The sequence below is a fragment of the Argiope bruennichi genome, chromosome 3, assembly GCF_947563725.1.
Source record: "Argiope bruennichi chromosome 3, qqArgBrue1.1, whole genome shotgun sequence".
Taxonomy (NCBI): domain Eukaryota; kingdom Metazoa; phylum Arthropoda; class Arachnida; order Araneae; family Araneidae; genus Argiope; species Argiope bruennichi.
The window spans coordinates 107,595,638-107,667,726 of record NC_079153.1 but is presented as its reverse complement, the minus strand read 5'-3'; the positions used below and the strand labels follow the sequence as shown (position 1 = coordinate 107,667,726).

The 72,089-nt window shown below is 29.8% G+C and overlaps 2 protein-coding genes across 2 annotated transcripts in view; one reads left to right on the top strand and one right to left on the bottom strand.

The window, feature by feature from the left end:
- The window catches only part of LOC129962927 (kelch-like protein 10), a 13,091-nt gene extending 1,545 nt beyond the window's left edge, over positions 1–11,546 (top strand). The window contains exons 2-5 of the mRNA XM_056076929.1: positions 4,061–4,264; positions 7,688–7,998; positions 9,411–9,602; positions 11,419–11,546. Of these exons, the coding sequence (XP_055932904.1) occupies positions 4,061–4,264; positions 7,688–7,998; positions 9,411–9,602; positions 11,419–11,546 (835 nt within the window). The remainder of the gene's footprint in view (positions 1–4,060; positions 4,265–7,687; positions 7,999–9,410; positions 9,603–11,418) is intronic.
- Positions 11,547–21,564: 10,018 nt separating this feature from the next.
- LOC129963386 (choline transporter-like protein 1) lies at positions 21,565–68,399 on the bottom strand. The gene is made up of 19 exons (XM_056077723.1): positions 68,321–68,399; positions 56,455–56,607; positions 55,317–55,433; positions 52,525–52,667; positions 49,672–49,755; positions 48,682–48,766; positions 45,363–45,426; positions 43,380–43,488; positions 43,026–43,143; positions 41,566–41,613; positions 41,404–41,475; positions 38,053–38,178; positions 37,861–37,967; positions 35,767–35,907; positions 33,671–33,783; positions 32,346–32,512; positions 30,890–30,982; positions 26,416–26,508; positions 21,565–25,134 (listed from the first exon to the last, which is right to left on the bottom strand). The coding sequence occupies exons 2-19, from the start codon at positions 56,497–56,499 to the stop codon at positions 25,066–25,068; spliced, it is 1,794 nt and encodes a 597-aa protein (XP_055933698.1). The 5' UTR covers positions 56,500–56,607; positions 68,321–68,399; the 3' UTR covers positions 21,565–25,065.
- Positions 68,400–72,089: the final 3,690 nt, after the last annotated feature.

Sequence of the window (72,089 nt, the reverse complement as noted above, 5' to 3'; positions counted from 1 at the left end):
ACATTTTGTCCGTGTAACAGAAATCATTTTTGTGTTATCTTGTTCATAGACAGACAGATAAAACGGGCAGACAGACAAACTAATGTAATCCCAAAAATGTGTTTTTTGGAATCAAAGAAACCTGAAACTTGGATATTCATAAAAATCTCAGAATTTGGTTTTTTTGCAGATTATAATACTTTTTCTTCCATACTTTCTCTTCGTATATAAAAAAGTAAAAAAATAAAAACTCTTATGAATTTTGCGAAGGTGCATGATTTTGTTTGGAATCACAATTTGCAAATTTTTATTAAAATAAAGGATGGCACGAATAACTTTTTCCATGCTAATTATTCCGCCTTTCAATGTTCCAATGGTGAATGAAATTCAAAACACTCTGAAATTAAACGGTAAAAAAAAACAAAAAAAACATCAAGATTTTTGGGAGAATTGGTAAATACATATCTTATATTTCTGAAACAATTGCAATTTTATTGTATTTTGTATAGTATAATTGTTATGAGTATTCAAATATGCAGTAATGTAATCATAAGTACTTCTAACAATTGCTGTTCTGCCACTGATAAAAAAAAAAAAGAAAATGGCTTTTAAAACTTTTTTTCATAAATATCTGAAGTTATATCAAAATTGCGAACATTTTTTTACTAAGAACTGAACTTTTAGTATCTTATAAAAAGTATTTACATATATATTAAAGAAGATATAACAATAATAATAATAATAATAATAAACACCATAAACCAGTTATACAAGCAAATTTTTATGCAAGTCGTGCTGCCATCTAGCATTTGATTATGTAACAAAATAATTAAATCCTTTCTTAAAATTACATAGACATTTTTTTGTCCCAATTACTTATTTAACAAAACGTATCAAGTCTGTTTCACTCATTGCAGATTCTCGCCTAGTTATTTATGATTTAATTCACTATCGTTCTTTTTTCCCCAGTTAAGGTTTAATGCCCCCCCCCGTTCTTTCTTTCTTTCTTTTTCCAAAAGATCGATTTTGTTTCTTCATAAAATAGAATAAATATACTGCACTCAAAAGCTGTTTGAATTTCGTTACATTACAATAAGCGTATGATTATTTATTTTAATCATATTGATAGATTGAGATGCTTACAAATTAATATTATGAATAACATATATGAATATTTATGAACAAGATTTTTAGGAAAAAAAACAGCAAGATATATTTCTTCAAAAAATTTTATAAATCTTTTCAGAAAATATAATATTACAATAATTTGCTTCAGTGATTTCATAGGAATTATTTGCAAGATAAAAATTTTAAGATACAGTTATTTTTCATAACAGTGCAGGAATCAAATCTAATGTTGAATATTTTCAAAATTTACTATTGAATGATTAATTAGCTGAGAGAATGGTATAATAATACACTTAAATGCACTTTAAAGGATTGATTTCAAAATCTATAGTAATAAACCAAAATCCATAGTTATTTTCCACTAGCGTTATTGTGTTCTATTATGCAAGTTTGAGTAAAGTTAAGTATATAGTTTCAGTATAAATTTTTTTCAGTGATAACTTCTAAGAATTTATTCACTTTTCAGGACTGTTTTCTATCGGAAACCATTAAAGAATTTTTCAGAAAGCATGAAGACATAAGAGTTTATCAGAAGATGATCTTCTCAATAGCCATCCATGGGCTGGTTTGTCAAGTCGAAAATATGGGGATTCAAATGCTTAGCCCAATATTTTCGAAGCTACGGATTGGATACAAAGATTTACTGTAAGAGCTTAAAAATTTGCTAAGTTTGACAGAAACGAAGTTATTTTCAAATATAAAATTTCTCCAAATACAAATTATAAAAGCGATATCGTTTTATAACATTCTTAACTTTTATTTTTCATCAGCGTAAATATTTTGTTTGATAACTACAGGCTGTGAATTAAAGTCCTTCTACTTCTATATTAATTTAAGAACAGCGACATCTATTATTACAAACTAAGAATAATAAATTATTCATGCGCAACGCGGTGAGATTGATTATAATGCTACCTGGCGGTAAATAACGGAGTAAGCTTTCCTGTCTCGAAAATAGAACATTACATGGAAATATAGACAACTACAAAATTCTAGAATGTCGTAATATAGTATGAAAAGGCATTTTGAGTACCAAAATGCAGAACACAAAACGTGTAAAATATGCATTTGTTTTGTAGCGATATTTCAAACCTGCGAAGTAACAACGCACGATAGCAGCAGATCTAAATAATGTTGAGCATTTCAAACACTGAAAATAAAAGTATCTGCTGATGAATAATTGTATTGCTTTATTTTCAACGTTCTTTTTTTTTGGGGGGGGGATAAGAGTGTTAGAAATCGCGACCAAAAAATGTACGTTTTTTTCTTTGCATTATTGTATTCAAGGTGTCTTTTCGCACTAAATCCAGATTATTCTATAATTTTATAATTCATTATTTTCTGTTCTTTGTATCAATTTTTTGAGATAGCAATGCTAATTCCTTTGTTTATCATTAGATGCCGCTGTAATCGATCTCAAAATGAAGCAAATGGTCATTCTATTAACCTAGACACCAAGTTTTTGACAATAAATGTCCCCATTCTCAAGTTAATGTGCTGTTGAAGGATTTTAATGATATTCAGTATAAACAAATTTGATCACATTTATGCTTAATTTAAAAACATTATTGCCTTGAAGAACTGACTGATTTGTTAGATAAATTATTGCATATGCAATCGTGCTCGATTCCTTTTCTTTCTCTGATTAGTGAATTTTTTTTCATTTTACTGTCTTTAAGATTGCTAAAATAGAACTAGCTTATAGATCAAACTTTAACGAAAGCAGTTTAAAAAGTATTCAAACTACAAGTCTGTAGAATAAAAAAATTGCTTATTTTTTATTTTGTTTTCTTTTAAAAAAGGGCTAATAAAAGTAATTAAAGAAGATTTGAATGTTTTTTATTTGAAATGCTCTAGCAGAAAAAACGTTTAGGTTTCGCTCGTCTTTTATTTTCAAACACTGTATCTAATTATAAAAACAATAACATACACGCATAATGTATTGAGGAAAAACGCTAAAATTTTGATTATTTTTCAATAAAAAAAATCGAACAGAGACTTTGAAAGACACCCTTTTTTAGCGAACATCTATTAATTAAAAAGTAGCTATGTACCAAATTTTAATTCTGAACCTAATGGTTTTCGCCGTTGAATATTTTTATCAACTTTTTCATAACACAATTATCCAACCTAAAAAAGTTATAATTCTAAGGGGAAAAAAATGGAAAATTAAAATTAGAAAGTGCTGAAAGTAACCATTGACCAAGGTTATAAAATACCTACATTTATTTAATTTTAAATATAAAAAGTTTCTTTATTCATCTATAAATAATTTGCTTGTAACTAACTATCTGGTACATTTCTTTCGTTTTAAAGTATCTTCGCCTTCGTCAATATCATTGCTTTCAATATCTATTGAAGTCTGTTAATAAGGCCATCAATTCATTTGATAATTCTCAATAGTCATTTTTGATTAATTCCTTCACTTCTTCTTTTTCCAAATCTGAAAATTGTTTTTATCATTTGTGCGAATATTTTTCATTTTAATTCTTGTGAATCGTACGTTGTTATGGTATAACAGCCAATTCTCTTCAGCAATCAAACATAAACCATAACCGGCCACTCCTACCCACCATTAAGATTTATCTGGCTGTGTGGACCGTCGTAACAGCAATACTGGCAGGAGCTAAAGTTGAGTCCTAAGGGCCATCATTGACCAAGGTATAATTCTTCCAATGGGAAGCACGTCCCGTCATCGGTAAGCAGTAGCCGACCCCCACCATTTCTGTACACACTTGGGTGGCAAAAGCCAAACACTATGCCGGAAGATATATCTGAGGTGCTCCTGGTGGGAGTAATCCAGCATGAATGAAATTTATTCGTTTGAAAATTTAAACGTAAACAATTAAAATAACTCTGACGTGTAAAATTTCACGCAACAAATATGTGCTCGACAAGAGTTGTTGTATAATTTATTGTTGGATCAAATATGTCTCAAACTATTTTCATTCAGATCTCCAACTCCCGAGAAACTCACCCCCCACAGAGTAAAACGTACAGTTCCTCCAGAGCAGGACAAGGAATTGATTCAGACTCCCAGCAGTCTGTTGTTTGTGGTTCTAGGATGGAGCGGCAATGCACCTACGGTCACCATTGAAGCCTACCTCCCGCAGGCGAAGAGATGGTTCTACATTCCTCAGAATATCTTTGTCAAAAGGTAAATATTTCGAATCGTTGATTTGTAAGATTTTTCCATAACTTGATTAAAAGCTTTGTTCTGGATTAAATTTCTCCAAAATTCCAAAAGATTAGTGGTTTCGCGCTACTTTTTTGCTGGTTAAAAATATATCTTGGTAAAAAGATCAGCAGTTTTGCATTTAAAATAACTTTTCAATAGTTTTAAAACTTTTTTAAGTTGGTTTATTTGCATTATCATCTTGCTTTGAACCTTCATGGGATATATTGTGGGAAGCATTTCAGAAATTTGATTCGTTATCCATTCAGAAATCGCAAGTAATCATACACTCTTCAAGTTCTCAAGCCCGTTAAAAGAAGTGTGATTCACGGAAGATTTAGAAGATTTGGGTTCACTATATTTGGCTGATTTTTAACGGAATTGGATAGCGAAACCAATACTGGATTTAAACCACTTAACTCCAGTTTCTTTTTCTTGTTATTAATAACACATCCATTTTATGATTAATTTATTTTGAGTAATTATTGTCGAAAAAAAAAAGAAGACAAAATATTTACATCTATTAATTTGACGAAATAAAATTTGTCATTTGACATAAATAGTTAACTTTCAATTTCTTATTTCAAAATTCTGCTAGTCCAGAGAATAGAGAATCAAAGAGATTAAATTTTTTAACAGCAAAAAAAGAAAGAGTAAACGAAATAAAATTAAGTACATTCTTCATAAGGAAATTCATCCAAATCCCACCTTTATCTTATGCATTTTAATTAATATATTAAAAAGTGAATAAAAATATGTAGTGACAGCTCTTCAAAAAATGCAGTCTTAAGTTGTTGGGGGTTTTTTTTAATCAAATGAGCATGTTTAAGCAGTATTTTGAAATGGCTACAGGCTACAACCGCTCAGTCTAGATATTTGCACGCAAGTCTAGCATTTAAATATCGCTTTTTTTTTGAGGCGATAAACTTCTGATGAAGGACAATAATCCTTTCATCCAATGCTGAGATCATGCTGAGAATTGAGAAGAATCCTTTGAAGATAGATACCGAAGGCAGCATGGATGCACATTAAGCTGAAATGGTTGGAAAGTTTTAATGGTTGCAATGTGAATAAAAGAGTATTGAATAGCGTGCAAAAACACTTTTTTTTTTCGTTGGATGTAACCTCATACATTCTTTTAATCTTCTCTGTCTGCAGAATTTCTCGAAAACTGCGTGTATTTATCCTAAAAAAGGCCAACTCATTCAGTTTCAACAATGCATAATTTTTTAAATATTTCAAAAGCTAAGTATTGAAGCTTATGAGTAGATTTGAGAAAATCATTAATATATGTTCTAATATTAATAATATTTCTAATCATAATTATTAATATGATTAAGATTTTCAACATGCTACTATTATTCAGGAATATAAGAGCTTTGCAATTTATTTTCATTGAAAATTTGTTATTGGAATCTCAAAACTAGAAAATACATTTTAAAAAAAAGAAGCAATAATAATAATAACCACATATTCGAATTACCATCCCTCTCCTCCCTTCGTGAGCATAACTACTATCACATCAACTTAGAGGTGAGAACTAAGTCCTAATGGCCATCCCCGGGTACAGTCTAACCTCGCTTCAAAGACGTACGCCCTATAATAGAAATGAAAATACAGCTTTAATGTAATTGGAAGCTAGAACCAATAACCATACCGAAAACTTCTCACTCCCATATCTGAGATGCCTCATCGGTGGAAGTTACGACAATTAAAAGAACATTTGGTTTCAGACGATTATTTGACATATTTTAAGACAATTCTTCAAGTCTTGCTTTCATGAAAATTTTTTCATACGTAAATTGAAGAATTTCAAAAAAAAAAATGACTTGAAAGCTTTGACACGTCTTGTATTACTCCATGCAATCCAATCTAGAATGTATTTCCTATATTAATGAGCCCTTCTTCATGAATCCATTCTTATTGTTGATGTTGTTGTCTTGTCCAGTAGTGCGATAGAATTAGATCTGTCCAAAAGTGTCTAAAACGGCCGGAAGAGGAGAGTTACCTGAGCCTCCGGGGAGGTTGAACGTCTGCCTGTTGGTCCGCGGAAGGTATTTTATTTCCCTTCTACTACCCAAAGGAAAAACCAATGGAGGCATTCTTCTATCCGCCACCCTCCATTCTTATTGAAGGTAGTATTTGTGTATGTGACAACGATGTCCTGACAAATCTATCACATTTAAAATCACTAAATTTAGCATGCGGGTAGTCGTAAGGCTAAGTCCTGATATTTTGGATGACTTTTTGTACTTATTCGCTCTTAGCATGATTTCTAATAATTGTGAGAAAAAATCTTTAGGCCATCAAAAAGAGCAAGGAAAGCCATATCTCTCTGACATAATTTTCTGGCGATTTTTGATGATTAATCCCTAGTATGCTGTTAATAGTCGCCGAAAGTCGAATCTGTGTTTTATGGGCATTTTTCTCAATCGATTGAAACGATACTTTGACTCGGGACATCACATTTACATGTTTATGAAAGTACAGACCGACAGACAATCAACCCCTATTGGATTTGGCACAAAATTTGATAGGTGTCTATATTATAGCTGTTAAATCTGTTAACCGAATCTTATATCTCTTGCTCTTTTCGTTTTGTAATTATTGTGTGATCTTATATTCGATCAGCCGGACAGACGGACTTCCTCTGCCCAGATTTTATTTAAAATTTGAAAGAAATGTGCGAATTTAGTGTAAAGACCGTATACCAAATATGAACTTTCTAGTTCAAAGCGCTTTTGAGTTATCTTTGTTCCAGACAGACAGACATTTTCCAAACATATGTTTTTCAGACTTAGGAAGGTTTAAAACGTGGAGAGTCGATCAAAATCTCGAGTTTGAGTTTTTGAGGATTACTACACTTTCTCTATACGAAAGTAAATATTTCAAATAATTGCTAGCCGAGGGAAGACCTTTGATGATTGCTCGAAAAAGGTTATCAAACTGGAAAGCTATACATTAGTGTTGTCTCAAATGTTGTGTATGAAAGTCATTTTAAATGTTTATTTTTTATTTTAATCGTCTAGAGTTCACCAAGTGTTACTACAACAACCAAAAAGCATAATTATTTTTCATTTCATCTTACTCTTTTGTTTTTTTATCTTGTTAATGCTCTTCATATCGCCGCAAGGCCGTATCTATATTTTCTAGCATTCAAAAAAAAATATTTGAAACAATACTTTGTCTATGATTGACAGGAAGTTTTTGCTTTAATATGCTGCTTTATTAATTAGAATTAAAGGTAAAAAAATTTATGACCAACTACAGATGCATCTAATCTTCACCAAGACTTTAAGCCTAAAATGAAAACTACGGTTATATATTTGATACCCAAAACTGATTTTATCTTTGTACATTTTCAAAAAAATAAAATTTTTCTTCTGATATTTTATTTTTTTACAGGGCTTATCATGGTGTCGTAATACTAGGTATATTAATTTATGTGATCGGAGGTTTCGATGGTCGGTATTGCCACAATACTACCTTTTGTTTCAATATCCACAAGCGTCGTTGGTACCGCAGGGCCTCCATGAAAGTACCTCGCTGCTACGTCACTGCCTTGGGGTTCAAGGGGATGGTGTACGCTCTTGGAGGTTACGATGGAGACGAAAGATTCAGGTCCTGTGAACGGTTTGATCCTCGAACACGAGGCTGGAAGTATTTTTCAAGCATGAATGAAAGGAGGAGCGATGCCTCCGGAACAGTACACAATGGCAAGAAATCTTCTTATTTGAACACTTTTATCTTTAAAGTGGAAATTTTAGAATGTTTGTACTCGTATTGCTTTTCAAATATATTTATGGCAAAGTAAAAGTCTTATTGAAGCTGCTATAAACAATTAAATAAATAATTAAAGAGATGTACAATGAATTTTATTGTTCAGTTAAATTAAGGGGATTCGTTAAAGAGCCTTTAAATCGGTTACTAGCAAATGATTATTATCAATATAATTAGGTTTAGATTCTTTGCTTTCAGAAATAAGCTTACCAATTATGGAAATGAAAAGATCATTTAAATATGCTATTCAGAAATTTTTGATGAAAATTTAATGGTTCCTTAACATTTTCGTTTTAAATATGTAACAATATTCAGAATCTTTGTATACAAATGTGATGCAAAATAAAACATTTGAATTCAAATAAATAGAAATTCTTTCGGTTTGTGATTTAGTACTGCCCATCTTTAATCATTTCACTTAATAAATATACAAAGACATTTCGGAGGGAATATAGGGCAGAGACGTCTTTTTCTAAAATTCCAATTCATATAACACATCTTATGATATAATATATAGTTTTACCTTTTCTAGATACATTTAAATATAGTTCCAAAACAAAATTAATTTAACATCATAGGAATGTTTCTTTCTTTTTGCATTTAAAAAGTCTATCTATTCTCAAAAGTTTATATTTTCTTCCTTTTAAACTTTCTTTTACGGAAAAAAAATTATTTTTTAAAGTCATCAATTTTAACTTGCATTTTAGAGATTAAAAGTTTGCTATAAGTTACCTAAATATATTAAGGAAAATAGCTTAGTGTGTCAGTTATGATATTACTCAACAATCATATATAACTAAATATTTTGCAAAAATGACTAAATATTGTGTCGAAAGTTTTAGTTTCAGGCCCACTTATTTATTCTAATTAAATGAATTTCTATCATATTATTAATAAAATGCATGCATAAACTTAAGTGTAAAGTAAACTTAAGTAACTAACAAGGTATCAGAGCTTTATTCACCATTTTCTCTTAATGCTAGGCAGTTTATAAAAGCATTTTGTACTCATTATAGAGGGAATTCATATTCACTTGAAAGCGTCAAATAAGCTACTTTAATTAATTTTTTGGAATTTATTTTGTACTTTAAAGAAGGAAAAAGTGCAAAGTTTCACATTACAGTATGAGACAACATCCTGCCCAATGCTGAACGATCTTGCACGTATTACATCCATCCATTTGAAAATGATAAGATAGCCATTTGAAAAATGTAATATGGATACATTTTTTATGTTTTTTTTATGACTTGGCATCTGTTAAATCGAATTCATTGCAATGCATAAATAAATAACTGCTACTATATTTAAGATAATAAATAATGGAAACTCTTTATGATTTGCCAATCAGGTAAAGTATATGTTTGTGGTGGATTTGATGGTTATAAAGTACTCAAAAACGTTGAAATGTATGATCCTGATCAAGACCAGTGGACGCTCATTTCTGATATGCTAGGACCAAGAAGTGGTCAGGTTCTCATATCTCACAAAGGAAAACTACTGGTCATTGGAGGATTCAACGGTGAAATGAGACTGCGAACAGGTAAGGAAAAACAAAGACGCAATCGTAAATAACAATATTGGATTAAACATAATATCGACACACTATAAAGTAAGTTTGTGTAACTTTGTAAAGTAGGTTTTGTAAGCGTTGTAAAGTAAGTTTGTGTAAGCGTTGTAAAGTTTGTGCAACTTTTTGTAAATTCAAAGAGGCAGCAAAGATTAAGATTCTTTTATAATAATGGTTGATAGATTACGCACAAAAGGGAATCACGTTACACGGTATATGCATAATCGGACAAAATAATGCAAGTTTTAATATGTTTTTGATCTGTAACATCGTTAGTGAAATGTTTCTTTCTATAAATTATCAGCTTCATTATTCATACATAAATAATATATAAGATCATACATTTGTTTTTCCAAACAAAAAAAAATAATTAAAAACATCGAAAATTTTAAATTTATTATATGTATAATGCAGTGTGATTGATTATTTATATTAAAATTATTCATAACTTTATTGCTTCATATGAATGCACGTTATACAGGAATGTCAATGATGAGAATCTACTGAATTTTTTTTTCTCTCTCATTTCTCTGAATCAATTTCTAATTATTTCTATAAAATATGTTATGATGAAATGGCAGGTTCGGTATATAATAAATTTTCCATTTAACAAAACACAAACAAGGCATTTGAATGTGTGTGTGTTCAATAGATAACATAATACAACGTAAATTGAAAAGGATTAAGATTACAACAATCGAAACTAAAAATCTCGAAAATAATTTCTGGAACAAAAATAATTTTTAGAAGTCTCTTAAAATATATAAATAGAAATCAGATGTTTTTGTAAACCTAGGGCGCAATTATTGTACCAAATACAGAATAAATATATTAATATTTTCCAAAAAATATCCCTTTTAAAGAAAAATTATTTCAATAGAACATTGAAAATATACAATAATTTCAATGGAATATTGAAAACATTCAATCGAATATTAAAAACATGTATATGAAGCATCAACAAAAGTATTCTAATCATCAAAAATATCATTTGGGATTTTTGATTAATCCTCGAATTTCAGATCTAATCGAGATTGCAATAAACCAAGCATTTTTGGAATTATATTTTTTGGATTGTAGACACAATAAATCCAAAAACGCAACGAGAAAAGGCTCGAAGATGAGTATATAGTTCATCAAATTTGCAGATACCTGTCAGAGTTTGGGAGGAATCTTATTTAGGAGGTTGTTCATGCATCCTTTGTTAATAAATCAGCCTTCAATAACTCAGAAACACAAATTAAAGTTATAAATTAGATGACGGTAAAGTTATAAAATTATCATTAGAACACAGACAAATGAAATTTGGTATTTGGTTTCGTCTTTATCGTTGTAAAAATTTTGGAGCTTTATTCACCATACTATGAGATATAGCGAAAAGAGCCGAGTGATTTCTCTAGTGCTCTATTGTGCTAGTTATTTTTATGTCAAGAAAATAACATTTCTCTGTTTCCGATTTTAATAATTATTATAAAAATGATAAACATTTTCTTTTTATTTCTTTGCTACTGCAGCTTTATAAAAAAATATTTTAAAAATAAATTAGATTAGAATTGCAATTTCTAATTTTTCCTGATGATTTCATCTGCCTGAAATGTATATGCCGTTTATAGCTTATAATATTACATAGAAATATTTTCCTCGTCCATAGTTTATAGTGCATCTTCAGTATGAGAACCTAATTGAATGAATCTCACATTAAATATATATATTTTTTAATTTCTTTATAACTTACACCTTTCAATTTCTTTATATATTTTTACAAAAAGTATTTGATTTTGTTTTTAAGTGGAACGCTTTGACGAAGAAAAGAATGTTTGGGTCCAGCACATTCCGTTACTGAATGCAAGAAGCAATTTTGCTGCGGTGGTGTTGGAAGATCAGTTACACGTCATCGGCGGATACAATGGTGAATAGGATTCCTTTTCTAAATAATCTCTGTATAACAAGTTCATTGGATAAATTTCTACATGATGCTCGCTTTTTACTTTCTCATATATTGTAATTACCAAAAAAATTAAACTCTTTAATTTGATGAATATTTCAGACCTCTTCGAGTTCGGAAAACACATTTTTGGCATTATATATATCTGTCTGTCTGTTTGTCTGTGACAAAGGAAACTCAAAAACGTTTTGAGCTAAATGGTTGAAAATTGGTATATGGTCTTTATGCCAAAACTGTAAATTTCTATCGTATTTTGAGTGAAATTCATTCAGAGAAAGTCTGTCTATTTGAGTATTCGGAAATAAGTTGCAAGATTACTACAAAAGGAGGAGAGCAAGATGGATAAAATTTGGCAAACAAATTTAACATTTAAGGAGTAGATATCTGTCAAATTTTGAACCAAATCTTCCAAGGAGCTGAGTTTACTTCGGTTTGTGTTTTCACAAACATGTAAGCGGGATAGCATAAAAACACAGTGACTTAAGTAAATGGAATTTCTTAAATGATTTTTTCACTACAATTATAGTTCTATGTCATTTATTTTTATTTCAATCAGTTGGAAATAAGGCGCTTGTGTCCCAGATTGGATTTTTGGTTTTGTTAAACACCATTGATTAATCGCCAAGAAATCGCCAAAGATCATGCAATAGATTCAGTAAAAAGGCTAAATTCATGCCAAAGATCATGCAATAGATTCAGTAAAAAGGCTAAATTCATGCCAAAGATCATGCAATAGATTCAGTAAAAAGGCTAAATTCATGCCAAAGATCATGCAATAGATTCAGTAAAAAGGCTAAATTCATGCCAAAGATCATGCAATAGATTCAGTAAAAAGGCTAAATTCATGCCAAAGATCATGCAATAGATTCAGTAAAAAGGCTAAATTCATGCCAAAGATCATGCAATAGATTCAGTAAAAAGGCTAAATTCATGCCAAAGATCATGCAATAGATTCAGTAAAAAGGCTAAATTCATGCCAAAGATCATGCAATAGATTCAGTAAAAAGGCTAAATTCATGCCAAAGATCATGCAATAGATTCAGTAAAAAGGCTAAATTCATGCCAAAGATCATGCAATAGATTCAGTAAAAAGGCTAAATTCATGCCAAAGATCATGCAATAGATTCAGTAAAAAGGCTAAATTCATGCCAAAGATCATGCAATAGATTCAGTAAAAAGGCTAAATTCATGCCAAAGATCATGCAATAGATTCAGTAAAAAGGCTAAATTCATGCCAAAGATCATGCAATAGATTCAGTAAAAAGGCTAAATTCATGCCAAAGATCAATATTTCGTAACTATTTTTTGAAAATCTATGCCATATATTCGAAGGCCGTGCCCAAATTTCACAATTTTATGCGAGAAAAGGGCATGGCACTGTATTAAAGAGTATCGAGAAAGTTTTGGAAAGATACTCTCACTGTTTTTCTTAATTGTTTCATTTTTTTTAATTTTTACTATCATTTGGAAATTTGATAAAACCTTATTGATCAAAGAATAAATCCCCTCATACTGTTTCATATAGTTATAGTTTAATATTGCAAAAATCAAAAATCACAAATTACATTTTTTAAAGAGATAGATAAATTTTATTTCCCATATATTAATGTTAGAATTCTCTCGGAATTTTTCTAAAATAGGATTTTCAAAAACGACAATAATTCCAAAGATAAGTAATAACAGATAATCCGGTAACTTCTATTTATAAAAAAAAAAGTGTTTATGTTTTGTATAGTGCAGCAACAGCAGCTAGAGTTACCTCATTTAAAATATACTTTGAAGAATGGAAATGTGCGTCTAAGAGTGATTTTTCTTTAAAGCGGTTTTTTGCTATCTATTCGTGCTTGGGTTTATTCTCTCACCGATAAATAAGTCAGTTTAAACATAAAAATATCAACCTCATTTCTTGGATTCCGAAACGGAAGTTGGAATTTTGCATTTGATAATTACACCGATCGAAAGAGCGAAGATGGTTTAAAACATTCAGGTTTAAAGACAACAGCGGAAGAATATATATACCGATAATCCTGCCCATTGGTAATATCATTGTACCGGCAAAATAGAAAATATTCCAAGTAGTCTCCCCCAAACTTTCTCGAATATTCCTTAATAAAGGTGTTATCCAAGAAAATGCCAGGAATCGGGATACAAAGATAAGAAATATTAGCTTTCGACTTGAATTTTGCATTTTCATTGAATCTGTCATGTCATCCTTGGCGAGTTTTTTGGCGATTGATTTCTGGTATGCAAGTGATAGTATCCGAAAACCAAATTTTCGTTTTAGACGTATTTTATCAAAACGATTGAAACAAAAATTTGACACAAAGCTATACAAAATTTCATACCAAATCTGATATATTTAAGCCATTGTTTTTTTGAGTCACAGCTTTCACGTGCTTCTGAAAGTGCAGATCAACACATGGTCAACCCTCCATTGGAATTTTTCAAAATTTGATAGGTGTTGCCACAATAGATGTTATATACGTGTAACCGAGTTTTATCTATCCTGGCTATGTTCATTTTGCAATTATCATGTTAACTTATATTGAAACAGCGGGACAGACCGACTTCCTCTGATCAAATTTCAGTCAAAATTTGACAGAGGTCTACAAATTTGATGTGAAGACCGTATACAACATTTCATCCGTCTGACTCAAAGCATTTTTTAACTATCTTTGTCACAGACAGACGGATATTTGGTACGACTGGAGTTTAACCCCCTGCTTTGCGAAATTTTTAAAAATCGCCAACTCGCCAACAACGGTCTTGAGTTGTGTTTTGAGAGATGCTCAAAAGTGAGGGAGCAGATGTCCAATCATAGCGCATAATAAAGACGAAAGATAATAATAGATTTATCAGGCTGGAGGTTGTCAGCTTTGGCGCGTTATCTCAACTTGGCGAATAAGGGAATTATACTCCGGTTCACCCGGATACTTTTCAAAAATGTGTTTTTCGAAATAAGGGAAGTCTGAAGTTTGAAGATTTATGATAATCTCGAGTTAAAATTTTTTGACTTTCTTTATACGACGTATATGAAAATAAAAATTACTCCAATTTAACATCGAAAATAGGAAATATGAAAATAATGGAAACATACTTGTCTTCATTTCTAATTGATTAAGAATTAATCTAATTCTTAGAGTATTTTGACAAAAAAAAAAAAAAAAAAATCAGGCACGCATTTTTTTAGTAAAATTTTTTAAACATCGTTTTGAACGGTACGAATTTAATGAAAATAATATAATACAATGAATGCAGTTATATAATAATATATAACTACAATATTGTTCTATATTGTAATTATATTTAGCAATATTTTCCGCCAAATTTTTTTTTAAAAATTTGAAACATAGTTTGTACCAAAACTTTTCGGTCTTACTACAAAAATCAAACATATAAAAAAACTACAATGTATTTTTAAATACATTGAAAATTTAACAAATTGAAAATTAGGGTTTTGAATTGAATTAGTATAACAAAAAAGAAAAAAGTATTATTTATTAAATAAGTATTTTTGATTTTTTTAAGATGATGTAAAAATAATTTTTGTGCGATAATATCTCTTTACAATATTGCCTAAAAATATATTAATTTTCATTAAATATCAATTAATTAAAAATAATTAAAATAAATAAAAAAGATTTAAAATTGAATTTAATTGCAACTATCTGTGTCTCATAATGAGGATTTTAATATTTCGGAAATAAATTTATAAAGATTATTAGTGTGATATTAGCTTTAAGCAATATCTTAAAAATATTATGTTTCTTAGCATTGTTTAAAATGAAATAATGCTCTATAACGAAAACAAATAAGTGTTGATTTCAATAAATGTTGAAACAATACAAAAACAATTATGTATTGATTTCAATAATAACGATAAAATCAGTAAAGGTCAATTGTTACAAAAATAAATAAACAGACGATTTCCTCTTATTTATAATCAAGTGACGACAGAAGCCGAATATTTCCAAAAAAAAAAATGCGTAAACCATTAAAAACGCCGAGAAATTTCGATAGTTTTGTTATTAAAGATCCGCCAGCTTCAGTTATTGCTCGCAGCCACAAATCATCAATGTTGCAAAATCATTTAAAATTTGGTGTAAATGAATTGAAGAAATTACAAAATGGTGAAACACGAATTATGAGCAGTGATTTGAAAAACTATACTGCAAAATATCCCTTTAGAGACAGTTTAAAACTTATGAACTTCAAATTACTTCCCAGTTATTTGAATAACCTTTCTGGTAATCGTCTTTCACTGAATATGAAGCTGAAGAATAAGAATTACAATATTGAAAATCGACAAGCAAATTTTCAGTACAAAGCAAATTTTCCAAATTTTAGAAATATCAATGGAAGATCTTGGTCAATGAATTTTGGAAATAGCCATGCATTATTGTCTGCAAGACATCAAACACCTTTCTTCAGTCAAAAGCATGAATCACTTATAATTCAGCATTCCACTAGAACGCCGAAGATACAAGATTATAAACCAAACACGGTGGAGAATTCTCCGCTTTCAATGAAAAGAATCCGATCTGTTTCATCACAGAATCTTAAAATGAATGGAAAGATCGATAGCAGATATATTTTATTTGCCAGTGTTTGTGTTCCAGTAGTAGTTGCAATTCTATTTTGCCTTTGGAAAATGAAAAAGGTCGAAAATGGATTTAAAGGAGATAAATCTACCTTTAGGTATCATAGATTAAAAAACTGTAAATTCGGAAATAATGCACTAAACAAGGTGGAAAAGTTTGATACTCCTGAATTCTCTTTTAAATCATATTCTTCCAGCAATCCTTCTACTTTTCTGCAAACTGATATGAACTTGAGCTGCAATGACTCTTATTATAATTATGATATATCTGAACAAACATTAGCAGCGAAGAACAACTGCAGATTCAGCTGGAGACCAATAAAAATGCCCCCCATTGACTTATTGACTTATAATGGATATACGAATAAAAATGAAAGAGTTTTGTTCGGCAAAACATACGAGACTGATCTTCCACCGTCAAGCATTTCGAATCTTTGCAAAAGTGGAAATGTTTTAAAGAATCAAAGTTATAAAAATAATGTAGATTCTTCAATACTTGATGCCTCTTCAGCTGTGTCTGATATGTCACATGCTATACCACTGAGTTACAAAGAACTTCAAGATAGATACAAGGGAGTGGTTAACTCAGCAGACTTGGATTCTTCAATTCATTCCTCTAGTAGTAGCTCATTGTTTTCAATCAGTAACAGTGACTACATAAAAAGTAATCAGTTTGAATATAAAAGTGGATTCTATGCTTCGTACCCATTCCTTCTAATAGAAAGTTTTGATCAAAAAGTATCTTTGCCTACAAATTCTTCAAAATCAGACATGTGCTTATCTTACAATACAAACGAATCGCTCAAAGAAAAGAATTCATTTCAATTAATGTCGACTGATTTCACTAAATCTGAGGAAAGTTTTGCATCTGCCACAGAATCTGTTGGAGCAACGGACATGATATCGGAATCCTGGACACATCAAGAACCCATTAAGTTGGATGAAAGATTGGAAGAGAAAAAGATTCAAATGTCACCAACAGGAAGAGTGGAATTCTCAGATTCCTCAAGTTCTGAAAGTTCATTTGATGATAAAGATGAAATCATTGTGCATGAGTTTGTTTTATAATTTCTGGAGAACTTAAGAATGAATAGCAGATAGCAGATTGCGTAGCAGGAACATGGCCTGGCAATGTCGTCACATCTGTTGGTAAAGAAAGGAATAACACTGGAGCATTTATTAACATCTAGTGGTTGCAGCAAAGATACCACAAGCAACTGAGTTGAAAATACAAAAATGATGAATAATCGTTAGAGATGCCATTGCATATTTCTCGAATATTGATTTAAATTCGTTATTTATCTAAGTATATTCTTCACCCTTCCAGATGATGATATAAATTAGCTCCAAACAAGCTATGCGAAGAAAGGAAGAATTTAAAAAATAATGTCGAAAAAGGTATTTTTTGTGGAAATGGAATGATTCATCAACTCCTTCAATAAAATCAAGCGGAAAAATTACAGCTCCATAAAACTTATCTATTTCTGTCTTTATTTTGAAAATTTGAAGAATTGTGCTTAGCGTTAGCCGATATAATGAATGAAGATGATGGGCTGAATGGATCTGGTGACACAGAAAACTGAACTGATATGCTCATTAAAATATGAAACATTGTTGTTCCTAGTTGAACGTGATTGGACGCGAGAGAATATAGTAATGAAGTTTGAAGCAAGATATTTACTAAAGATTTCTTAAATGAAATTTTATCAAAGAAAATATTAGTCAAAGAAAAAAAATTATTATTTTTAGTTGGAGTGTAAAATGTTTACTTTGAAACAAATATGTCGGTACGATAGGAAAATTATAAACATCACTGCTTTTTTGTTTTTTTTTTTAATTTTTTATCAAGATACAATTTTTATGCAGTTTAAGCAAAACGAATAAATTATTTTCTTCAAACAAAAGTCATATTTTGGATTTATGTCGTTGATTTTGTGATTGCATTTATTTAATTATAAATTTTGTTGTTGTTTTATTTAATTACAAACGCTACGTTATAAACAGATATATGTTATGCTTATAAATAGATAGTTCTCTTCAATTCAATATTTATAAATCTATTGCACTGCATTTTTTGTCTGTATTTAATTAAGTACAAGTTATTTGTTTATAATCCAGTTTTATGTTTCTTTAGATATGTGCGATTAAAATCAATTCATTAAAAAAGAAATTAAATTACATGCATATATCAGTTTTCTGAAGAAAAATTTCAATAATATCCTCACTCAAAAATATATATTTAGAAAAATATCATCAAATATTCTATACACTTAATTGTTAAGATAAAATAATCAACAAGAAACTCTATAATTAATCTATTTTTGGAGCAAATATTGATTTCTGAAGAAAACGTATCATAAAATACATTGCAGATAACATATAACATTTTCCACCCTTATTTCTTAGTAATCGCCTTTCGTGATCAACTGGTTCACCGAGGATATTGATTATCTTTAATTTGAACATGATGTTAATAAACGAGCATTATCTTCATATGTTACGATGCAGTTGTTGTTGTTACTTATGCACGTTCATAGACAAGGTCAGCGATTTAAGCGGAGTTTATGCTGTACCTTCTGAGAGTGGAGGACCCTGCGGGTAGAAGTCTGACTTCTGGTTCATATGAGGATGACATTCATGCAATCGCTGGAACAACCCCTTTCTACAGGGGTCTCTTTCACACACCTCACAAACAGAACACAAGGGGGAGAACAACCATGCCAGAACCGGGACTCCAACCTGAGACGCTAGATCACGAGGAAGACGCGCTACCCGTAGACCAGGAAGCCGGCCTCGGCATGATATTATGAAAGTAAATGTTCATTTATTAAAGAACATATGCTTTCATATATTATAAAGTTATACAATCATTAATAACTTCATATCCATGATATTGTGAAATTGCGAAACATTAAAGTCGTGCTGTTTAAATTGTCTTCACATGATCCACTCATTGTGGAATGAAACTTTCTAATAGAAACAAGTTCATTGACATCATAATATTATATTAATAGTGTAAATTTGTAGTTTTTCTAATATAATTCGCGATACTGTATTCGCAATTTTTTTTATCCGTCTCATAAATTATACAGATATTAAACGAAATACTTCGTTTTTAGCTTTCAATAATGGAAGAAAAACTACGCAATCAGATAATTGATGAAGCAATGAAAACGGTTTAGATTTCAGGACATCAGTGCCTATTGTTAAAAAACAAATAAAAAATATTTTTAAAAAAATTCCAAAATTTCTCAAAAATTACGACGATTATTTAACTGGTAGAAATTGGTTTAATTGGTATCATTAAAAAGATATTTTTTTTTACATTTTAAAATGGTGTAAAACCCATCTTTGTGCTGGAATAATTTATGAAGTTATCGCAGAAACACGCTTAAACGAAAAATGAAACTTATTTTTTTAAGTAATTAAAATTGTAATATAAATTTTAAGAAATTATTCCGAAGTGCACATTCCCACTCTCCAAGATGCATATGTTTCAAATTTGGTAGTTGTAAGTCAAACGGTCTGGTCTGTAGAGCTCTAACACACACATACATTCGTCTTTATTATTAATATACATAGATGGAATTCCCATTTAACAATAATTATGATATTAATATTCAGTATGACCACTTAATTTCACCCAAAGAATATTGCAAATCTATAAAAAAAATCACAACTTATGAAAGGCATAAATATTTTATTATATAGTACTGAATTTTTTTTTTCAAATTCTTTTTCTTCATTTCGATCAGAAATTATGAAATATTAAGCCGATTGCTAATAATAACAAATGAATGGATGTGATTAGTGTTTTTGGCAGGACATTATTTTTTCTTATATATTGAAAGATAATACTTGCTTTTCCTTACAGTTCTTCTTATTAGCGTGTTTCAATTCGTTATTGATTTCCCATGCTGTTACATGGGCTCGATAATACAAGTATTTACCGCTCGTATAATGCCCGGTGCAACCTACCGTGGGAGGTTCTTTCTGTCATTCGTAGAGGATAGCCAACCCCACATCATTTCTATAGTCATCGGTATCGAGAACCAAACATCATATCGAAAGCTTCTCGTCCTCAAATATGAGATGTACTTCGGTGGGATAAAATAAAAGATAAGATCATTTAAAATAACGTAAAACTTAAAGTTTTATTTTATTAGGGGAAACAACATTTGAAGAGGTTGAAAGATTCGACGACAACTTGAAGAAATGGGAAAGAATCAAGAGTCTCAACAAACACCGAAGCGCTCATGGCGCATGCGTCTTCAAAGATTCCATGACTGTTTCACTGTGTACCGTTCCAGGTAAGATTTCAAGGAAATCTTAATCAAATTTAGTGGCATATTCAACAGAAATCTTTATAGATTGCTTCATTAAGAAGTGATTTCTTTTTATTGAAAAATATTTAAAATAACCAACTTTGTATCGATGAAAAATATACCTTTCTTTAATACTAATTAGGGAATTTAAAAATAATTATTTATGATTAAGTTTTTGTTTTTGTAAACGTTCTTATTGATATTTCCATTTAAATATTTATAATGAATATAATATTTTTATATGTTATCTGTTCTTTCGCAGGTCATATCATTGTGCGACCGCTGAACTTGCAACAACCCAGTCCTTAATGTAGCATGAACCGAAGAGATGTTTAGTTTTCAAAAAAGAAAGAAAACAAAACTAAATTCTTTAAAAGAAAAACTGATTTTCACTTTTTCAGTTTCAGTCTTTGCTTTCGATAAGTCGTTGTTTTAATATTTAAAACCCAATCTTTAAAAATTTATGATAAATATTTTTGATAGGCTTTATTTTTATACTTAAAATTAAAAATTCATAAATTGGCATAAAGTAAGGATTTAACCTTCTGATTCACATATTTCTTTTATTTTATTTTAACGATGTCTTTTTCGTATCATTTTATGCATGAATTTGTAAATTTTTATACAGATTTTAGGTCTCATACCATTTTTTTCCCTTCATTTTCTTTGGTTGCATGTTTATGTGTGCAAGTCTAAATGCAGGATATTGGTAGGAATATTATGATATTTTTCTTCAAAATAAGAATTTCCAGCAACTGAAGAAAAAGATGTTTTTATGAATATATCTATTTTTAAACAACTTTTCTATTTTTGTTAAGGATTTTTTTTAAAGTTTTTATTTGTAAAAATATCAAATAAAATAATTAAATTCTAAATTTTTGTTTTTATTTCTTTTCCCATCCTATTGAAAGATGGATTACATAAAAAGTAACAAATAAACGAAAACCCCAAATCATAAATCAACACAATTTATGAAATACAAAATATTTTTATTCATTTTATTCGTAATGAATGAGCATAGTTATGATACAATCATCTCAATTAAGATAATTTTTGGTCCAATAGTTAATTATTTTTTTTTTCAAAACATTCAAAAGTACGAAAAATGATGATATAATGGAAACACGTGTACATTAAAGAGTAACTATACCGCTACGTTAAGTGAAAATATTTTCAAAAAGTTGAAGTGCAGTTATTAGACAATTTCTAATTATTAAAATAAAACATCAGACATGTATTTTATCAAATATTAAAATAAATGAAAAACATTTCAAATTTAAACACGAATTGATAAAATTTGACATGAACACACACAAAGCTTGCTTTAAATACCACATTTGTACTTTGTGATAGGCTTAATCCACGCACACCTACGATTACATTTTAGTACAAAAAGCAATGTAAAAATTTTATTTTCATAATAAAGTATAAAATTAGAACGGACGCATTTGATATGATTAAATATAAGGTTGAATGTTGTCACTGAATAGCAGTAACCTCTATCAAGTTAACCCTTTCTAGGGCCGTTGGAAGTATGCTTCCCACCAAATTTATCAATTTTTGTATGAAATTATGTAGGTTGCATAAGTCCTGACAAATTTTTTAGTAAGTCAGAAACTTAGATGCTTCAGTTCTTTACCTCAGACAAAATGATGTGTCTTGATTTGGTTCTTAATTATTAATTAACCAAATTAATTAATTAATCAAATTAAATTTATCTAATAAGCTAAATGAATCCTTTCTTATTCTAATTTCAAACCTAAAAATATTTTAACATAGTATGACTAGAAAAAAATGGCCCTTTAAAGAGTTAAAGTAGTATACCATTTCTTGGTATATTTAAGATTTTATATGAGTTGAAAAATCCGTGTCGAGATATTTTTTCACCTGAATCGTATAAAGTACCATATAATTGAAATAATAATAGTCTTAAAATCGTCTCTTCTGATATTTATCTGTTTACTAAAAATTAAAATTTTCCTATATCAATGTGATACAAGGAATTTGTACCTTACTGAAATATGAAATTTTTAAAAATTATCACAGAAATAAAAAATGTTTATTTTTATAAAGATATAAACTAACTCATTTTAAATTACTTTTCACTAAAATAAATTAAAAATAAGCTTATTAGAAACTGAGATTATACATAAACAACAAGATTTTTAAGTTTATTCGAGGATAGTTAACTATTTCTTTTACTTTTTTACTCATAAATTGCATCTGAAATAAAAGCAATTAAATACCGATTAAATTTTTCGCATGAAACCATTTTACTTAATAAAATTATATAACTGCTGATATTCTCCATTTTTAAAAGTCCCTGATTAATTATGATAAATTTATTTATTCCTGATATAATAGGGTTACAATGTTCAATATTTTTTATTCTTTTTAGTCATGACTCTAGCTTGCATAAACCTTATCATTAAACAGCTCAAAATACAAACATTTGAATCTTTGAGCAAAACAGCGATGAAAAAATAAAATTCAGTGAAACTTTTACCATTGTGCATGGTTTGTAGCAATAATATTGTATTTAATAACTCCGATTCAAAAAATTTCACACATCTAAAGCAAAAATATGGAACTTTGTATTATAAAGTTTAAAAAATCCAATAAAATTAGAAAACATCTCACATGAATGCATGAAACCATGAGAGAAAATTAGATACATTTGGTGTCTAATCTTATTTTGGCGTCGTCAGAGTACTGCTTGCAAATAACTATGAAAAGGATAGCTTATACTTAAAAGTTTTTTCAGCAACTTTTAATAATTAATCATCATTACATAAAAAGAAAAAAATAATACATATATTTTTTTCCAAAAAATTCGAATTTAATTTCACCAAAAGCTTAATGTTCGCGTTTTGTCTACATTTGTATGCAGTTTTAGTTCATCATTATTTCCTAAAGAAAACTGCAGCAGAAACGCTCCGTTTGCTGTTAGAACGTTAATGTGATTGCATTCATCAAATACAACGTGGAAAGAGAGGATTCGTTTTTTTAGATAATAATATTTTCGACATATATGAAAAAAATATTGGTAAGAAAGTACTAAAATATTTTAGGCTAAGAAGAACGAATTTTTTTATTATTTGACACATGATGTTGCTTTAGTCACGGTGTTTTGAAGCTCTAAATCGCATGGGCAATGAATATTGAAGCTCTAAATCGCGTAGGCAATGAATAAAGCATAAATGGCAATTTTCATCATTATCTATTAATCGCATATATTTTTTCACTTGCTTTTACCAGCATTGGATTATTATTATGTCTGCTTCTTTGAAAGTAGATGCGTTTTTAAAAGGTTGACCTGCTTTTACCAGTATTGCTTTATTACTACGTATGCTTCTTTGACAGAAGATGCGTTTTTAAAAAGTTGGCGTAGAACTATGACATCACAACTGTTATTTTCATGGAATGTAATTTTTTTCTGAGGAAATTAAATAATTTTATTTTTATAATATGTTTAAGTTCAAAAAAACTTCACTCGCGTTTAATAACAGTTTTAACAGTTAATAACAGTTTTGATAAAAGTACTTTCTCTTTCCCCCAATGGAGAAATATCATTTCATTCATTCTTAAATAGGAGACATTGAAGGATTTGACTCCTGTTCTAAAATAAATCCATTATGAAACTGTTTTATGATCTCAGAAATTAGAAAATAGCAGTTTGTGTTTACAAAAATATTGTTTTCATAAAAATTTTATATAAATTAATATTTTTAAAAATTTATTGGTAAGTAGTTTATCATTTGGAAATCGCATTGCGACGGAAATGCTTGTTATTCAGCTTTCAAACGTGGCATTCCTTTTTATGATAACATGAAGTTGTTTTGGTTAGGGGGTTTTGAAGCTCGAAATCGTGTAGGCAATGAATAAAGCATAAATGGCAATTTTCATTTTCAATTATTATTATTTATTTGTTTATCTTTTTGGCTGGCAAAAAAGTTTTGGAGCTCTCGTAAACCGGTTTAAACTGGTCAGTGACTTAAATTAATTAAGACAAATAATGACTTAAAAATAATAATGTTCTCACATGATAACTTGAACGTTGCAATCGTAGATTTCAGGTTTTTTTTTTTTTTTTTTTTTTTGTCAAACTTACTAGGATCTGAGTTTGGACGAAGTACTGAAATGAAAATCTCCAAAAGGTACTGAAATATACTAACAGTTATTTTTCGATACGTTTCATGCTACCCTAAAAGCTTTAAGACCAGTCAAAAAGATTTAAGAAGAATTTTGGAAAATATATTTCTTCTGATGTTTTTGACAGTCCAACTCACTCAGTTTATTTTAGTCATTGTAGTTCCTGATATGTAAAAATGAAGTATGTCATTACTTTGATGATTGGTTAATTTTCATCGACTTAACTCGTAAAAATCATTTTCAGAAAGTCAATGCATGTAAAAAAACGAATTAAAAATGCTTAAAATATGAAATAGCTAAGTATAAGACAAAATTACATATAAAATGCTGTGAGATTCTCTCTGTTTCTTTCTTGCTTTTGTACTTCTGAAATCAGTCTATTTTTTTCACTTATGTTAATGTTGTTGAATCAGTTCAGTCTATATCTTTGCCCTTCGGCATTGGAGCAATTCTCGCATTCCTCCTGCTGTTTTCCACAAATGTCTAGATAAAATGCAGAAAGTAAAAAACATGCATAATTTATTCTTATAAAATATATATGAATATAGGAAAAAAACGGACTATGTTTAAAATTGATAAGTTTCGCAGATGCTAATGTGTTGCAACGTATTTTATCTATTTCTGAAACGTCTAATTACTGGTATCGAAAAGTGGATAGTTTATAACAACGTAAATCGAAAAAGATCATGGATCGAAGATGAACCGTCCCAGACGATACTAAAAGCTGATATTCATCAAAAAAAGATTACGCTGTCAGTTTGGTGGTATTATAAAGGAATTTTGCACTTTGAACTTTTACCAAGAAACCAAACGATTAATTCAAACGTTATATTTGTGCAAGTTGAGGTTGAAACTTGTAAAGTAAGGGTTTGTAGACGAGTAACAAGACCACTAGACAAAAGTGTACACTCGTGTCCGGAAGTTGTTACCTGGCTTATGAAGTTACCACCATAATACTCCTCCACCTGTGAGTCGGCAGAGTTTATCGCGCCAAGCGTCATGGCGGGCGACGAACGTAATTATCGCACCAAATGTTATGGCGAGCGATTGTTGCCGGTAGATGGCACCAAGACAGCTGCTCGAAGAAGGCGTTTGTTCAGAGCCAGGGTCACCAATGTGCAAGTTGAGGTTCGGTCTCGCAACGTTAGGGTTTGTAGCCGAGTAACAAGACCACTAGACAAAAGTGTACACGCGTATACGGAAGTTGGCTTATGAAGTTACCACCACACATTCAATAACTCACCAAACTAAGCGACGCAGTTCAAGAAAAGCATATAGGACTGGCAAAACTTAGAGATATTGTTTTCCTGTATGATAATGCAAAGCCCCACACATCTTTGGTCACTCGCAAAAAATTATTTGAACTATGTTGGGATGTTTGGATGTCACATCTACCATATAGCCCTGACCTTGAGCCATCAGATTACCATTTATTTCGCTCCATGCAGAACTTCTTGAATGGTAAAAATTTTAATGACATTCATGATGTAAAATCCCATTTATTTCGGCTTTTTCATTGCAAAAATCGGACGTTTTATGAACATTGAATTATGGCACTACCTGAAAGGTGGTAAAAAGTCATCGATAAAGACGGACAATGCCTAACTGAATAAAGTTATATTTTTAGGTAAAAATTTTGAATCTCCTTTCTTATTTGAAATCCGCAATTACTTAGTTTCCAACTCAATAAAATGGATTCTAGTGTATTAGTTTTTAACAGAGTCAATAGCAATATGGCAATTGAAAAGAAAAACTATCACTTACCATCAGACTTTTACTCATAAAGTAAGGTCTTGTAATCCCGTCATTCATTTGGCAATCTTCACAAAAGCACAGCAATAGAGTGTCAATTGCCATCTAAAATACATAAAATAAGGTTATTCTGTTTTCAAAATATTATAGAAAACAGCTTCATAGAAAATTACCTGTTGACCTGCTCTCGTTCAGCTAGTAAAGATTGTTTCCCAGATATTTCGCTGCACCGGACGTAAACAAACGCTACAATCTTAGCAAATGTTTCACTTCGTTTAATAATCATATAGTGCATATTTAAGAAATTCAAAATATTTCCTAATTTTGAAAAATTTATGAAATTAATTTAAGACATTTTTATTAATTAAAACCATATCTTATTTATTTGTAAATTGAAGAATTAAATTATCCGTTTTCCAAATTATGTAGTATTGTTGCTAAAAAGATATTATTATTAGAAACTTTGTAAATGAAAATGAAAATGACTATGAAATTGTTCTTTTTAGTCCTTGTATAGCAATTTTTCATTATTAAATTATTTGTAAATTATAATTCGTAATATAGCAAGTGATAAGATCTTTTCAACAGGTGATAAAGATTCTTTTTCTGTGCTGAAAAGAAACTAAGAATGGTGTTGTGTAGAATAAACCACCTTTTTGAATATCATCACTATATCTCCCTTCTGATAACACTATTCTGAGATATTATTTCTATCATTTTCTTCGTTTTTTTATTGCACTCTAAAACTTCGTGTTCATATTTTGCTCTTTTCTAAGGCATAGCTTATGCGCGAAAAAGTTTAAACCGGTATTTCTCATTCTTACACCCTTTATTTCCATAATTTATATTCATTTTGATTCTTTCATTGTATAGTTGTGCAAATAGAAACTCGGCTTTGAATTAGTTACATTTAAAACATACTTTATCACGAATAATCAGTTCTCCCGCCATTTTTAATATATTGTTACAAATCTGTAATTTTGCAACCCGGCATAAATAGTGTCATCCTGGAAAAACCATTAAAATCTTTGTAAGATCTGTACTGTGCGTGCTGAGCTTGGCGACCATTTGGCGACTTGGCGACGAATTTGGCGAGTTTGGCGACTAAATGGATAATACCGGAAAGTTCGAGAAGCTTCACGATCCATCCAGTAAGACCCGAGATATAGCCAGGTACGCCCTGATTGGTCTGAAGATTCCAGCCCCGCCTCCCGGAACTATAAAAGACAGGCAATATGAATCGTAAGAAGTCGTATGTATCGTCAAAAGTTGTGTGTGTGAAAGTGGTCGGAGTCGCTGACGAGTAAAAAGACTAGAGGATTAGCAAGCAAGCAAGTTGCTGAACTATAGTAATTAAATGTGCTGCGCTATTACAATTGATTAGCGGTATTTGTTGTAGAAGAAAAATTTTGTAACATTTGGTGTCAGAAGTGGGATTAGTTGGACTTTCCTGTGTATGCCTTGAACCAGAAAAATGGATGAAAAATTCGCATTGTTACTTGCCATGATGGCAGAGATAAAGAAAGGACAAGATGAATTGAAAGCCGGATATGAAGAAATAAAGAATGGATTAAAGAAAGAAATTTTAGAAGATAAAAGTAACAAAACCGAAGACGTCCATGATATCACAGAAGAAATTGAAGGAAACAGCGAGAGCCAAGTGGAAGAAAAGACTGAAGATCGAATGGAGACCGGTGTCACCGAAATGGAGCTTAGCCATCCGGAGGATGAACCGAAGTTCAATGAGGAGATGCACGAACAGGGAGACTGTCAAATATCTGCAGGGCTGAAACAGGCTTCTCCGAACGAGTCCCCTGAAGTGGAATCGAAGGTGCAAACACTTGGGGATGGAGAAGATGAACTCTGTTTGGACGGGTCTGTTAGTGGCGACCCGTGCTCGATGCCTATGGATGCAAGTGTTAATGCGACCCTGTTCGGATTGGATTCATCCCAAAGATTGACTGGACAACCTCTTTTCAAGCCTCTTAGTAGCTCCTTGCAGAGTGATACGGATGAAGATTACATGCCTGGTATCGCTGATCCTTGTGGTCTCCACCTGGACTTCCTTCAAGATGTCGGCTTTGCTGTGGATTTACAAAGGGGTGTGATGCAAATAGAAGCCGAAGAATCGCCTGTGTATCTGGTCAAGCTACGTCGTCGCAAAAGGACCCTTCCCGCAAAGACAGATGCGCTCTTCAGAAGTTCCTGTGTGAAGGACGGCGGACAATTCTCGAGTGTTGAGAATGGACAGGTAAAGGGTGGACGTATTCCCTTGAGAGCTCTGCCGACAAAGTTGAATCCCTGGCTTTCAAGTGGACTCCAGTGGGCACTGTTGGACCTTCCTGATAGTCGATTGGTTCGATGGAGGAAGTTCAAAATGACCAACCGACCATCCTGGCAAGAATTCGTTCCGGAGAAATCCGTTGCAATGCGATGTTTGGCTCCATGGGACATCCTGCATTTTAAGGAGCGGGATCAAGTCTGGGTGTACAATCTGAAACGACGAAGAGGTCCGTGTCAAAAGCATTGAGAAGGTTCGGATGGATAGTTAGTCGCCGCCAAATTAGCGAATGATGTCATCTTCGAAAGTGCAGAAGTCGCCAAATGCATCAACATCATCACATCGTTCGGAAGCCTACGCCAGCTGCTGGATTGAAGTGGGACTGCCGGGACGTCAGTCTCTAAAGACGGGAGCAATGTTACAAATCTGTAATTTTGCAACCCGGCATAAATAGTGTCATCCTGGAAAAACCATTAAAATCTTTGTAAGATCTGTACTGTGCGTGCTGAGCTTGGCGACCATTTGGCGACTTGGCGACGAATTTGGCGAGTTTGGCGACTAAATGGATAATACCGGAAAGTTCGAGAAGCTTCACGATCCATCCAGTAAGACCCGAGATACAGCCAGGTACGCCCTGATTGGTCTGAAGATTCCAGCCCCGCCTCCCGGAACTATAAAAGACAGGCAATCTGAATCGTAAGAAGTCGTATGTATCGTCAAAAGTTATGTGTGTGAAAGTGGTCGGAGTCGCTGACGAGTAAAAAGACTAGAGGATTAGCAAGCAAGCAAGTTGCTGAACTATTAGAGATTAAATGCATCACAATTGATCGACGGTATTTTGCTGTATAGAAAAATTTTTGTAACAATATGTAGCTGAGTCATTGCTGCTTTTTTTTACATAAGTTTTAAGAAATTACAAGCTTCTATTCTGTGCATACCAGTTTACGGATTTAATTAATAAAAGGTTATCGATAAGTAGCACTTATGGCATTATATTCTATTATATTTCCAAACTAAAAAAGGCTTCGCAAGCTATAGAAATGATTAATTAGATTTTGAATAAACATTTTGGGAGTCATTCAACGATTAAATATGTGGTTTGCAAGATTTCCAAACGATCTTAGTCTTAGCAGGTCTAGGTGCGGTAAAAAAAATTGAAGACAAGAATTTTAAGTTTTATTGAATGGAAATCCATGTCAAACTCAAGAAAAGTTTGAAGAACAGCTAGAATTTATTCTCCAAGCAATATTACTTCAATCGCATGCAGTGGGAAGGATACAAAAGGAACGAAAATGGGTTCCCCATAAATTGATGAAAGAAACCAAAACCAAAGAGTTGACATCTACATGAATTCGCTTTTTCGGTGCAAAAGAAAGAATTTTTTTGCACAAAATTATTACAATGAGTGAAAATTGTATTTTGTATAACAATCCTAAACGCAAAAAAGCATAGTTTTACAGTGTGTCTGGTGGGATTGTAAAGCAGTCATTCATTAGTAGCTTCTGTAACCTGGTCAGATTGTTACAGCTGAATGTTACTAGATTCAACTGATCAAATTAAGTAATTTTCTGGAGAAGAAAAGGCCATTTAAGGAAGGAAGGCGGAAAGTGATATTGATGCTAGGTGACGCTCATCCACATAGAGAAAAACGAATACTGGATCTCATCTTCTCTTTAGGCTGGGAAGTTGTCCAGCATGCGGTGTTTCTTGAGACTTGGGTCTTTCTGAAAGCTATTTATTCAGATTGTTGTCTTCTTGTTTGAAAGACTAGCGGTTCACGAAAAATAAAGATTCTCGAAAATGGCTCGCCGACTATTTTGCTTCGAAACCACTAGGTTTCTATCGTGAAGGCATTCATCATCTATCTCATAATTGAAAAAAGACCTTAGATGGTAATGGCTCGATGACTATTTTGCTTCGAAACCACTAAGTTTCTATCGCGAAGGCATTCATCATCTATCTCATAATTGAAAAAAGACCTTAAATGGTAAAATGACAGCAAATACTTCGATTATTATTCTTTATAATGAGTATTTTTTCAAAATCAAAATTACATTTTGCATGTAACTGTTTGACTATTATGTTATTATGACTATTACACATTAATTCTATTACCACTTTAAAGCAGTCGTTCTTAGTTATATTGACAGTTATAAGAGTTTGCCAATTTCTGCAAAGAATTCATGGATTCAAAGATATATTTACCTCATAGACAGACAGAAAACAATGACAGCAAAGAAAGGCAAAAACACAAGAGATCGCCACAGGAATCCAGATGTAGTTCAGTTCCTGTTTACCCTGTATAAATAATTATTCAGAATCAGTATCTGAAGTATAAATATTGAAAATTCAATAATGAAAATAAACTATACTATATTTTTGCATTTTACCATACTTAAGGTCATAGTCCATAGTTATGTAGTTCTAATTCAAGATGGCTGATTATCAGATCCATCATTTAAATTTAGAATATCTAAATTCAAATCGACCTACCATAATCCCATAAGATTAAAATCTACTGATTATCGAATCACATAATCCGCAGATTTCAAATCTTAGGACAAATTCACAATAATGTTAGAGCAAAAAATCAGGTTTTTTTTTCTACTATAACTTTGGATAATAACATAAACCCTCGTACAATGCGTAAATCACGGCATTGATACATTTCGCTCATTGATATAAAAATGCGTCTTGCAAAATTAATTTTTTATGGTGAAAATATATTAGATACAATTCAAGCTTTAAAAAATTGTGTATAATTTCTACAAGTAAATCCATTCTAAAAATTAAAAGGGAAAAAAAGAAACCTATGTTAGTTGGAAAGATTTTTATTTGCATAAGACAATTACTTTTTAAAAGAGGTTGTTTTAATTAAAATAAATACTTTACAGATTTACTTAATATGAAAGATTTTGGATTATTCTGTCGGGGGTAAACAGTTGGAAGAAAACACGTTTTTGGTGAGAAAAGAGTAAGACACGCGTATCTTATAGGAGAAACGAGCTGTTTATTGAAAAGATGAGCTCAAATTTTTGCTTTCCTATTTTTAATCATACCTTCAGCAATCAATCTGTTGCACGTGAGATCCGTCAGGGCCAAAAGTCCTCTCACTGGTGTGGTGTGGTGAGGGGGGTGCCAGCTCAGGTGTCTTCCTCGTCATCTCGGTTCAAAATTGCGAGGTCCGTTCCAAAATAGCCCTGGTATTGCTTTACAATGGGACGTTAATATAACTACGCGAAATTAATCCTTTAAAGGGACATTTTTTTTTCTAGTCATATTATGTTAAAATATTTTTAGGCTTGAAATTAGAATAAGAAAAGGGATTCATTTAGTTTATTAGATAAATTTTAATTTGATTAATTAATTAATTTGGTTAATTAATAATTAAGTAACAAATCAACACATAACATTTTGTCTGAGATAATGAACTGAAGCATCTAAGTTTTTGACTTACTAAAAAAATTTGTCAGAACTTATGCCAACCTACATAATTTCATACAAAAATTGATAAATTTGGTGGGAAGCATACTTCCCATGGCCCTAGAAAGGGTTAAACTGAGCCTTGAATATCACTATATTTAGATTAATTGTGATGAGTACAGGCTAATAAACTCATATCGGTGAAGGAGTTCTACATTTTATTTTAACACATTCTTACCTTCAAGATTTCGAGAGCGATCAAAGCAATGGATATAGTGACGCCCATTTTCCCGATAAACAGGATGAAATCTCCGATGCAATCCACGGCTGCAATCTTCAAGATATTCGAAGTGAGACTGCCGAAAGCTTTCCGAGCGCTGGCACAGAAGGAATCACCGGAGATAGCTGAAAAAGTAAAGGAAAGCACATTGAACAGTAGAAAAGACAGCACTTTACAGGAGAAAAAAATTAGATTAAAGAAAACAATTTTGATTTTATTTATAATATCTTTTACATTAACTTTTTTATTTTAATCAAATTGCAGTGCAGAACCATTATGAATTTTCTCACGCCAGCTGTAATTAGATTTCCTTTTATTGAGCTGTTAAAAACTTTTTAAAATGTATATAGAAAGTAAAGAATTGCTTACAGAAGTAAAAATTTATTAGCATAACTCAATGAGTGTTAGGCAGGAATGATGAATTATTATGTTCAAAATAATCTATCTATTAGTCTTTTTGCAAATTCTGCGGATACCTGTAAAAAAATGATTTAGAAGATAATTTAAGACAGAAAATTGCAAAATGCTAGTTACAAGCTATAAATATTAATTTTGCTTCATTGCTAAAGGAATTATTCAAAGGTTAGCACAAAATGTGATTGGTATCAATATTAGATCTAGAGAATATCACTATTAGATCTTTGATTTTGCCACTTTCAGGATATTAAAAATTTAACAAAAAAAATTTTACGTCCATAAAAAGAATAATATAAAACTGATTCTGCAGTTTAAAGTAATAACGCGAATTTTTATTTCTAAAGCAGATCATTTCAATTGTTTTACAATAGCATAAGTCCTAAAATATAAAATCATCCATGTTTAGAAATAAGAGGAATTTTTAAAAAGGCATTAAAAGAAGTTTTCTCGCTAAGAAATATTGGAAATTATTGGTGTTAGTAAAGTAACTTCGAAACTTCCCAGAGTTCTCAATAAATTTCGGAGTTACAAACAAATTCTCATACATTTTATTTTTGCATGTGTTACTTCCATTAAATTAAATGGAAAACTTTAAACGAATTAATTAATTTCTTTCATTTTTATTAATTTTTCCTTACATAAAAGCTTTCTTAACCAAAATACATCAGTTAGAAAGAGAAATATACATGATATTTTTTAATCATTTATGTGACGAGAAATTTTATTTTATAGGATATCGAATTACACAGTTGTAAATATGCAAAATTATAAGCGACTTCAAATTCACAAGTACTACCTCACCAAAATTATAGAATTAGGGTTTACATTTGTTGTTTAAAGGTAATAGAATTCGGTAGGTAACATACCTATCATGATATAGGCATTCTTGCTGAGAAATTTCAAGTAACTTTCGAAGCAAGCCAAGCAACACTGAAAGAACTTCCAGAATATATCACACCTCTGATTCTGATTGTTCATGCTGAAAAAAAAAAAAGATTACATTTCTTCTTAAAATTGTAATGTAACTGAGTCATATAAATTTACTCTCTAAACTTTTGTTTAATTAATTAAAATAGTATATAAAAATTTCAAAATCTAATCTAGAATTTAATGGTATAATCAATTCTAATAATACAGTGTGGTTATAATTAAACTTTCCCTATAAACAGCATCATACAACGCAAACGGGTGCGCTCATGGAATTTCGAAAAAGATTTTTAGTTCCAAAATGTTCACCAGAAGGCGTCTTTTTTGGGAAAATATTAAATTTAACACAATAAACGTTTAAAAAAGAATACAGAAATAATATTAACATTTATTAAATAGTTTCTGATCACCTTGTCATCGAACCATATTAAGTAAAGATAATAACAGTATGTTGTTTGAGAGAAAAAACAGTTCAGTTTGCAGAAACAAGAACAGATTAGGACGAAATTGCACAAGAGGAGCAGTTGTTAATCTTGTCCAGGATAATGTAGGGAAAGGTGCTCCATGTGACCACCCTCATTCACCTGCAAAATTTCAGTTCGATGGACAGTGTGTTCAAAAGTAGATCGTAAGTCGTAACTGATCTGTTGTGATGCTTCGCACATGAAGCGTTATGGAATTCTTTAAGTAAAGTCGCAACATCGTTGCAACAAGATACAGTCAGCATTACAGCCGGAAACATTGATATAAAACATGATAACGACTGCAAACGTTTCTTGCCCTAACCTGTTTTGCATAATGCTACCTCTTCTTCTCAAGCATGCTGATCTCGACATTTTTTGCAGAATTGACAGCTTTTCCCGGTTTTAAATTTTAATACTCACAATTCTTCTTCTAAATTGTTAATATTGTTTCTGTATTCCGTTTTGGTCGTTTATTGTGTTAAATTTAATGATTTTCCGGGGAAAGCGCCCTCTGGTGGACAATTTGGAACAAAAAAAAATTCAAAATTCCGTGAGCGCATCTCGTGTATAGTCTATACACTAAATTTCGTTGCAATCCGTCTACCCGTTTGCGTTGTAGGATGCTGTTTATAGGGGAATTGTCATTATAACCACCCTGTATATTGTTACAAATCTGCAATGTTGCTTCCCAGCACGGTTAGTTCAATCACTGGAAAGACCGTTTTACGATCAGCTCCATTGGATGTCGATCGGTGAATGAGTGATCCCAGGGCTTGGCGACAAACTTGACGACAATGTAGCGACTTTGGCGGCAAAATAGATAATACTAAATAGTCAAAAATTTGGTGATAGAGCAAATATAAACTGAGATATGCTGGATTTTTCCAGAACCTTCACTGCCCTGCTCCAAGAAATATAAAAAGCAAGTAGTCCAATCCGAAGACAGTCGTGTATAGATTCGTCGAAAGGTTTAGAGTTGCATAGCGAATCAACGGCGAATTAGTTGGATCTGTCCAGCGAAGCACAGGCGTTGAGCGGAGCTCAAACGATTGCTGAATTGAACTGTGAGCCAGATCCTGAAATTCATTATAGAAGCAGCATCGAGCCGTGTGAGGTGTTGCCAGTCGTGTAGTAATGAGTCGGCAGTTGATACAGCTAAAGCGAGAAGACAGTGGAGAATTGCAGGCCCTTGGAGAGACCGTAGAAAGTAATTACGTAGATTACCACCTCCTGCTAAATTCTATCTGGCCGCATTGTGTGCTGGGATTATTATTAGCTGCCGATTACTACTTGTACTAAATGTGCTGCTGTGTATTGCTTGTGTACGTCTAGGCTGTGCATTTATTGTCTGTGTGTTTGTGTCTTCTTGTTACTAAAAATTAACGTTTGTTGCTGAGGATTGTTGTTGATATATATATATATATATATATATATATATATATATATATATATATATATATATATATATATATATATATATATATATATATATATATATATACATATATAGTGGGGATTAACTAAAAATTAGACTATAGAAACTAACAATTCTTAACAAATGCGTAACTTACTGTTTCTGCAGGAGACGAAATAACGCACGAATGGCTTTCATAATAGCAATGATAAGCGAGCCAAAAGCGACTGATCCTAGATGATAACAGACCAACATGTTGAGGCTTCTCCATATGGGGCTGCCCAGTCGATGTTTATCCCTGTACATGCATTCGAATAAGAAAGTATCACTTCAAATATTCAATCACTTCACATTTTTATTTCCGTGTTTTTTAAAATTTCAATACTTTTCAATAATTTGGTATTAATTTTTTTCATTGTATCAGTAAAATATTTATGTATAGAAAAAATAACCATGGAAACTAAACAAGGGCTCAATACAAAATCTTTTGAATAAATTGAAAGATTTGGATTATCTACTATCGTTAGGATGGGACTTATGCTTCCTGTAAAATGACTTTATTAAAGCATATCTCATAAGTATGCCTACCGATAAGGAGGTATGACTTTTTTCTGACTGAGGACAAATAACCATTTCATCTTTCCCCACCTCTTATTACGCTGTTCCACAAGAACCGAAAATATAAACTTATAAATATTTCTAAGTTTTATATTAAAAAAATGTTTGCTAAGGAAGTTATAAGATTCTGTATCTTTAGAGCATTCCTTGACAAACGAATTATTACTTTATAGCAATTTTTACTTTACATGCATGTGACAGTATGTAAGAAAAATACTTATTTTAAAGATACCATGTGATTTATAAATCAATATCATCTTATCGGATAGATAAAATAAGCCGAAAAAATTGTATCGACTCTAAGTTTTTATTTAAAATAAATAAAGTGACAAACTTCTTTATAGTTTTGAAGGGCGAATAAACTATAAACGCAAGGAAAATGCATCAGTGTAAAATTAAATATATACAAAACAAAAGGAACTACAGCACAAAATATGGATAATTAAATAGAAGAGAGACAAACAAAAAGTATTTGAAAAACATTTTTCCTGGACAAATGTAAGAAATTAGAAGAAAAATAAAATCGCAGAAACACCATGGTTGACTTTTCAAATGTAATAATTGATTTCAAAACCATGCATTGCAGTTTTAAATTCACAAATTATAAAATGCATATGATAAAAGAATAAAAATTAACGATAAAAAATTACTAATCAGGCATACAAACGTAAATGATATTGAACATTTACACTCATTTAAAAAAATATATATTTTAGAACTGGCAAGTACTTGTACTCAAATGCAAGAAAGTAACGGCGAATCTACATATATAAAATATATGTAAAGCTTCATAAAGAACAATACATTGTACATGAAGAATCAGGTAACCTAGAGAAAAATACTGAAATCAGTTTAATATAAAATGTTATGTAGATATAACCATTAAAATTTTTATATACGCAAACGTAATAGGAAAGGTTTGTATATATGGATAAGGAATGTATTTGGCATCGTATTTGGCGAGAAATATAGTTGCATATTAGGATCCAACTACCATAGGAAATACTAGAACATTAAAACATGCTGGTTTGTTATTCTCATTGAACATGTAGCTGCAATACGTGCATTGCTATTCAACACTTCAGGAAGACTTTAGTTGTTATGGCTGCATGATTTTAATTAAAATTTCTTTATTTAAAACTGTTTACAGATCCAAAAGTTATGGAACAAAACATATATGGAATGCTAAACTAATTCACTTTGCAATTTTTATTTCTATCTATAAACAATGCTTTTGTTAAACATAGAGTGGAAGAAAGTTATGGAATATCATATTCATTTTTATTAATCTATATATAAAAGAAAGTTTTTGTCTACTTGTGTTCAGTTTTTATTCTATGATCTAAACAAAATGGCCGTTCAACTTCTGACTGCCAGTAATTGTGCGAAATAATATTCTATATGACGTGTAGATTAATGCATAGGCATAAGTATTCCTGGCTCAATTCTTTATCAATGATTTAGACTTCCACCGACAAGAAAAGTTCGAGGGCCTTTTTTAACAAAATAAAAAAAAATCCAAATTGATTTAACGTTGATTCCAATAAAAGTCTCAACTAAAAGTGATTGATAAAAGTAATCATAAAATAATAAGCAACTAATAATGAGAACATATAGTGTTGTTTAGGATTACCTTGTGAAAAACCAGTTGACTACTGCTCCAGCAACAACGAAATTTTGGCACGCCATTGCAAATTGAGTTAACCATATGAATCCAAACAATAGCAGCCAGCGCATTACCTGCATATAAGAGTTGGATATTAAAACGATAGTACAAGAAATACCACAGATTAGATGAAAGTGGTATACTGCAAAAAGTATTCACCTGGAAAAATGTTTCAATAGGGAAAGTTACTCCGCCTTTTGAATCCACAAGTGGTTTCCCGGAGGTTTGCAGGCAAATGAATCCCATCAAGAGAAAGAAGCAAATCACTGCTATTGCAATGAAGGTCTAAAAAATATATCACTAATTATTTTTATTGCATACTAGTCGTCTTTGGTGACCAGCTGGTTCGCAAGAAATATTGGTTATATTTAATTTCAGGTAAATCCTTTAGATATAACTTTATGAACATCATTATATAAAATTGTCAGACATTAAAAACCATGTTATTTAAAATAGTTTATGTGGTGTTTTTTTTTCCTCCTATACATGAAACTTACTAATGGAGATCATCCTATGACATCATAGCGCTATTTAAACACAAATTTGAAATCCATCTATCTTACAAATTTCGTAGCATTCTAACTTTACTTTCTTATTGGCCTTGTAAAATGCACAGATATTAAACATAGTTCATCTTCCTTAGGTTTGGACAATGGAAGAAAGTGGCGCAATTAAATATTTAATTAATAAATGGAAATAATTTGAATTTCAGTATAAGACTAGAATTTTTGTTAGAAATTAGGCTAAAAATACTTTTTTTAAATATTGCCAAAATTCAACAAAAATTTGCACGATTATCAAACTGATATCATAAGTCAGCCATCTAACTCTCCGACCCCCCACGAAGGCACACGGATTTAAACCAAAAAAACATAATGACCGGACCACCACAACAGCAACATTTGCGGGAACTGTGGTTGAGTCCTAAGGGCCGTCACCGGCCACGGTACAACCCTCCCCGAAGGAAGTACGTCCCGTCATCGATGGGAGGGGTCAGATCCCCCACCTATTAGCGTACCCTCCAGGGTGGCGAGATCCAACCACCATGCCGGAAGCATCTCATCCTCAATTTCAGGTGCCCCCGGGGGGGGGGAACTGATATCATAAAAAAGATAATTTTTTTTAAATCTTAAAATGACGTGAAAATTATTTTCCTGCTGTAATATTTTCGAAAGTTTTAGTTGAAAAACTTCACAAATTCGCTTAATTTTTAATTAATGAAAATTTTAATTATTATTTCAAAACATTTTTCCGATATGTTTATTCCCATTTTCCAAAGTTTATAAATGCCGAATTCGGTAGGTCCAGACCAAACAGTCTGGCTTATAGAGCACCAATACATACACAAAATACATGTGCTGACATATACACACATTCATTTCTATTGTTAGTTGAGATTTTATTACTTTAAAATTCATCAGTTTAAAAACCAAACTAATATAATTGTATAACTCTTAATAGCGTTATATTTTATTATAAACACTTCGATGATTATTATATCACAAAGATTTTGAAATGTTAAAAATACTGAAAACAAAGGAAAACATGAATTCTTCAAAATAATAATATGATTGAATATATGAAAAAACATTTTAAATTCTGCAAATAATAACTGTTTTAAAAATCAAATTACTGAAACAAAAACAAATTCTCCAATAACACGATTCTCATATAATGTCGCAATTTTATTTTAGAATTTCCATGTAACAAAGAATTTTGATAATATAATCTCCATAGAACATGCTTGCTAATTCCTATATAACACAGAAGAAAAATAACAGCAGCACTCCTATAACATGATATTTTGAAAGCACAATTTCCATGTAACACAGAAGATAAATATCCCTCATATAGCATGGTTTTTGATACTAAGCCAAAGCATGCTTCAATACGATAACGAATGAAGAAAACATATTAAAGGGGTAGATTATATTCCTGAAAGTTCTTCATGAGATAAAAATAACCATTTGCTAGAACTATCTTTATTTTTTTTAAATCAAATTTGAATTTACATTCCCTTCCAAAAGTTAAGCAGCAGCCTGCTTTCGATGTATTTTTTAATGAAACAATAAATAACAAATATAATCTCCTTGCAAAAACTAATTACTTTCAATAAATCCGATATAATAAAAACAAGGTTATTAACTATTTTTATGAGAAAAAGCTATAACTCAATCATATCTGTGATTTTACATTAGATTTTTGTTGAAAATAGGTGGGAAATTAGAAGGTTGGGGTTGAAATAGGGCATATTCCTGAAAGTTCTTCATGAGGTAAAAAGTAAAGTAAATAACCATTTGCTAGAACCATCTTTTTTTAAATCAAATTTGAATTTACATTCCCTTCCAAAAGTTAAGCAATTGCCTGCTTTCGGTGTATTTTTTTAAAATGAAACAATAAATAACAGATATAATCTCCATGCAAAAACCAACTGCTTTCATTAAATCCGATATAATAAAAATAAGGTTATTAACTATTTTTATAAGGAAAAGCTATAACTCAATCATATCTCTGATTTTACCTTAAATTTTTGTTGAAAATAGGTGGGAAATTATTTTTTGCTTTTCTAAGCAGAAAACGTTTGGAAGATCCGATAAAATGGAGAGCAATTTAGTGAAAAGATTTATCAAGATTAATGTAGTCTAGAGACTTCGGAATCAGATCCTATAAGAAAATTCAGTCACGAAATCTGTCTCTGTCCATCCATGTATAATAATTCTTTTGATCTCTAAGAATGTATTAAAGAACACGTATATATTAAAGAATAATATAAGTTTTATCCTTTTTTTTGGTTGTATGCTATTTATACAGGTTTTTTAATAAAGATAAATGTTTTCTCGATTAATAATCTTTTTTGAAAATGTATTTAAGATGTATTTAAAAAAAATTAAAAAACAGTAATAATTGTTCATAAATTGCATAACGAAAATTCATCCGAATTTTCATATTATATTATAATTTATTTGCAAATTAGATCCAGAAAAAATGTTGTATTATAGTTTTTAGAGATAAGTGTAGTACAATTTATTTAATTTACTCTAGATATCGTTTGGGCTTCCATTTTTAACAAGTGATGCTTTTAGAATTTTGAGGTCTTAGTTTTTCTAGATTCGAGGGTAACAGCTCTAAAAAAAAGGATTTTCCCTAATAACTAACTTTTGACACACTTTTGAAATACCAAAAATTTCATAATTAAGTAGAACAAAAAAATTAGTGAGAAAGAAATGAAATTTTTGAAAACGAGGCATATAAAAAAACTCTCTTTTTATAACATTTTTCTTTGACTGTTGTCTAAAGTTATTTACTTCATTATTTCTTATTCTTTTCGATTCTCTCTTTCAAACATTTATTAAATTTATGAAATCCTCTAATAATTTCTTATAAATATTTGAACTTTTAAAGCGGAATGTTAGCGGAAATGTTTTTTTCAAGTCTTTAAAAACATAAAACTTTTACTTTATTTCACTATACAATCAAAGAACAATTTAAAAATACAATTAAAAAATATACCTCAATAGGTTGAAGAAGAATTAATGGCATTGCTGATATAGATTTTCCCGCTTCCTTGAATAAAGCAGCAACCTATAACAATAATAGTTTTTTATTAAAAAAAAATTTTCTTCCACTTATAATCCACGATACATTAAATAATGGAATTTTTTTACAGCTTACCAGTTTAATCTTGTTCCTCATAAAAATTATAACAAGAAGATAAATAACCTAAAAATAAAAAAACAATTGTTTAACTTGAGCAACGAAGCAATAATTAAATAATTTCAGGCAAATACCACACCTATAAAATACATCTCTATCTAAATAAATGCAACCACATCATATTTATGCCTACTCAGCAAGAAAACATCTAGAAAAATATAATAAATGCTCACCATCACGACAGTAATAAAGCAGGAACCATAGTTAGGTAGTTATCGCTGGTCATAGTACAAGGATAGGAGATATTTTCAGTAGGAGATATTTTCTGTCATGAGAGTATCTCAATCTATTCTGCTATACCTAGGAGTGCGAGAACGAACCACCATATGGTGGCTTCCTCCTTTTATATTTGGTGCGACCTCCAATGGGATAAATAAGCAAGTTTCAAAGTTTTCACGCAAATACCCCGACAAAGCAAAAAGCACACATAATGGCTTTATTTAAAATGCAAAATAGACTGTATTCCTGCTACATATAAAAAATTTATCTCTGATCTATTTTATGAGATTCAATTTAATATCTGCGTTGTGTGGTCACAAGAATACGCCAAATGTGATCCTTCAGTAATATGCATTTAGCAGTCAAGCAACTAATACAGAATTCTAAATTCCAAAAGAAAAATAATCTTCATTCACTTTATAACCCAAATTTCTAGCTTAAGATATTTTATTCTTTCCAACGTTAGATAAAGAATAATGCAGTTGGTAAAAACAATTAATGCTGAGGTTCAAGTTGCAAAACAGCATGCTTGAAAAAAAAATTTAAGTAGGTTGTGGTAGAGAATACATTTGAATTTGAAAAATACAGGCTAATATTTTAGAAGGATTAGGACTAGAATTGTAATGATTCTAACAGCAATAGCAAAGAATTGTAGTAAGCTTTCTCTCAAAATAAAATTTCTTTACATTGTTAAATTTCCCTTCTACTCCTTTCTTTATTCAAACTATCACATATCTCCTACAGTTACCTAATGAATTAGGTACACTCCTATATTGATGCCAACAGAACGACAAATATTGCATTTAAATATGAATATCTAAGATATTTGCGCCAGGAGAACCTGCATAATTAGTTCTTAGGCAACATGAAAGTAATCCATAGGGGTAGCGCATCTTCCGCGTGATCTGGGCGTCCCGGGTTCAAGTCCCGGTTTGGGCATGGTTGTTCTTCCTGTTCTGTCTGTGAGATGTGTGAATGTGCCCTCCTGTAAAAAGCGGTTGTGCAAGCGAATGAGTGATGCGTGAGTAGTCAAGTCGTATTCTTGGCCCAAGTTGGCTCTACGATAAAAACAAGAGGCTCTCCCCGTTAGGCTTAAATCTGCTGTCTTTGAACAGCGGGCTTGTCCGTGGCAAGTGCCATAAGAAACAAAAACAACAAGTATTAGAAACTGTGAGAAAGAGTAAAAGTGAATTATTTACTGTAAAAATCGTTGATACGATCGCTGCTACCAGCCAGTAAGTTACTTGTCGCTCTTTAAGATCTTTATTAGGACCTTCATATCCGTTCACGGCCTGCTTCTTCTCGTTCCATTTGTACCTATACAACACAATTTTTTTTTAAATAAACATACAGAAATATAAGATAGTTTTGATAAATTATCGTTTAAGATTAAATTAATAAATCATGTCAGCACAAACATCGAAAAAAAAATTTTGACTTTTGCAACAATTCAATTTCTGAATACAATAACAATTAACATAAAGTTGAGTAAGCATGAGGTAAAGGGTGTGAATAAATAAAAACAATTTATGAAACAGGAGATAAAATCTCACCATAAATATATGGTGACGCCGATAGAAACTGCAGTGACGCATAGTAACACCGCCCATATGATGATGGCAGCGCAAAATCGAAACAGAAGCAACAACAGAAGGGAGAGACCTGGAATTGAAACAGAAAAAAAAAGTTTCTTTACGGTGTATGTACACACTTGAAGCTTCGAAAATCGTTCAAAATATCGAATATTTTTTTTTATTGCTTAATAATGTTCTCTGATCCTTTAGCTTTCAAACGATACCAAGATGTTGTCAATATTCGAAATATTTCTCGAGTTATATTTATTTTTCTTGAGGTGCTTTCATTAAAAACTCTATTTACGGCTTTTTTTAAAACTCATTTTATGAAGAATGATATTTTTCCATTATGTTGCTTCATTCAAACAATCATAACTCAACAAAAATTAACCAAATACAATTATTTATACATCAAAATAATCTGTATGAAATAGCGGATGTTTTGTGCCTCAATCAAAGTTATATTTATAGAAATAAGTTTTTAATAGCTATTTAAAAGTTAAAATTACAGAAAAAATCTCGCTTTTCATATTTGTCGTTAAACAAAAAATTGTTAAAAAAAACTATATATTTTTATAACTTGATTGAGGCAGATAATATGAAGACTAATATTAGGCATAAATTCCAACTAGAATTGTGTGTCTGTACAAATTAGAATTTAAGATATCATGTTTCAAAAAATAAGCTAATTAGCTCATTAAATATGATTTAATTAGTTAATAATTAGTGTAAGATGGTTTTTTCTCACTGAAATGAGTTTAAACATATATTAATGACCTATTGTGAAAAAACTGGATTTTTAAAGTTAAAAGTTAAAAAAAAAAATCTTCTAGTGTGTACGTACACCTTAATACATATTATTAATATTTCCACTTTTTGAAATATCTTTTGGGGAAGTTTTTTCGGTAAGTCAGTTTTTCTGTTAGGCAGCTAAAATGCACATCAATTGTACCAAGTACAGCAACCTCATATTACAAAATGAAAAGCTTCAGGCATAGATTTGTAGCACTAATACTTTTCTCTGGTCTGAATGACAAATGACATTTCGAGTCCTTTTTTATGCTTGGCGATATCTGCCATCAAACTAAGGAAAAATTATTATTATGTGTTGATCACTGGAATCATCATCGGTAAAATTTTTTGCTGGAAGAAAACTTTGGAACAAAAGTGTGGTTCTATAAAACTCAATATGTGCCACATTTCCTAGTTAAATATTGCCTCTTAATATAAAATATCAGACGTTATTGTGCATTTTTACTGTCAAAAAGTCGTGTGAGACTAGAAGTTGGAATGTATAATTAAAAATATTTGTTATTTAATATTTTTTGCTAATGAACTATCTTTGACGACTAGCTGTTTTGTTCAAATATTGGTTTTCCTGGCTGCAGAACTAGTGATATAAAATGCATAATTATTTAAAGTTTAAACTTTGTTATATCTTAAGACTGATAAATTCGAATCTAAAGGAAATTGGAAATTCATTTTACAATGAATTACCATTGTTTTTACAACAGCAATCGATATAAAATATTTTATACTAAATTTTTTGAACGAGGCATCAGCAATCCTAAATATTAATATCTTTGAACAAAAATTAACACTTAAAAAAATATCTGCTGAAAATATACTGAATGAAAGAATAATATCATGCTTCAAAAAATCAAACTTAAGGGCTTGAAAAAGATATAAAATTTTTAAAAATATAATCAAGAAAAACTGTTTAAAAAATTGTTTAATAAGAGTCAATTGACATTTCCCAAAAAAAATAAATTCTTTAAGCAGCAAAAGTTTTTTTTTATTTTTTCTTAATCAAAATAGATTAGAAAAGAAATCTGAATTTTATTATTGAGAAATTAAAATGAAACTACAATACTTTTATCAGGAAGCGAAGTATACGCCCGTTATTGCTATATAAATAGTATACAAATATTTAAAAAATATTCTAAAAAAGAAAAAAATTACCAATGCTGATTACACAAAGCACTATTATTTCTTGCCAACAGATGCTGATATCTGCACCCACCTCCTAAAAATAAATATGTACGCAAAAATTAGCAGAGCATGTAACTGACTTACATGTATATTTTGGATTAGCTTACTTTTTTTTTCAATAAATTATTGCAAAACATCTATGACCCTTCAAAATTATTTTTAAACTTCTGAACCATTTTTCTTAATTTTACCGATAAACCCAGCTTTTCTTTTAAAAATTCAACGATGTTTTTAAATTTAAGTAATTAAAATATTTTAAACTTAATAAAACATATTTTCGCTGTAATGTCTTTCGTTGATTTTCTTATATCCTCTCCCACATTGTCTAACTATTTCAATGAGTAACTAAATCAGTCTCTTCTTTTTGTTTCCGTATTTTAACCTTTTCGCCGTCTTCTCTTCTCCGTGAAAATTTCTCCCCAGCGGTCCTTTGTTTTTCGCCGCATGTAGTGTTGTTTTCTCAGTACAGATTAGTATATAGCTCTGAATACTAATTATATTATAATAGTATATATACTATGTATACTATAATATATAAGTACAGATATCTCTGTACATATTAGAACAAACAAAAATAAAAACTCAAACAAGTAAGTATTTACAAAGCGTTTTAAGCTTTTAAAAGTTTTAAATTGCAGAAGAACACACTTGAAGCTTGTTATTGCCGCCCTGCAGAAGCTTCACTTGAACGCTCTAAACGAGTTACGGACGACGAAAAGGTTTACATGCTTGACACGAGCCTAGTAACCTTTTTAGGATACCAATTTCCCTTTCTTATCATTGCTATGGAAACCCATTCGATTCTGACATTTCATATTTATCGCCATGACTTGAATTACTGTTTCCCTCTTTTAGGTACTTGTGTGCCTGAAGAGTACCTTATATTGTTCTACTAAATCCTAAAGCTTCACCGCAGTTAAATCAGTTTTATTAAAATTAGTCGTGTCTGTTGTCTAGTTGGTTCTTCGGGAATATTAGCTTTATCTAAACGAGTTATCTGAAATTAAATATATTTTTATATCAATGTCACAAAATCGTTAAATATTAAAGTTGTGGTATTTCAATAGTCTTGATTAAGTACTGTGTATATGAATTATCGTGTAGAGGAATCTTTCTAATAGAGACAAGTCTCATAACATCATAGCAGTGTTAAAAATGTAAATATCCGGTTCATTTATCTTTGAAATCTCACCTTGTGAACAACACAGATATAAAACACAATCTTTCGTCCTTAGCTTTCAACAATGGAATGAAATCACATGATTAAATATTTCACGTAAGAATCAAAACTATTTGAATGCCATACCAAAAATGTAATCTGTTGTTGGAAATTAAGAAAAAAAATATTTTTAAAAAATGCCAAAATTTAGACAAAAAACATTTGCAGGACACTTAAATTCGTATCAATAAAAAAAAGGCATTTTTAAATTTTGAAATGATATTAATTTTATTTTTGTGTAATAATTTTTCAGAAATTATTATGGGGAAACTGAAAATTTAACTTAAAATTAATCAAATAAAATTCTAATTAAGATTTCAAAAGAATCAAAATGAAGTGCATCTTCCCACTCTCTAAGCTATATATTTGTAAAATTATTTTTATTGCATTTAATATATTTATTAAATTTGTAGTTATAGATCAAACGATCTGGCCGTAAAGCGTCAACGCACTCATACACATTTATTTTTGTTATTAGTAGAGATTATTTGAGTTTTCATAATTTATTTGTTTTTTAATTGCTCATAAATAATTTTTTCCCTCATTCTGTAGATGGTTGTTACAGCCTTTTGCATCTTCACTCTAAAAACAAAAAGGAAAAGGAGTATATAACTCGATATTAGCAAACAGTAGAATTTAATACCAAAATAGGAGATTGTAGAGCTTACGACATTTAGGAATGTATTGTTACGAATCTGTGATGCGGCTTCCCAGCATAGTGGGTTCCATAGGAGGTCCCAGGGCTTGGCGACAAACTTGGCGACCATTTGGCGACTTGGCGACGAATTTGGCGACTTTGGCGCCAATATAGATTATACCCGAAACATCGAGAATTTTCCCGATCTGTCCAGTAGGAACTGAGTTACGCCTCGAACGTTCCTGATTGGTTGAGAGGCTTCTGGCCCTGCCTCCTGAGACCTATAAAAGGAGCAGCCTGCAGCTGCCGGGTAGTCGTGAACCAGTAGTAGTCGGGAACGACGGTGAAGAGTAGTCGGAATAGACTCTAAAGAACTGGCTTTCGAGAGATAAGCGGAGCAGCGACGGAGTGAAACTAGTGCTGAACTAAGCTGTGCACTACTGTCTGCGGTAGAGTCTTGTTGTTGCTGCACGTCTCGGCTGAAGATAATCGTCTTCTGTGCTGTATATAGTTGTCGTCTTTGTGCTGTCCTGTGTGTCTTCGTGTAAATAAACGTCGTTGTTTCTTTTTCTACTGCCGCCTGCTGATTGAGCGTTTTCCACACCATATAACTCCCACTATGCAAACGAACCCCGGAAATTTCGTAACAGTATTAAAAATCTGGCATCAAATAAATGTTCCAGATTATATCTAGTATTTTTTTAAATCTAATACATATCATTCAAGTGCCCTCTAAAGGTTCGTTCTTTTATAGCATTCTACAATCATTCTGTACCAGCTTGAAATTTTATGTAAAAACGTGGTTCCCAAATTTCAGTTCATTCTTAATGGTTCAAAGATCAACTTTTTAAAAAGCAAGAATTTTGAGACTTGCAATAAGCCTTAATTGATGGGTGATAACTCGAGCTGAATGGCTGCGCCATGTAGCAATTGATTTTTCGTGAAAAAAATTGCTCTCGTAATCTGAAAAGTGTGTCACTGTCCTTTCCTTTATTTTCTTTGCAAAGTTTTGCACTTATTTGATTCACCATAATTATAATTAGACTGATAAAATCATAATTATACTTACAGTTAATGCATTAGTAAATTTACGAATTTTACAAAAGAGTTAGAGATGTATTGAAGTTATCATAAAATAGTAAGTTCAAAACTAATATGTACTGAAAACTCATCATGCGCGTTAACATAGAGCACTCCAAATATACAAATTCCGCTGATTGGAATGGCATGAAAGTTGGTGATATGGTGCCGGTCAAAGATATAAGCTTCTTCATCTTGTAAGTGTCCAAAATACCTTGATATCTCCCAAGGCCGTTTTGATTGAATTATTAAACACAATGAAATTAAAGTATATTAATTCCAAATTTTCAATAAATCAATCAACAAACCTACAAAGGAATTTTAAAAAATTTTAACATCTGGAAATAGCTTACCTCAAAAAAAGGCTGAGTAGACTGAAATATTGATGACGTAGTTTTAGCCACTGTTGCTGGTAAACAACGGTATAAAGTACTTTCTCTGAAAAATTTAAACATATATTTCTTACTGACAAAATATGTTTTTCAAAGCTAATGCACAAATATTTGGTATCAATAAAGTTGCCTTTCTAAAATTTATTGTTAAAAGTTATCAGAAGAAATAAAACAGCTTAAATTTTCAGATTATTAAATACAGCCGCCTTCCGCTACCAGCTGGTTCACCAAGCATACTGATTGTATTTAATTTAAATTAAATCTTTTGTGCCTAATTTAATATTTATGATACTCTGAAGAAAATATTTTAATCATCCAATTTAGCCAATATCACCTCCATCTGAAGAAAAAAAAATAATTCCAGAATGGTTTACTTTGGAAGTAATGGTTCTTACCACCTTTATAATCGATAAATACCCGTGTGGTGGTTTACTCGATATTATTTTTATTTTTTTATATTAAATGAAATCGTAATTTTTAGATCATATAGGATTCTATTTTTGTTGTTTTAAGTGATTTTAATAAAATATATTTATCAATTCTAATTTGTTATTCTACAGTTCATTATCATCATTTTAAATTATGAGTAAAGGAAAAAAATAATAAATAATAAGAAGCATAATAAAGTGTTTAAATTATTCGGCAAATAAAAATAAACTACGGTGCAACATATTTAAAAAACAATTTCTTAATATAAATAAAATTTAAAATTAATAAATTTTGGTTATGAAAAACCGTACCTATACAAAATGCCCGTCGAAAACTGTATCGATAAATTATATCTAGTCACTTTATAGAATTTTAGATTATTTAGCCATAGAGATAATCAGTTGATAAATTCCATAAATAACTCAATAGCAGTCTCTTATGTCAAGGATTTCTGATCCATTATAAAAAGCAATAATTGTAATTCAACCACGGGAATGAAAATTCATGAAAAGCTGTCCATACTCGTATCCTTCGGCGCACGCTTTAACACATTCTTTTTCCATCGGGCAATTGCCATCAGAACATTTTTGGCCCATTTTCAAGAACCTGAAAAACAAAAGAAGCATAATCATTAACCTATTTTTATGCGGGGATATATAAATGGAGAGGCAGCAGCAAAAACTTTTTAAAAAGTGAATAAAAGAACATTTATTTGACTTCGTAAATTCATACAAAATTTTCTCTCTCTCTCTCTCTCTCTCTCTATATATATATATATATATATATATATATATATATATATATATATATATATATATATAGTTTTACAACGTTTTCCGGTCATAGCTGACCCGGAAAACGTAGTTCTGCCTTATAAATTATTTCCATTGAATATTTTGGTTGTTAACGAATGCATTGTATGTGTGTGGGGTTGGGATCTATGACAAAGAGGAATGAAGCGCTGTAGATGATGATCGCCGATAAAAACAAAAAACTCCAACCATTCATTTTCTCAATACAATGTATTTCATTAACCTAACGAACATATATATTGTTTGATCTCTTATAAGTTAAACGTAAAGTGAAAAAAGTAATATAATTTTTGTCCTAAAATATAAAAATGAAATAAAGGAAATCAATATTCATTTCGAAGAGCAATTGAGTGTAAGAATATTTTTTCTCAGTCCGTCTTTAGCCAACACAAATAAGCTCGATAGTTTGCCCACGCGAGAACATGCCACGTGTGAAAAACATGGTGTGCCCAAATCTAAGCCGCAAACAGACATCGTTTGGTCTTGCGTCTTATTGACTGTCACTGCGAATGCGAATCTAATAGGAAATTGAACGCGTTTGAGTTCAATTGGCACGTCTGTGAGAATCATTGGAATTCGTGGCAGCAAAACATTTTCGGTTCGGAATTTACCATTCAAAATGGTGGTTTCGATAACGTTTTTCATCAATTTTTTAATGACCAATCGCGTGTCATTGCACAGCCATGGTGGGTTCAAATTCCGAAGTAAAATAAGCGGAGATCCAATTTTCAGTCGTAGAAGGCGTGGTGACATGCCTGGCCAATCCAGCGAGTTCAAAAACTCTGTTAGATAATTTACAGCTTCGTTAGCATCACAAACTGTATCGATCAATTTGTATGATACAAAGTCGCCTGGCAATGACTGCTGTATCTTGAAGTTTAAATCGTCGACGTCCACATTTTTTGCTGCCAAAATGGCTCTTTCTGCCAGTCACGCATGATTTATGTATTATATGCATACATCGGGAAATATGCGGTCAATGACAGCATTTTGCGAATCAACGATAGTGCAGAAATTAGTGGGCAATTTTATGCATCCAGTATTTTCATAGACAGCAACTTTTCCCTCACCGATATCTAACAATTAGTCCGAGAATATGTCAGCATATAGATATTGTAGCATTTGGAAGCACATGTATATTTTTAGCTGGACTTTTTCAACATTACGTCAAAGTAGCGATGATTTCGAGCAAGCGTTGATCTCCTCAGTGTGCGGTGAACGTGGATAGGAACACCCTAATTACCTAGCGTTGTAAAATATACTTTAAGACCAATTCTCATATTTACCAAATTCATATATATATATATATATATATATATATATATATATATATATATATATATATATATATATATATATATATATATATATATATATATATATATATATATATATATATATATATATATATATATAAGTATTCTTAAAGTTATTGAGAGCTGCAGTAGATTAATTGCATTATCAGTATTGATATTTACTCTATTAATTTTGAATGCAGTAATGGGAAATAGTAATCAGGTAATTTAAATAGTAGAGAAATCTTTTATGGTGTAAGTAAAATTATTAACGTTATGTACAAATATATCTAAATTGAACTAATTATTCTATCTTAAAATCTTTCCAAATTTCTGGGAGCCATCTTTATAACCGGTGAATGCCATAAAATGTTTTTAAGCTGAAAAACATTTTATGTTTCAGCTTAAAAGTGCTAAACTATATAAAATCACTCAAACTCATAGTGCTAAACTATATGAAACCCCCCACGCTGCATAGAAATTTCAGTTCTAATTTAAACTGTTCCTAATTAAGTTTTTTAACTGATAAATTTTAAGCAAATTAAGAAGGAAATTCTAAAGAAAGAAATTTTTTTAATATCGAATTCGATAATTAATTTCACCAAATGGCTGTTACGACTTTGCATCGAAGCGAAAGCGGGATTACTTAAATTTTCATTTAAATTTTACCTCACCACCTTACTTGTATTTTTATATCTCCACTATAATGTCCTTCCATGCTTTTTGCGCATGCTTTAGAATGGGATTAGTTCGACAAAGTAGGAGTGAGAAGAAAGATGAAAGTGAGATGTTTACATTTAAAAATAAAGTAAATTTCGAAAATACACACGACTTTCTGCGTCTCATCCTTTAGTGAGAGAGAATCCTCGAAAAATGGTTCGTCTCAGGATACTGAAACGAACATTATCAGACTTCAAGTGTCATTAATTTACAATATCAGACTTAAATTGTTTTTTCCAGGATAATTAATATAGCATTTATTGTTATTTCTATTTCTGCAATATAATAAATTATTTTATAACATATTGTGGTGACGCTTTATAAGCCAGATAACAGCTACGATACATGAGAAATTTCTTTTGTCTTGTGGTCATGTTACTCGGCTACGAACCATAAGGTTGCGAGTTCGATCCTCGCTTATCGCCAGTAGCAACAATATATATTATAAAAGGCAACCAAATCAAACCAACTGTTAAGCTGTATTTTAAATACATGGTGCAACTATAAATTACCAATCCATAGGATTTATGTTTTCACAATAAACTTACCTCATTCCGGTATAATCCATTCCCGATTTGTTGGCTCCGTTAATTTTCTCGTTCTTTATCCCACAGACATTTCCGTAATTATCATGACCGTAGAAAAGACGTCTGGGATCCCCTTGTATTGCTGCTAGGATAACTCCTACGACCTGAAATTCCACAAGAAAATTTACTTTAATTTTTACTAATAATAAAGATAAATGTGTGTATGCATTTTTAAAAAATTATAATTAAAATTTTAATTAATTAAAAATTGAATTAAATTTTAGCACTTCAGCGCGATAGCTGCTGAAAATATTGCTGAATAAAAATGATTTTTGAATCTACTTAGAATATTTTTTTAATATCTTTTCAATGATATAATTTAATAACCTTATTTTTTCGCCTAATTTCTAATAATAGTTTATATTGTTGCCCTGAAAGTGAGAAGCTTTCATTGTTTGATCAAATATTTAATCACGGGATTCTTTTCCATTGTTGAAAACCAAAGAAGAAAGATTCTGTTTTATATCTGCGTCATTTTTCACGAGCAATAAAAAAGTAAAGTAATAGTACCACGAAATTTATAAAACAGATGAACCCTACATTTACATTTTTAATAGATTTATGGCATTATTGTGCTAGTTTCTTTTAGAAAGGTTTATGTAGACTATAACAAACATATGTAATCAATTAGAAATTTGAGGAAAGCTTTGATATGAAGCATAAATTTAGTAAAATCTTCTTATGAAAAATCTCATAAATTGAATTTCCCGTATATTTAATTTTCAAATTATGTATAGTAATTTTTTAACGTGTTCTGTAGTTCATGAACTACAGAATAAGCCATGCATTCATTAAAGAAGCATTTTAGAACTGTTTCAATGCTACATAAGGCAAAAAAATAAAAATTAATATTATTTAGCGGATGTTATTTATTGAAATCTAAATTTAATGTTAACAAACAACAAATTCATTGTTAATAAACAACAAATTCAGTGTTAACATTGAAACAGATGTTATTCATTCAAATCGAAATATTTAAAAATTGGATAGAAATACAATTTATTTTTTAGTTCAGAAAAGGGATAATACGCTTGTTAAATTATCTAGCAAAACGTTTGAGCAAATTATTGATAAACTTCTAAAAACATTTCTACTATATGCATCTTTGCACCAAATAAAAATCTTATGTTTAAGCCATTTTTAATTTTTGATAAATCATTGCTTCATGAATATTTTTTACAATCTGGTTTGTGCGTCAATTCAATAATATTAGTATTTTTTTAACATTTTTCAAAAAATTCATCCCGAAGGTAGTCGTATACTTTAATGTTTAAAAGTAAATAAAATTTAGTTTATATTCTTTAATAAAATTGTGCTGTATAGTTATTTTATTTTTGTTTAATGATCTGTGTTTTGTTAATTGACTAGCCGCCTTTGGCTACCAGATGGTTCATCAGCTTTTATGGTAACTAAAACTTTCAATTAAATATTTTATGTGATTTGGCCTTGATGGCTTCTTCGGCAAAATATTTTTAAGTTTCAGATTTTAATAGATATATAATTCACACTATTTTAAAAGCTTTAAGCCATTATGTTTATATTATTATGCATTTTTCTTGTTTCCTGATAACTCCTCAAAAATTCGAAAAAAAAATGGATGCACTTTGCTATTTCAAACCTTTTAACTCTGTAAACTAATATTTAATTTAAAACAATGTAAAATTTCGCATTTTTTGATACTGATAGTATATTGTAAATATAAATTGAAATCTTTTTACAGATTCTTCTCAGAATTAAATAAATATATGCTTTCCTGGAATTTGTTTTGTCAATAATAATTTATATTAAGGACAGAAATTTAATTCAAATATTTTGCAAAACAAAGATGAAAAAATATCTTCCACTTAATAGTGACTTTTTTAAACAATTTTGGTATTCTTCTAGAATTCTTATACTTTTGTTATGCTATTAAGGATACTTTTAATATCTGTTTAGAATTTTTACATATCTTTGTTTTCTTTTTGGAAAATTAATATTTTATGAATTTATTAAATATAGTAAAAAATTATATAAAAAAATCAATATTATTAGGAAGATAACTTTTTTGAATTTTAAGATGATGTGATTTTTTGTTGTTGTTATGTAATATTTTCGGAGATTTTCACGGTAAAAGTCAAACATTTTCTTAACTTTTATTTAAAATTCTAATCACAATTCCAAAAAAGTCTCTCTGAGGTGCACATTTCCATCCGCCAAATTATATATGTCCTAAGATTAGGTCGAACATTCTAACCTGTAAAATGCCAACATGCACAGAGACACACATTCATGTTTATTATTATAATTAAAGATAATAGCTAGAAAAATGTGAAGAAACTAAATATAGAAATTGATAAAATATATCAAATAATTATATTTTATCAATTTTATTATTTGATAAAATATTCACAATATAAAACATTAAAATGCTTTATTTTGCTAAGTATAACCAAAATAAGAAAATGACTCATTTCCTCTTCCCCCCTTAATAATTTTATAGATATCTTACCACCTCCCCCCCCCAAAAAAAAATTTCTTTATTACAATATACCTTACCCCAAAACTAGAATGCTTCCAAATTTTAATACCTAAAAATACTGCTTATTCTTAATTCGAATTTGTCCGTTCTTTAACAGTTCTTTTCAAATGATATATGGTGTTTACAACTTATTTTTAACGAGTATGAGTTTAAAGTTTCGGATGTTTATTAACATAATTCCTGTGGGGGTAAACAATGAAAAATAACTAAATAAATAACCAAATCAGGTACTTACCAAAAAAATCACATAAACTGCGAAAATAATCAAAAAGAAAACATCTGTGCAATGCCGGTCCTTAACTACAGGGCTATCGAGAGCATCTGAAGGATCTGGAAACGACCTAGAGTTCGGCTAAGAAAATATTTAAAAAACATATTACTTCTCGTTTTACTCAACATTTTGAAATTAACGTTAATATTATTCTATAATGGATTTCTAAGAAATTTATCCAGTTAGTCATGTAAATTTACTTAGTATTTGATGCATAATGGAAATATGACGGTAAAATAATTCTGAAGTATTTTCCAGTTAGGAAGACATTTTTTAAAAATTTATATTCAAAATTTTGACTGCAAATTTATATTTATTTATCTACAAATTCGGTTTCTGTTAACATGGAATGAAAAGTAAGAGCCATGAAAACAATGTTCATAAATTGTCGTTGCTGTGTAAAATCTAAAATTTAATGAATTTTTTGCTAAAAACATATATCTTAAATTACAAACATATATCAATGGTATATAGAGATTCAAGCATTAAAACTTGACAATCCGAATCAAGAGTTAAAATGTGTCTGAATTTATTTATTTACCTTTATAATAATAGAAGTTATTTTAGGCTACTTACTTATTTCATATAATTTTTAAAAACTTTTAATGACTTAAATTGCTTAAACTAATTTTACTAAACTTTTTAAGGGGCTTAAATTACTCTTAAAAAATCTGAGTTCAAAAAATACCAGATAGGAAAACAGAAATTTATGCAGAAAAAAGTGCAAACATTTATCTGCTTAAATTTCATGCAGGCAGCTTGAAAAATCCATCAAATATAGTTCGTTGTTTGTTTTGGAAAAACTTTCAGTTGTTTTGAAAATATTCTAGTTAAATATTATATTTATAATTTAAATATCGTATTGTGAACATCAAGTTATTCTTTTGTGATTACATTACCGTAATTTATGAGTATATATCGTATCTTTAAACTAAAACTATTAATAATCTATATATTTTATATATCAGTTTTCAATGCTTTAATATATTTCACAGATAAAGATATATCCGATTACTTTGAATAAATCTTTTAAATGTAAAAAGTTTTATTTTGATAGGATATTCAATTTTAAATATAAAGTAAGGCATAATATATAACTTACTTTAACCGAACTGACTCTCGAAGTTGTTGAACAGCAACAGCCCATTTTCAAGTTTTTCTTTCCTGTCTTATCCTAAAGCATTTCGCATAAGCATAACTTGTGTAAGCACCTCTCAAGGCATTCGCAGATTACATCTAATGATTACCTATTAAACTAGAAAAAAATATTTGGTTGTAAATATTGAAACTTCAAGAAACAAAATCAGGATCATTTTGATTTACAGGGTGCTACAAAAATCTTTAAAGATCTGTATCACTTATTGGAGATAAGAATACAGGTTTCTTCCTATTAAAAATAATAAGATAAATTATAAAAATGTTCAAAATAAGTGTTAATATTAATTTTTGTTAATAAAATTGCTCTATTATTAATTTTCTAAAAAATTGCACTTTTTTAATTTTTATAGCATCCTTTATACAAAATTGGCTAATTAGAAAATCCCTTTCTTTTCTTGCAACTAGATCAGTATTTAAAAAAAAACCTACATACTTGTATCTTTAAAATTTATTTAGTCACAAAGAAAGATAATGAGGACTTTTAAAAATTTCCTCTGAAATTTTAACTCCTTCATATGAAATATGTTTGCCATGCGCATCGAATCATTTAGTTTTTAACTTTAAATCTCCATTTAAGTGAAAATAATAAGTAATTTAAAATGCAAAAAAAATCATTTAGAAACATTTCAATATCTCAAATGCCTTTAATATTATTATATCAAAATAAAATTAAATGTCCCAAATATAATGTGTTATCTAATTAAGAAGTTAAATAAATTCAAAAATAAAGGAATTAAAGCAGTAGAGAGAATATGTAAATCAACATCTGAGTTCCTTATATCAGTTAAAAGCAATTTTAAAATTTTCAGAGCATAATTATTCCTCTATAAATACTTGGAACAAGAATTTTTTTATTTCAATTTTCGCGTCACACAGGAACAGAAAATTTACTTTTATGATGTATTTCAAAGAAAGAGAAAAGATTTATGTTTCTTCAATAATTGCAGTTTCTGAATGCTCTATCCCCATGAATTCATTAGTCAAAAAAATTCCGAATAAAATCCAAGTTCAGTTGGTTTTAACCGCTTCAAAATTAATTTAAAAAGTGTGACCTTTTGAAAATAAACAGCAAAGTTATTTCGTAAATATAAGTGAATAAGCAACCTTATTTTAAGTTAAAGATTTATCGTCTTTGGATAAAGTTTTGGTGCATCCAAAATCTAACTTTGTGCTTCAGGCCTACTCTTGATAGCGTGATGTTAAAATTTAGAGAGTTACGCCAGTTTAGGCGTCGTTGTCATTAACTTCCCTGGTTTTACAACTACAAGATCAATCGCAATAAAGCCGTTGGTAGTTATTCTGTGATAGTAAAATTTAATCTTTCTGTATCGACCTAGAATTTATTGTCTTTTGAAAAGCATCGTTAATACGAAATTCTGATAAGCCTGTAAATGTAATAATAAAAATAAAAGCTATAATTTTGAAGTTCATTAAAAATTGCAACCATATAAAAAGATACGAATATTGTTATTATGAAATCATAAAAAAAGTCATCAATTGTTTTTCTTTGTTTCTGCCATGCTTCCTCAAATTTTCATTTACTTGTCACTCATGCAACTCGCACAGTCATTCTCTCGAACATAGGATATAAAATAATCGATGAAAAGTCTGAGACACATTTCACTTATACTAAAAAAATTCGAACTTTTGTAATCCAGTTGTCGATTCAGAAACTAAATGATGGTTTTTCTTGATTCACAAAATAACCATATAATATTTCATGATAAAAACGTCGCGTGATTTTTAGTTGTCGCGTGTTTTACAGGTTGCAACATCCTTTCACTTTTTCTTATTTTTTTTCTGTCTTTGAAATTTCCATTTGTTCCCAATGTCCCATTCGTTTTGTTTACTTCGATCTGTATACTTTTTGAAATGTTTCCATAGGGATGAGCGGTATGATTTATTTCAGTATTTTTACTTCTAATTTATGCGCTGCATTATATTTGAACATAATAGAGGCATTTCGATGATTTTAACTATTTGTAAATTAGAAAACAAAGTACTGAGATTTTTAACAGCGCACGATATCACGCTAATATATTTAACCCTTACTTGTTGAATGAAATGAACCGAATTTGATTTATGTAAGCTTTTTACTATTTTCACCACACATACGAATTTTGATTCATAAATTCTAAAATCTTATTATTATTTTTTTTTTGAAGAAACTAAAACAATTTCTTGAAAACTCCTACGTATTGCTTGGAAAAATATTAAATACATTTGTGAATGTTTACTTTTTGTGTATTCTTTGAATGGAAATTTATAATAATATTAATTTGTGAAAAGAAATTCTTGACTTTCTATTCCGTATACAGCATTGTTTCTAATAAATTTTTTCAAGCTTATAACAGTTTGGTTCAAACTAACTCTTTACTTTCTATTTAACAAATGTCTTATTTTATTAATTATTAATTAATTTTGCAGATTTCTTGCTCAAAATTCTCATCATTCCAAAATACATTGTAATAATTAACTTTTCAGATAACCTTCTTAACTAATAACATACAATTTTACTATCTCATTAATTGAAAAATAAATGCTTGTGTTAATTTATTGTGTTTCTTCATTTAGTATCCAAATTTCATTTTGATTTTTCTAATATTTCATTATAAAGTCAATAGATTACTTAATTTCTAATAACAAAATATAACAATTTGTGTTGACATATCGAAGATTCCTTTTACATCAGATAATGTTCCTAAAAAAAGAAACATTCATTAAATAAAACAAAAGGTGGGTGTGTCATTTTACGTATCATGTTATGTGTGATTCTGTTTACATCCATTTTAACTCTTTCAGACTAATGTAATTAAATGAAAGACTGCTTTCATGAAATATGTAAATGTTTGTACACAGTTACGGCATGCATTTAAATAAAGTAATATTCTCCATATAATTTCTTTTCAGATTAAATGTTAAATGACAAATTAGTGTAATTATTAATGTTTATCATTATTAAAACAATTTCAATCCTATAAGGATAAACTCACTACAAAATTTTATATTATTAAACTTCTTTGAACTATTTTCTAAAAATAGTTGATCTGCGCTATTTTTATTATGAATTTTTTGTGTTTTTTTAGACATTTATTTAACCCATTTTTAATGCTAGACTTACCAAATAATGTTTGTAAAAATAATTGTCATTAAGAAATAGACAATAATTTCAAATGTTATAGAAATCACTATCATAAAATCCAAAGGTCATTCAAAAAGAAAAAAAAATACACATCAGAAAGTTTTCAAGATTTAATTTTTGATTATTCAACTTTTTTTTATCTAATAGATTTGAGTTTTATTTCTTACAATTGAGATTTAGAAAGCTGTGGTATGCTCTGACAGTATGCAGTAGTTAACGATAAGAGAAAATGATGTTGGTTATGGTTCAAAAAATAAAACATGGGGGATTAAAATAAATAAATAAATAAATATATATATATATATATATATATATATATATATATATATATATATATATATATATATATATATATATATATATATATATATATATATATATATATATATATATATATATATATATATATATATATAAATTGGTTTCCTAAAAAGAAACGTTGAAAATTGTGCAGTTCCGAAAGATTATTTAACAAGATAAGAAAAATCGTAAATTAAGACAACGTAATTGATGAATGCTTGGATGTCAGCAATTTGGTATTTGTACGATTATGCGTTTGTCATCCCAAATTTAGCAAAATTTATAGCTTTAATAATACTCAAAATAAAAAAAAAAGCGTGATTTCCCTTTATTTTCTTTTATTCTATTTTTAAAGAATATTTAGATACCTTCTGAACACTTTCAAAGTACCTTTTTTTGTTTTTATTTAAAACGCGATTAAAAGCAGACAGGCGTAGTTCATGATGAATATTCATAATTTTCATCGTAAGTACATCATAAATACTATAATAAATCTAAGTAATATATAAAGTCAAAAGGAAACTCTAAAATTCTATTAAATTATTTTAGTAGCTTAATTCTTAAAGTACTTAAATATTAAAGCTTTTTTTATTCAAAGTGGAGGGCATGTTTGGAGAAAAGTTTGGAAATACAGGTACTTCGAAGTTTAAAAAAATGTAATCAGAGATTATGAGAGAAAAAAACATTTACAAACCCTGTCCTAGAGTCATGACGAACTATTATATATGGCTTAATAAGAGAGATACCTGTTTCATTTCTATCATTTTTATATAACTTGAGTTGCTTTATTTTGTTTGTAAAAGCAAAATTTATAATCGATGTTTGAGTTGCTTTTTAATGCGCTAAAATTTTGGCAGTTGTACGTTTGTGTATTCTCGAACGAAACTATTTCATTTAAATATATTTAGAATTTAACTATCAAATAATTAATCAATTAATTTCATTAAGTTTTGATTCAATAAGAGTGGTGCCATCTGGTAGTGAATCTTGAATAAATTTATTGTTAGAGTTTACAAAATTTAAAATAAAGAATTTAATTTCTTTATATCTTAGAAATTTCGTCTTTTTAGAATATTAAGAAAAGTATTTGTTTACATAAAATTTTTATTATATTTATTTCATGTCATTAAAATACATGTTTGTATTATAAGAAAGATATCAGAAAATTTCGTGGTTAGAATTGACAAAAATATTGTTTATAAAATGAAATAACTATTTATAAATTATTAGAAAGCCGATTTTCGGGAATAAGGAAACACTTTTTTTTAGATGCTCAACACATTTAAATATCACGATTTTAAATAATTTTTTTTCACTTCATTTGCACAATAGGTGTCAAAATTTGTTATTTTATCATTCAATAGCTAAGCGTAGAAACTTTACAAAAATTCTTGGAATGCGATGAGATGTAATTTGATATTTTTTAATTTAATTTGAAATATAAGTTCAAAATACATTATATGGCAATCATTTCTTAAAACACGCAGGCTAATTTCATTCCAGAACTAGGAAGATATGATATCAAGAAAAGTGACGAATTAAAGCAAATTAAAATTATTGTTTATTCCTTGCTGGTCTAAATTTAATAATGTTTATTTTGATATAAATGCATTAAAAATGCTCCTGCTTGATTATTTATTAACTTCACTTTCAACAAAGTTTATCTCCTATTATAGATTTTAACTAATATAATTTACCAACGTTAAGCAACTACTCAAATAAGTTACTCAGATGATGATTTCATTTTATTTTATTTTCAAAACATAATTAATTCGAATAAAACTAATTACTTTCAGCATTAAACGACATAATTTAATTCAAGGAATTCTTTTAATTTTTCTTTTTTCTTTTAATGCAAGGGAATTTTTTTGAATTTATTATAATTATTAAATTGCATTTTTTTACATTCATTCAAAGCTTTTTAAAATATGAAAATATGATCATATGCAAAAATCTCCTTATTAAATTAAATCTTTTTAATTTCTACTCTTTACACTTATCTGTTTTTTTATGATGTAATTTATGTTGTATAAAATATGTATATAAATTATGTATACAAATGTTGTGTAAATTATGTATATAAATGTTGTGTAAATTATGTATATAAATGTTGTGTAAATTATGTATATAAATGTTGTATAAATTATGTATAATAATTTATGTTGTAATACAATTTATGTTGTATAAAATAGTAAAAAATAATATATATTATAGATTGATATTTTAAATTGTAAAAAATAGCATAAATAATGCACCGTGAACTATGTGTTTACTTCATATATAAATTTTCTCCCAAAATTGATGCAGGATTTGAATTTGCCACCATTCGTACAGTAAAATGGTGGCAACCCTATTAAAAACCATCTGACAGCTGATGATTTAGGATTAGTAAAAATGTAGCGTTACACGATAGAGCAACACGTTTTCACTTTCGTACAATATTTCAAAGGTAATGAAAGTCTGACGGCGACACTTCAAAATTTGGAGAATTGGCCTCCCAGATCGTATGATTTAACACCATTGGATTTCTTTTTATGGCGTTATTTGAAGTCAAAGGTCTATGCCAATAAACCCACAATCATGCATGCATTAAAGAAAGAAATTCAGCACTACATCAAAGAATTCAGCTACATATATGCAAAATTGTTTTGGAAAATTTCGACAAAAGAGTGTATATGTCCCAGCAAAGCCATAGAGGCCATTTGATCTACGTATTATTCCATAGATATTCCTATCCTGTGTACTTTACGATTCAATAAAAATATATCAATTTAAAGAGAGAAAAAATTGTGTTCTTTATTTAAATGAAGTCTTGCTTTAACGCTTTGTTCTACCGTGTAATTCTCCATTTTTACTAACCCTAAAATATCAGCTGTTAAATGGCTTTAGTAATAAGATTGCCAATGCAATACTGCACGAATTTTGCATCAATTTCGGGACTCTCTTTATTATATCCCAGTACTGCATTAATCAAACCTTTCCTCTATATTTTGATCATTTAACATCAAAAAGTTACTCTCTTTTATTTTAGCTCCTATAAACCTGCTAAATTGTTTTTATTTTAATGAGTAGTCTTTTTCAACGATAAGCAGATATGATTGATATTATCAACAATGCAAAGAAATGGCTTCAACAAACTTCAAAAAACATGACAAATGTGTTTTACAAACGCGAACATAAAAATGGATAAAATAGAATTAATATCTGCGATTATCGTTGCCAACTCTTTACTGGTAAAAATTTTGCTCTTATCCATTGTTAAAATACATATGCATAATCATAAAGTCGTAATCGACTCTAAAAAGCTAGTTTTGCTATGGTAACAAAGCAAAACAAAAAAAGAGTAGTAAAAGAAATAAATGTCTAACTTTTCTCGCTTTATTTAATAAAATTCTCGGCATTTTTCTTGTTTTCAAAAGAAATACATGCTTTATAATTCTGTATATAGTTTACTAGCTGATAATCTCTATTGCTCTAGATGCAATTTTTTCCCCTTCCTTTTCTTTTTCCAACAAATAATGTCACTAACTTTTTTTAATAAATATAAATCTTTTTTTAATCCCTTCGTATTCAATTAAACCTTTAAAATTTTCAAATCCCCAATTTAGAATCAATTTGCAATGCTGTAAAATTGGTACTGAACATTTTAATCAATTAAATATTTTATGGCGTAAAATCATCAGCCATGCATAAAAGGAAGAATTAAAAAAAAATTATTAAGATTTTACGATTCTGAATTTATTTACGCACCTGTTCTCAGTAAACTAAAAATCTATATGTGTGTATTAATTAGCCGCACGTATTTTCTATGAAAGCAACCTCATAAAGTACCAAAATCGATGATTGACCTACATTGGTTTTCGATTTGGAGAACAAGCCTTCATTTTATCTGTCCCTTCCCATCAGTCATACTCATCGGTAATTTAAAAAACAATAGAATAGAATTTTCTAAAATAGTCGTGTCACGTGATCATTTATTTTCCAATGTGGAGGAGTCAAAAAATAAGATGAGAAAACTGTTTTTGTCGTTTGAGTTTTCTAGGTTACGTTACTTTTCACTAAATCGATTCAAAGACAAATGGTGTTGCGAATAGATTATTTGGAAAAAGGAAACATAAAAAATGTATGAGAAAGTGATTAGAACAATTCTCGACGTAATGAGATACAAATTAGAACTTTTTTTGGGGGTTTTTTTTAATACAAAGCTCCAAAAAAAAGTATTGTTATTGTCAAGAACATTTCGATTCCGGAATTTTGCAGAACGGACCTTTTAGATCGTTCTTAGTTCAGAAAAAACCTTTCTGGTGTTAAGTCCGACTGTTTGTGAGTGCAATAAAAAAATGACAAAACTTTAGGCCTGTATCAAATTTTGGATGAAATACTGTTATGAAAAATCTTTCTATCCGGCCGCTCCTCTGTGTGCACATGAGCACAATAACTCAATATCGCAATAGTCTGAATGTATGAAATTTAGTACGCAATTTTATCACCATAATCCCGGCGTCCTGGCATAGGGGTAACGCCTCTTCCTTGTGATCTGGGCATCCCGGTTTGGGCATGTTTGTTCTTCCGTTGTTCTATGTGTGAATATGCCCTACTGTAAAAAGAGATTTTACAAGCGAATGAGTGATGCGTGAGTATCTAAGTCGTACTCTTGGCCCTAGTTGGCGCTACTATAAAAACAAGAGCCCCTCGGGTTTAAATCGCTATCTTAGGGACAACGGGCTTATCTGTGGCAAGTGCCATAAGAAACAATAACAAACAACATCACCATAATTGAAGAACCGTATCAAGTTTTTGAACAAGATATGTTATCAGTCTGTCTTGTCTGTTCATGAGCTAACAAAGGCGGTAATTTAAAAGCAAACCAGTGGTGAGTTGTCTCCCTAAAACTTTCCCACATACTCTCTGATAAAGGTGATATCACGGAGAAAGCCTTACGTGGCACTGGCATGCAGTGGTTACGAAATATTTACCTTTGGCGTGAATGTAACACATTTCCTAAATCTATCATGCAATACTTGGAGAGTTATTTGGCAACTAATCCCTGATATGTGGTTAATAGTATCCGAAAAATGAATTTGTGTTTTAGACGTGTTTCACCCAACCGATTGAAACAAACATTTGACACATTGTACTCACAAAATCACATACCAAATTCTACATATTTAAATATCTAGGTCTTTGAGATATTGCGATTACGTATTTCTAAGAGACAGACCGACAAACAGTCAACCCCTGGTTGTATTTGGCTCAAAATTTGAAAGGTATCTAGACTATAGATATTAATTCTGTGTATAGAATTTTATTTATCTAGCTCTCTTCGTTTTGTAGTTATTATGTTAAATTATATTTGAATAGCCTGTCAAACAGATTTCCTTTATGAAGATTTTGCTCAAAATTTAATAGAAATCTGCAAATTTGGAATTAAGACTCCGTACCAAATTTCATCCGTCTAGATCAGAGCCTTTTTTTTTGGTTATCTTTTTCATAGACAGATAGACATTTTCCAAAAAATGTGTTTTTCGAACTCATGGAGATTTAGCGGTATGTGATGTGCTAGGATAGAACCTGGGACCTTGTGATTCGCAGTCCAGTAACTAAACCATTATGCAAAAGCAAAGTAGTTGTTAACTGGCTTATATGCTATTCACCACAGACTCTCCTTCCAGTGTGTCGGAGGGGAGACGAATGATATGACTGTTGATGTATTTTTAGCTGTTGTCTAATAGGCTTGTACCTAGTTGAGTAGCGTCAAGCGTTACAGCGAGCGTGTGTGGGTGAGTGGTTGCTGATGCTGCGTCAAGCGAGCCTGACGACTTTGAGTTGCTGCGGCCTTTTTGTGTTGCTGCGTCAAGTGAGTCTGACGACTTTGGTTTGCTGCGTCAAGCTAGTCTGACGACTTTGAGTTGCTGCGGCCTTTTTGTGTTGCTGCGTCAAGTGATTCTGACGACTTTGGTTTGCTGCGTCAAGTGAATCTGACGACTTTGGTTGCGGGCAGATGGCGACACAACAGCTGTACGAAGGTTGAAGGTTCATCGTCCGAGGTCACCAATTTAGCGGTTTGAGAATGCGCGGGGATAGAACCTGGGACCTTGTGGTTAGCAGTTCAATAACATAACCAGGATACAAAAGCATACGCTCGTGTAGCGTAGTTGTTAACTGGCTTATATGCTATTCACCACAGAGGTCTTAGACAAGAAGATTCATCAAAATCTCGAGTTTGAATTCTTTTTGGCGATTATTACTCCTTCTCTACACTACGTATGCAAGAAAGTAACAAGCTAGGGAGGTTGAATACCAACAAGTTATATTTATAATAAATTTTTAGATGTTTATCACAATTTAGACCCAAACGTTTAGAGTGAAGAATCCTAAAATTTAACCTTCAATTTCTTCGCTATACTACGAAGCTAAATACAAAATGTTCCACGTTATAGAAGCATTCAATATAATAAAAAAGAGTGTTCAACCTAATCTTTTCAAACAAATGAATTACTTTCATATTTTGACTGATTTTTTTTGTATATTCTTGAATCTGAAAATCCCAACTAACATGAAATGCTGTAATTGAGATGACAGAAATAATAATAGTTTTTTTTTTTCCTTGTAATGAAGAATTTTGATGAAGTATTATTAAATAACTTCTACTTAACGTTATTTATTTATATTAAATTACTCTGTAACAAAAATATATCGAAGTAATATTAGCTAATGAAAACATATGCTAAAGGACCTTGTGTACAAATTATTTTGCTTACCATAAAAAAATCTAACCTTTTTTTTTTTTTTTTTTTTTTTTTATAAAAGTGTTCATTGAAAACTCTTGGTAATTTGATAATAAGGTAGGAAAATTATTACTAATTTAAAAAGTTGAAATAAAAAAACAGCCATTCTTATTTCAAATAAAACTTGTGGTCGTTGCGAAAATGCTAAAAAAAAAAAAAAAAAAAAAAAAAACGAAATTTTTAGCGATACCCAACATATTTAAATTTTTAAAAGAAATTTTACTTCCACTTTTGATATTCAAAAGTGGATTTGATATTTTTAAATTTTTTCAATAAACTCAGTTTTATTTAAATTTATTTCAATTTAAAAAAAGACCAATTATAAAAGGCACAACTTCAATATTATTATGAGACGAGTTTATTTAATTCTTTACAAAGTCATTTAATCAAAACAATTCCTCTAAAAATCGAAACATTCTAAAATACTCTCAAAAATTCAAACTGTCAAAAAGTTTTAAATCATTGGCAAAAAGTACATGATAAAGGTCAGGAAAGGGATTTAAATAACTATATTTTGAAGGAAAGGAGTCTAGAGATACTACAGCCACCAATAACCTTATTTCTCCACAAAGAAGTTTATGAAATCTGCTCATAAGTTTACAAGTCTCCTTTGCTCCATGCAAAAACTTTAAATATTTTGAGAAAATTCATCACATATTATTGTAGAATATTAAAAATCCTATCAAATTCAATAGTGCAATACATTTCTTCAATTTAATAACACAAGGGAAAAAAGGTGTTATAAGATCAAAATAATAAAGTAATAAGAAAATTCTCCGAAAGGAACTAAACACCGAGTTCTTTTTTCACTGGAATAATTATTGGACTATTAACTGCTATAAAACTTTCTTAGCTCACTTTTCAAGATATGATAGAAATTTTTGATAAAAGCTTAAGTTAACACTGAAACAAAACAAAAAAAATGATCGTATTAGCAGCTTTGACGGTATTACTTTCAAATGCCTCACTTAATGAATAAACCTGTTGACAAAGTTGAGTGAATGGCTGGAAGTGTTCTACGTCTACCTTCAACTTTCTTTTACACACTTTGTCACTTTTAATACGAAATCAAAATTTATTTTTATTTCATATTATGCAAACTTTAATGGCATAAATTTTTAAAAAATTTAAAGTAAATAAAATCTTTCGTATTGATTGTGATTCAGTTTTGAAATCAAATTGTGAAAGCATATAAAGAAATACAATTTTTTTTAAACAATCTAAAAGAACCTAAATGGGTTTTTATTGTTATTCCCATCCATATAAAAGTATAAAAAAATTTCCAAAATCATTGAGTCCAAGAGATTTTTTTTGAGATGGCAGAAATTAAATTAATTAATTTTTAAGTGAAAAGAAAATGAAATGAAAGATTTAATTTTTTTGTATGAAATTAATTAATACTTTCATATAATTATAGAATTAAGTATTAAAAATTCTGAATTCTGTGCATGAATCGGAAACTTAAATTCATATAAAAAATTAACAGATGTAGCACTAAAAGGAATTTTTAACATTACAAAAAGTTTTAAGCACATCAAAAAAAGAAAAATCAGAAAATCTATATCTCAAATTTCACTTACCCTCTCTATTTCCCGGAAACAGACATTCATCCTCAAATAAAAACCTCTATTAGTAGGTAGGTCTTCACCGTTAGCAGATTCTATAGCAAGTGGGTCGCATATCGATCACACGGGGATGCCCCACTCTCCCTCATATTTATTTTTTTTACTCTCGCACGTGATTCATCAGGGCCCGAAGTCCCCCCATAGCCTCTACAATACCCTTCTCGTGTCCAGGCATATGAAAATCGCCAAGTCAGCAAGCATTTATCTTTGGCGCGGAACACGCGTGGAGCCGCATGCTCTGCTGGGAATAACAATAATGGAGTTGCCCTGTTTTTGGAGATTTTGGCTCCTGTATTTTGAGGAAGGGGAAGTACTTGGAGAATTATATCACGAATGGGAAAAGAACATATCGTAAAAGGGAAAGATAATTAATAGGGTTTTAACAGTTTGGGGGGTTTTCTCTTGGTAAATGTGGTGTTTTTGAAAAATAAATGAAATTTGTGTAATTCGTAATAGATAAAACCTCAATAAAAATTTGGTTCATCAAATTTCAGTTAAGAAAAATCTTATCTAAAAATGAGTACCGTTAGAGAAAACTGCAATTTTTAAACTAAAAAATGATAGTAAAAAAATTATTCATTTAACAGATTTAATAAATAAAGTAACAATTGTTGGAAATTTCAATAATTTAAAAAATAATTTCATTCAAGATTTTAACAGAGAAGAATTGTAAGTTAATATAATTTGAATATAACAATTGTAAAAAAAAGAATATTTAAAATAAATGTTGAATTTTCATCCAATGTGGCCAAGAATCATATTGTTTTATTGCTTTTAATTGAATATATTATATAATGTTAATGGTCTCAAGGTAAGTGAGGGCCGTAAAATTTATGCGCCCGTGATCTCAGAGGTTATAAGATATTAATATATTTCATGAACATAAACAATTCAGAAATATAAACAATATTTAGTTTTGTCTTCAAATTCATTAAAAAATTTGAAATATAGATGATACCTTAAGATTATATTCATAGAAACTCAAGAAATTAGAAAGAAAAAGATAAATTAAAAACGAATTCTAAATAAAACCCTGAATCAGTTTCCCCTTTACTTGTTATAAGAGAATAATCCTTTGTAGATTTCATGCTAGCTTTAATTTATAATAGACTTTTTTTCTATTACGTTTATTAAAATCTAATAGAGTTTTCATAGAGTTTCTTATTGAGTTTTGGGGAGCAAGGGGTATTTATATTAATCAGAAAATGTATGCATTATTCAATAATTCTATATTTGAGGGACTCTTAATCAAATTAGAATATCTCAGTAGCGCTAGGGATGAAAAAATTTTATAAATGTAATAATAAGAGTAAAAATTTCGACTTTTGCGAACTTTTAACTGCTTTTATACGAATCCTATGCCTATTCATTTATATGCTCTCTTATAAAAACTTGTGGAGTTTGTAATTGTCAGAATGAATTATGCAAAAATGAAGATAAAAATTTAATTAACTATAAGTTTATAAAAAGATACTCCAAATTTAATTCCAATAAGGTTTTTGATAAATTTTATTTAAATTTTTGCCTTTTCAGTAATATTTAAACATTAAAATTTAATGATAAAAAGAAATATTTCCTCACGTAATTTTCTCATTCTATCTTTTAATCTTGAAATATATAATGCAGACATTTTATCAATCAAATTATCAAGAAAAACAGTCCATCAGAGTTTCACTGTTAATTTAATTATTTAAAATAATACTACAATTTATTTACTCATGTTGATTTCTAATATTGTTTAAATTATTAATACTGAAAAATAACACAGAGTTCAAGATTTTCGTGCGTAAGGATTTTTTCAAAATATTTCAAAGAAATTTCAACCAAAGGATTTCAAATTTCATACGTTTGCAGTTTATTTAAGATTCTGTTATTGACTGAAGTATTCAGTAGAGAAAGAATATTTATTCAAATCATTTTTACGTTGCTGTTGTGATAAGTTCATTAATAATATTCAATTATGTTTTAACACATATTTGTTTCAGCAATGTTATTCTGTTTGACAAATTTTAAATACCTTTGTATGTTCAAAAAAATTTTCAATTTTAAAATCACAGATTAAAAACTGATTTTCGTAAGTTTAGATTATATAACCAAAATGGAAATTTGACAAAATTTGGGGCGCGATTATTTCGGTTCAAGCCATCATTGCATGAAACATTAGTATCCATTAATATATTTCAATTAAAAATCGATTTAATTGAACAACATGAAATAGTATCCCAAACAATGCTATCACATTACATCAATTAGAGCATTAAATATATAGATTAGACTGCATTATTCCTTAATAATGAATATATCTTGAACAGACTGAAAAGGACTCTCCAGATTCAAAATTCTTTGCATGTTGTGACCTTTGTAAAACTGGTTTTCTTGCAAAGTATAAGTGTTCAAAGGAAAAAAATATTATTGAAGAAATTGCTGAAAAGATCTCGCTTGCAAATCTAATTTTCTGCTCTAGTAGGGAAATAAAATGAGGGACAATGGACATCATATTCAAAAATTTCTATTAAATTAAATTATATTAGATTATAATGGAAATTATCATAATGTAAGAATCTGAAAGAATTTCATATAAGTCATAGTATCAGTGTGATGCCCCTATTTATATAAATACACATATATTTCCAAACAATTGCATTTGCGAAGTAAAAGTTTTTTTTTAATTAGATAACAACTTATTTAGGTTTTAGTTTATCATTTCAGAAAGCAACTAAATTTATTTGCGTTTTTTGAATACTTAAAAACATGATAGCTAAATTATACTTGAAACTAAAGCTTTATTATGCCTTTTTTTTATTTTTAAAGATTTTAGAATAGCAAATTTCTTTATAAAGTTTAAGTGCTTATAAAGTAAAATTAAAAGTGCTTATAGCGAATTCCAAACTTCTTTATGACTTCTAAACTTATATTTAAAATGAAAATGATGTAGAAACATTTACAACAGATAAAGTTAAAGTAATTTATAAAAAAAAAATTAGGTAAAGCTCAAAATATTTCACAATGTTCATCACTATTTTCTTGACTATTCATTTGTTAAAAAATGTGCACTAAAATCTTTTGAATTCTTTCATGTCTTCAGAATAAAATATACTTTATTAAATAATATTCAAAATTTTTAAAAAATTATCATCCTGGCTGTTTTTTCTATACATTTATTTCGCAGTATAAATATTATTACTTCAGTACACTTTTACAAGAAAACAAACTAAGTAAAAGAATAAAATTTTGAAAAGTTTTCAAAATTTCAACCTTAATTACATTTTATTGAATAAGCATGTTCATGAAATAATTTTAAAATGGTTGAATCATTTAAATGTCAATCCAAATTGAACGGATTTCGTTTTAAGGTATACTCCACAAATCGAGTGGGGAAAAATAATTTCTTTAAATAAAATATTATAATATTGTTTTCTATTTAACAAATAAACACAAAATATTTAATTGAATATTTCTTTGGCTTCTGTTTCAATCAGCAGTATCATAATTTAAAACTTACCTTATAAGTACGATACTTTTTAAAAGAAAATTTTCTGAAGAATTAATAAATCCCTAATACTATTTCCACTACACATTTTGAAGCTGAAGAAGTTCATCATTGGCATTAAACTGATTTTTTGCTCACAAAGAACTGAAAACAGACACAATAAAATGTCTGCTTTTTCTTTGTAAATTTGAAGCAAATCGCCTTTTCTAGTAGCTGTATGTACGACCAATGGGA

Excerpts from the sequence above, each read along its gene's own strand:
- LOC129963386 (XM_056077723.1), bottom strand. The coding sequence starts at position 56,499 with ATGGGCTGTTGCTGTTCAACAACTTCGAGAGTCAGTTCGGTTAAA. Across the intron at positions 52,668-55,316 it reads CAGTTTATGTGATTTTTTTG|GTCGTAGGAGTTATCCTAGC; the intron begins GTAAGTACCTGA and ends GTGGAATTTCAG. Across the intron at positions 45,427-48,681 it reads CTACTCAGCCTTTTTTTGAG|GAGGTGGGTGCAGATATCAG; the intron begins GTAAGCTATTTC and ends ATTTATTTTTAG.